This window comes from Papio anubis, chromosome 14 (genome assembly GCF_008728515.1).
Source record: "Papio anubis isolate 15944 chromosome 14, Panubis1.0, whole genome shotgun sequence".
In the NCBI taxonomy this organism is placed as follows: domain Eukaryota; kingdom Metazoa; phylum Chordata; class Mammalia; order Primates; family Cercopithecidae; genus Papio; species Papio anubis.
The window spans coordinates 12,090,361-12,162,449 of NC_044989.1; the positions used below are offsets into that span (position 1 = coordinate 12,090,361).

Consider the following 72,089-nt stretch of genomic DNA (forward strand, 5'->3'; position numbering starts at 1 on the left):
TGTAGAGTGAACTAGGGTAGTGATAACGGAGATGGGGAAGAGAGATGTCTCAGTCTGTTTTGTGCTCCTATAAAAGAATATCTGAGGCTGGGTAATTTATAACAAAAAGAGGTTTATTTGGCTCACAGTTCTGCAGACTACAAGAAGCATGGCACCAGCATCTGCATCTGATGAGGGCCACAGACTGTTTCTATTCATGGTGGAAGAAGGGTAACCAGTATGTACAGACATCACAAAGCAAGAGAAGAGGTCAGATGGGGTGGGGGCGGCGGCGGAGAGAGAGAGAGAGAGGAGAGAGAAAGAGAGAGAGGAGGTTCTACGTTTTGTTTATTTTTTTAACAACCAGCTCTTGTGGGAATGAATAGAGTAAGCACTCACTCATGACTCCCACCAGGAAGGGCATTAATCTATTAATAAGGGATCCACTCCCATGACCCAAACACCTCCCATTAGGCCTCCTCCAACACTGAGGATCAAGTTTCAACCTGAGAATTGTAGGGGGTCAAACATCCAATCTATGGCAAGGAGATGCAAGAGATATTGCAGATGTTTAATCAATAGATATTTGCAACTGGTTATCAATAGTTAAGAAGTGAGAATGATCAGAGGCTGCTGTGATATTACCTACCTGGATGGCTGGAAGGTTCTTATACAATTCACATGCAGGTTTGTGCCTACCTCTTCCTAGAGCGTTGATTGCCAGGGAGTCACAATGGATGCTTTGAGCAGTTGCAGAAGAGTACCTGATGTTCATTTCACGTGTACGCCTTCCTTTCTGTTTTCCTCCCCAATTTTTCCCTCAGTCTCCAGGTGTGGTGCATTGGCTGGTCTCCCTGCGTCTGGGTTCTGCTATTATGAGCCACCCTTCACTCTTCATTGCTTGTATATGTTTGATCAACGAAGAGCGTTCTTCTGAAATGATTCTTAGGTATGCTGACTGCCGTCTCTTTCTTACTAAAACACTCAACATTCTTTCAAGTCCTCCATGACAATGTTTACAAAATTTAAAACATTCGTTGAGCATTGACTATTTGCCAAACATTGTTCTGGGTGCTAAAAATAGAGCAGTGAGTAAGTATAATATGTTTCTGCCTTCTTGGAGCATGCATTCTGATGAGGAATAATATTCCTCCTCAATGTTCCTTCCTCTCCCACTATACCTCTTCAGCCTTTGTTTAATTCGCCTTCATTTCTTGTTTTGCCTCAGTGGTCTCCTTGGCACCGGTGCCAACTTGCAGACCCATCTTCTACATGGCTGTTTCCTAAATACAGAGATGGTCATGTGCCTGTCCACTGAAAAACCTTCAATGGCTCCCTATTTCCTATTGGATACAATTATACCTCAGAAAAGATATTCTAACATTTGTTATAATCAGATGGCCTGCTCTTGCTTCTGGAGAAGCTATATGGCTCAGTGATCAAGGGGGAAACAATCGGTTCAAAATTTTAAACAAAGAAGCTTTAATTCATAAAATTCCAGAACTTTGAAAAATAAGTAGTTCAGCATCTCTCCCATTCATTACCACTTGTTTATATTCACACACACAAAAGCTTTGCCACTGTGGAGATGCCGGGGGAGTTGTGGAGCTGGGGGTGGAGGAAGGTCTTAAAGTTTCCTCTGGACGAGAAATAGTGAAACTTTCCAACTTTACTTATACATGAATGAAGGTGGTTTAATGGGCCAAGTGCTGGCTTTGGAGTTACAAAGGCTTGGATTTAAATCCAGCTGTGGGACTTCTGCAAGTTCCCGACTCACTGTGAACTTTAGCTCCTCAATTGTCATATGAGGGTGACTCTGCCTATTTTACAGTATTAGGAGGCAGACAGCTCAGATGCTGGCCTTGCTGAGGTCAGGCAGGGCTAGGTTGCCCTAGTTGAATGGCAGAATTATCACCTACATCTGGAGGGAAGAACTTGTAGAGGTTTTCCAAAAAGAGGGGATTGAGAGAGTAGGCCAGCAGTGCCAAACAGTGGGCATTCATTCTGGGGTGAAAGAGAGGTGAAGTCACGGTTGGGAATACATAAGGCACTTGGCTAACGGAGTTGATGCTCCCAGCCTCCCATGGGGAGTGGGAGAGCTTGAGTCATGCCCAATATCACTGGCAATCTCTTCCCAGCTGCAATCTCTTAATTCATTTCCTCCCCTAGAGCATATATTTGGATGCCTACTATGAGCTAGCTGCCTGGCTGTAAGATGCGTGGCCTCACAGTGGAGGGACATCTAGGGATGTGAGTGGCTGAGCAGAGTGCCCAATAAAAGGGTGGGAGCAGACAGGCCAGAGAGGTATGACCAAGTCATAGAGGTCCCCATGGACTTACAAAGGACTTTGTTTTTTATTCCAAGTGGAATAGGAATTCTAACAGCCGGGTGTGAATGAAGGACACAAGAGTGAAAATTCAGATAATCCAACCCTTGACTTATCCAAGCTATAACATAGATGTTAAATAAACTAAAAAACTCACAATATACAAATGAAGAAGGGACAGCATGTGCCTGTGCGTGCATACTTCCTGGGCCTGCCATGTATCAAACAGTGTAGGACTTTCTGTCTGAGGAACTGGGGACAGTCATATGTGAGCAGAGCATTAAGGTCTGCACTCACCAGGCTTCCCAGGCTTCCACGTGTATGGAGATGCATAGGTCTAGAGTAGGCTGAGTACTCCAGGGTAAGCTTCCAAGGGCACAAGTGTGATTATAGTCATCAAGACACCCCCACCCCAATGAGTAACTATCACGTATTGATACCTGACAGAGATTTGTGAGATGAATGATGCCACCAGACTGCAAACTCTGACAACCAAACTAAAAGCGATAGATCTGTTTAAAAAAAATGGTTAAATTAACCAGTGACAGCAGGACTGTCTTATACAGTCTGGCAGGAAGTTCTCTGCACAAATCCAAGGGAAGCTGTGCACATAAACAACCCACATAGCACATTACAGGCCTGAGAGTTCGAGGAGTGCACTAAGTTCCAGCGGGTGTGGGCTGTGTCTGGACCTATGAGCTTCTCAGCCCTCCATCTCTAGCATGAGCTTTTCACAGGAGACTGCCAAGGTCAGGTAGCATGACTGCTGCCCTCTTCTCCATATGTGTGAGGCTTGGGACAGCATGCCTGTGTTCTATTCATGTCCTGTCACAAACCTGGCATCCTACTGGATGAAATGCTGGGTTCCCTGATCTAAAACTTTTTAACTATAAGATTGTTAATTATCTTATGAATAATAGAACCAAGGTGTTCTCCCTTCTCCATCCTCTTAACCAACTCCTTTCACCCATTCAGACATAATTAAGACCCCATGTCTTTTGAAAGGCCTTTGGACACATAGCCCTTCTCAAAGCACTGAGATGTGCTGGGTTACTTCTGCCATAGCTCCTACTGTCTCAGTCATTTCTGCTCCCTGAGGCCAGGGGCTGTATTTATTTATTTATATTCCCAAGTCATGCATCTAATAGATGCTCACTTAATAGATGTGCTGGGTTACCTCTGTCATAACTCCTGTCTGTCATTTCTGCTCCCTGAGGCCAGGGGCTGTATGTATGTATGTATGTATTTATTTATTTATATTCCCAGGGACTGCACCTAATAGATGCTCAGTCAACTTTTATCAAAGGAGAGAAAAGTTTTGTATCTTAGGTTCTAATTATGATTTGAATATATATGCATTCAAGAACTCCCATTGACTGCATGCTGACCAGAGTTGTGAAAAACAACCCAATATAAATTCAGTTGTTCAAACATTTCTTTCCTTATAATAACAGATGCCATCCTGGTGGGGACAGGGCAGCAGGCATATTTGAAATGCTCATATGTATAAGATGAAAATGCAGAGAGATTTTCAAGGTTTCTTCAAGGACTGGTGAGGCATGACCAGCCCAGCAGTTTCTCGTGGCAGAATCTCTGATGAAATCAGAACTTCGAGGTCTTGACCTAATGTTCCATAAATTAGGCGATGCTGAAACCAGAGAACTTTGAAGGGGGGTATTTTTCTTGGGGCAATATCGGGAAACCATGTGTGCCTATGACTAATTCCCCTCCTGCGAACTGTTGGTATTATCTTTGAGGGTTTTCAAGATAAATAAATTGAAGCTGTTGTCAAGTTTTACCAGACAAAAGCAAACAATCCCAGGGTCTTTCATGTGTCTGTATCACCACAGCATCACCCCCTACTGCCTTCTTGCTTTGTGGTTTGTGGGGAGAGGAGGGAAGCATGCAGAGCAGGGGCATGCACCCTGCAGAAGAGAGGAGACCACAGCCACGACCACGGTCGCCCACAAGGTCGCCCCCGGATTCCCGCAGTCATGTGCAGTTCCATCCGTGCAACAGACAAGTGCCTACTCTGTGCCCAGCCCTGCACCAGGGACTGAGGACACACATACAAACAGGCACTGTGCTTGCATTTGCCCTTGAAAAGTTACTTGTCTTAAAAATATGCAGAACAAAGTTTACCGATTGCACTGCTGCCACATCAAAAAATTACCCACCAACAGAATGCCTGCTCTACCAGGGATTAGAATTGCAAACCAAAAATAAAATTCCAAGCCCTCCAACTGACTGAATGAACCTTCCTCTTGGCCAACGGGACCCAACTAAACCTGAAAAATTAGTTCAGACCATAATGAGAAGGGGAGGATTGGACCTGTCTCATTATACTCACCTGTCTTTGGAATTCAGGCACAATTGGCCAGGATTAATATTAAAATAGAGATCCCAAGACTGACAGACAGACTCTTTGTAGCAATAAGATACCAAATTCCAACCTGACCCCTAGTATAGCATCACATCCCAGATGGCAGAGCTCTGAAAGAAACCCAAGTATTTTACACCAAAATATATTTGTTTGACATAGTTTGAAATTGTCCCATAAAACTGTCTCCTGTGGGGAATATTTACCTTCTGTAGAGAGCCCTCTTCCCTTTCCAGGTCTTTTTCTGATGCTGAAGAGATAGGCTGAGAGTCTAACACCTTTTAAGGGTCTGAAAAGGAAATATTTGCCATCTTTTGCCTCTGGCCGCCTATGAGGCTTCATCTACTTAATAAGAACCTTGTTCTCCACAACCCCTTATCTTAGCCCAAACACTCCTTTCTATTGATCCCAGGTTTTTTGATAATAAGTAACTCAACCAATTGCCAATTAGAAAATCTTTGAATCCACCTGTGACCTGTAGGCCTCCCCCCCATTCCCACACTTCAACTTGTCCTGCATTTCTGGAGCAAACCAATGTATGCCTCATATGCATTGATTGATGTCTTATGTCTCTCTAAAACATTAAACCAACCTGTAACTTAACTGCTTTGGACACATGTCCAGGACCTCCCAAGGTTGTGTCACAGGTTATGATCCATAAGCTTGGGAAAATAAACTTCTAAATTGATTGAGATCTGTCTCAGATACTTTTTTTTGGTTTGCAGAAGTGACAGCAATGGCCAAGTTTCTTTTCTCTTTGGGCTCCAATTTCCTCACCTACAAAAAGGGACCTCTTAGTCCTTTTGAGCTGGACTCTTGAAATCTTTCCAGTGTAGCTAATTAGACTTTCAAAGAAGCTAGAGATTGTTGAATAGAAAGAATTTATCTGGTATAGAGAACTGGGAGCCTGTGCTACTGTCTTCAGGTAATTATGTCATTACATAAGGAAATGAAAACAATTTAAGGATGCTTTTTATCTTTTAGTATTGGCATGGCTTTGACTCTAACACTGAGGCAATAATTTGTGGTCAGTGCCAGATGCAATGTCTCCTTCATGGGTTGTGTCACAAAATCAAAACAGCTGCTTGGAACTAAAAGCAACTTTCACTGAGTGCCAGATGTTGTGCTAGATGGCCTCTACTGAGCTACCTGATTCAGCCCCCCGGGAATACACAGGCATTTCAAATACTAGAGTGAGTGATCCAGGGAGGTGACCACACACCTGCCCCTTCAAATATTTCTGCAGTGTTCATATAATATGTTCCTGATATTTTTCCTTTATCTTTTTGTCTTTGAAAATGTAGTCCTATGTAGAGTATTCTAATGACAGTTATAGACTCTGCTGAGAGCAAACAACTACCCCCACTAAAAGTGACTTCTTGATTGTCAACTCAGAGCGGCTGTTTCTTTCCCACCTTTACCCAGCATTCCTGGGAACCCTTTGAATTGGCTGTGGGTTGAGATGGAACCTCAATATCATGCAATTGTTCCATGTAACAAACCTGTATATACACCCCATGTATCTAACATAAAATTAAAAAAAAAAAAAAAGAAAATCATGCATCAGGAAAAGGCAAGACATGATGCTTGGGTGTTTCAGGGTTTAAACCTCTATACTTGCATGTTGTATTTGATTTAGGAATCATCATCCATGACCCACAATACAGGGTGGGGTAAGGAATATGACCACAGTCAGTGGTGGGCTGACCCATCCCAGCTTTCCTGCTTGGAGAGGGGCATTATTACAGTGAACAAATGGTTACACCCACCAGTATCAGGTAGTGAAGCTATCCTCCCATGTCTGGAGTGAGAAACCTGAAAATAGGTGAGCCATTTCTTTCTTCTTTCATCCTCCCCTATCAAGGCTTGCTGGTGTGGCCTAGTCTTACACAGAGGCAGGGGAAAAATAAGATGACCCTTTAGAAAGCTGAAAGATGGCTAATAAATTCATGTGGGAGCTTTCCCTTTATATTTGTGCATAACAAAAAGTAAACAAGTTTTATCATTCTGGCATATTAGCAAAAAATTAAATCCTTAAGGCTGAGCAGGGTTCATACATTGCTATTAGGAGTAGACATTGGTAGAACTGAAATAAAAATAGTTTAATTATGGATCAATGATGCTGAGAATTTTTTCATATGATTGTTGGCTGTTTGTATGTCTTCTTTTGAAAAATGTCTGTTTTCAAAACCACAGTGAGATACCATCTCACACCAGTCAGAATAGTTGATATTAGAAAGTCAAAAAACAACAGATGATGGCAAGGCTGCAGAGAAAAGGGAACACTTACACATTGTTGGTGGGAGTATAACTTAGTCCAGCCAACATGGAAAGCAGTTTGGAGATTTCTCCAAGAACTTCAGACAGAACTACCATTTGACCCAGCAATCCCATTACTGGGTATATACCCAAAAGGAAAATAGATCATTTTACCAAAAAGAATCACACACACATACGTTCATCACAGCACAATTTGCAATAGTAAAAACATGGAATGCACCCAGGTGCCCATCAATGGTAGATTGGATAAAGAAAATGTGGTACATAATATGACACAGCTATAAAAAAGAATGAGCTCATGTCCTTTGCAGCAACATAGGTGGAGTTGGAGGTCATAATCCTACACAAATTAACACAGAAGCAGAAAACCAAATACTGCATGTTCTCCCTTCTAAGTGGGAGCTAAACATTGAACACACATGGACATTAACATGGGAACCACAGACACTGTGGATTACTGGAGGGGGACAGGAGAGATGGGGCATGGTTTGAAAAGCCACCTATTAGGTACTATGCTCACTAGCTGGGTGACAGGATCTGTACCCCAAACCTCAATATCACACAATTGTTCCATGTCACAAACCTGTACATACACCCCCATATCTAACATAAAATTAATTAAAAAAAAAAAGAAAATCATGCATCAGGAAAAGGTAAGACACACCAATGGATGTTAGTGTAACAGAATACAGAATATTCATTGGTACAGTTTCAGATTCCATAGTTCAATTTGCCTTTAAGAAAGTGCCACTTGTTTTGGTGCAGTATCAAAAAAGAATGACCCCAATTATTTGAAAAAGGCTACTAAAATACTCTTCCCTTTCCAACTATATATGTATGTAGCTAAATTTTCTTCTTTGTATAACCCAAATAAAATAATAATGCAACTTATTTTATGCAAAAGTGGATACAAAAATAATTGTCTTGTATTAAACGAGGAATTTAAGAGACTCGCAAAAATGTAAAATGCTACTTTCCTCAATGAGGTTTTTGGTGTTGAAAAATATAGTTATTCTTTATAAAAAATACGTTATCACACAGTGGGTTTATTATTATGTATTTAATGAGTTAATAAATCTGCCTTTAGAAAGTATGAATCAAGAGCATCCGAAATGTTAGACATAATTAAACTTTAATGGATTCAAAGTTCACAGCCACTTCTTTCGCTGGATGTGTTATTTACATGTGAATCACCATGTTTGTTTTCTTGAAAAGTAAGATTGCACCACTGGGTGAGATACAGCTTAAAATAGATTTTTCAAAAAGAATGAATTGTTAAAATTTTTCTTTTATCCTTATGTACCTGAGAATATGACTGAATATAGAATTCTAGGGTCACAAATCATTTTATTCCAAAGTCCACCAGCAATTGTTTTATTATTTTGTATTACCTAATGCTATTGTGGTAGATTCTGAGTCCATTCATTTTCTTTTGGTTTTGTAGGTGAACATTTTTCTAGACACATGTTGGTATATTTCTTCTTCCCCAGGGTTCAGCAGTTTTTGTTAAATATGGCATAGGAGTGGGGCGTGCCCAAGATGGCCAAATAGGAACAACTCCAGCCTCCAGCTCCCAGCATGAGTGACACAGAAGACGGATGATTTCTGCATTTTCAACTGAGGTACCAGGTTTATCTCACTGGGGCATGTCAGACAGTTGGTGCCGGTCCACAGGTGCAGCCCGACCAGCGAGAGCTGAAGCAGGGCGAGGCATCAACTCACCTGGGAAGCACAAGGGGGAAGGGAATTCCTTTTCCTAGCCAAAGGAAATTGAGATACACAACACCTGGAAAATCGGGTAACTCCCACTCTAATACTACGCTTTACCAAGGGTCTTAGCAAAAGCACACCAGGAGATTATATCCCACACCTGGCCTGGAGGGTCCCATGCCCACGGAGCTTCCCTCATTGCTAGCACAGCAATCTGAGATCTAACTGCAAGGTGGCAGTGAGGCTGGGGGAGGGGCGCCCGCCATTGCTGAGGCTTAAGTAGGTAAACAAAGCCTCCAGGAAGCTCGCATTGGGTGGAGCCCACCACAGCTCAAGGAGGCCTGCCTGCCTCTGTAGACTCCACCTCTGGGGACAGGGCATAGCTAAATAAAAAGCAGCAGAAACCTCAGCAGAGGTAAATGTCCCTGTCTGACAGCTTTGAAGAGAGCATGGATCTCCCAGCACAGAGGTTGAGATCTGAGAATGGACAGACTGCCTGCTCAAGTGGGTCCCTGACCCCTGAGTAGCCTAACTGGGAGACATCCTCCACTAGGTGCAGACCGACACTTCACACCTCACACGGCTGGGTACACCCCTGAGACGAAGCTTCCAGAGCAAGAATCAGACAGCAACACTCGCTGTTCAGCAATATTCTATCTTCTGCAGCCTCTGCTGCTGATACCCAGGCAAACAGGGTCTGGGGTGGACCTCAAGCAAACTCCAACAGACCTGCAGCTGAGGGTCCTGACTGTTAGAAGGAAAACTAACAAACAGAAAGGACACCCACATCAAAACCCCATCAGTACGTCACCATTATCAAAGACCAAAGGCAGAAAAAAACCACAAATATGGGTAAAAAGCAGTACACAAAAGCTGGAAATTCAAAAAGTCAGAGCACATCTCCCCCTTCAAAGGAACGCAGCTCATCACCAGCAATGGAACAAATCTAGATGGAGAATGACTTTGATGAGTTGAGAGAAGATGGCTTCAGTCGATCAAACTTCTCAGAGGTAAAGGAGGAACTATGTAACCAGTGCAAAGAAACTAAAAACTTTGAAAAAAGATGTGACGAATGGCTAACGAGAATAACCAATGTAGAGAAGTCCTTAAAAGAACTGGTAGAGATGAAAACCATAACATGAGAACTACGTGACAAATGCACAAGCTTCAGTAACTGACTTGATCAACTGGAAGAAAGAGTATCAGTGATTGAAGATCAAATGAATGAAATGAAGTAAGAAGAGAAGTGTAGAGAAAAAAGAGTAAAAAGAAATGAACAAATCCTCCAAGAAATATGGGATTATGTGAAAAGACCAAATCTATGTCTGATTGGTGTGCCTGAAAGTGACGGGGAAAATGGAATCAAGTTGGAAAACACTGCAGGATATCATCCAGGAGAACTTCCCCAACCTGGTAAGGTAGGCCACATATAAATTCAGGAAATACAGAGAACACCACAAAGACGCTCCTTGAGAAGAGCAACTCCAAGACACATAATTGTCAGATTCACCAAAGTTGAAATGCAGGAAAAAATATTAAGGGCAGCCAGAGAGAGAGGTCGGGTTACCCACAAAGGGAAGCCCATCAGACTAACAGCAGATCTCTCGGCAGAAACTCTCCAAGCCAGAAGAGAGTGGGGGCCAATATTCAACATTCTTAAAGAAAAGAATTTTAAACCCAGAATTTCATATCCAGCCAAACTAAGTTGCATAAGTGAAGGAGAAATAAAATCCTTTACAGACAAGCAAATGCTTAGAGATTTTGTCAGCACCAGGCGTGCCCTACAAGAGATCCTGAAGGAAGCACTAAACATGGAAAGGAACAACAGGAACCAGTCATTGCAAAAACATGCCAAAATGTAAAGTCCATCAATGCTAGGAAGAAACTGCATCAACTAATGAGCAAAATAACCAGTTAATATCATAATGACAGGATCAAGTTCACACATAACAATGTTAACCTTAAATGTAAATGGACTAAATGGTCCAATTAAAAGATACAGACTGGCAAATTGGATAAAGAGTCAAGACCCATTAGTTTGCTGTATTCAGGAGACCCATCTCACATGTAGAGACACACATAGGCTCAAAATAAAGGGATGGAGGAAGATCTACCAAGCAAATGGAAAACAAAAAAAAGCAGGGGTTGCAATCCTAGTCTCTGATAAAACAGACTTTTAACCATCAAAGATCAAAAGACACAAAGAAGGCCATTACATAATGGTAAAGGGATCAATTCATCAGGAAGAGCTAACTATCCTAAATATATATGTACCCAATACAGGAGCACCCAGATTCATAAAGCAAGTCCTTAGAGACTTACAAAGAAACTTAGACTCCCATACAATAATAATGGGAGACTTTAACACCCCATTGTCAACATTAGACAGATCAACGAGACAGAAAGTTGACAAGGACATCCAGGAATTGAACTCAACTCTGAACCAAGCAGACCTAAGAGACATGTACAGAACTCTCCACCCCAAATCAACAGAATATACATTCTTCTCAGCACCACATCGCACTTATTCCAAAATTGACCACATAGTTGGAAGTAAAGCACTACTCAGCAAATGTAAAAGAACAGAAATTATAACAAACTGTCTCTCAGACCACAGTGCAATCAAACTAGAACTCAGGACTAAGAAACTCAATCAAAACTGCTCAACTACATGGAAACTGAACAACCTGCTCCTAAATGACTACTGGGTACATAACGAAATGAAGGCAGAAATAAAGATGTTCTTTGAAACCAGGAGAACAAAGATACAACATACCAGAATCTCTGGGACACATTTAAAGCAATGTGTAGAGGGAAATTTATAGCACTAAATGCCCACAAGGGAAAGCAGGAAAGATCTAAAATTAACACCCTAACATCACAATTAAAAGAACTAGAGAAGCAAGAGCAAACACATTCAAAAGCTAGCAGAAGGCAAGAAATAACTAAGATCAGAGCAGAACTGAAGGAGATAGAGACACAAAAAACCCTCCAAAAAATCAATGAATCCAGGAGCTGTTTTTTTGAAAAGATCAACAAAATTGATAGACCGCTAGCAAGACTAATAAAGAAGAAAAGAGAGAAGAATCAAATAGATGCAATAAAAAATGATAAAGGGATATCACTACTGACTCCACAGAAATACAAACTACCATCAGAGAATACTATAAACACCTCTGTGCAAATAAACTAGAAAACCTAGAAGAAATGGAAAATTTTCTGGATACTTACAGTCTCCCAAGACTAAACCAGGAAGAAATTGAATCCCTGAATAGACCAATAACAGGCTCTGAAATTGAGGCAATAATTAATAGCCTACCAACCAAAAAAAGTCCAGGACCAGATGGATTCACAGCCGAATTCTACCAGAGGTACAAGGAGGAGCTGGTACCATTCCTTCTGAAACTATTCCAATAAATAGAAAAAGAAAAAGAAAACTCATTTCAGGAGGCCAGCATCATCCTGATACCAAAGCCTGGCAGAGATACAACAAAAAAAAGAGAATTTTAGATCAGTATCCCTGATGAACATCGATGCAAAAATCCTCAATAAAATACTGGCAAACCGAATCCAGCAGCACATCAAAAAGCTTATCCACCATGATCAAGTGGGCTTCATCCCTGGGATGCAAGACTGGTTCAACATACACAAATCAATAAACATAATCCAGCATATAAACAGAACCAAAGACAAAAACCACATGATTATCTCAATAGATGCAGAAAAGGCCTTTGACAAAATTCAACAGCCCTTCATGCTAAAATCTCTCAATAAATTCGGTATTGATGGAACATATCTCAAAATAATAAGAGCTATTTATGACAAACCGACAGCCAATATCATACTGAATGGGCAAAAACTGGAAGCATTCCCTTTGAAAACTGGCACAAGACAGGGATGCCCTCTCTCACCACTCCTATTCAACACAGTGGTGGAAGTTCTGGCTAGGGCAATCAGGCAAGAGAAAGAAATAAAGGGTATTCAGTTAGGAAAAGAAGAAGTCTAATTGTCCCTCTTTGCAGATGATATGATTATATATTTAGAAAACCCCATTTATCAGCCCAAAATCTCCTCAAGCTGATAAGCAACTTCAGCAAAGTCTCAGGATACAAAATCAATGTGCAAAAATCACAAGCTTTCTTACACCAGTAACAGACAAACAGAGAGCCAAATCATGAATGAACTCCCATTCACAATAGCTTCAAAGAGAATAAAATACCTAGGAATCCAATTTACAAGGGATGTGAAGGACCTCTTCAAAGAGAACTACAAATCACTGCTCAGAGAAATAAAAGAAGACACAAATAAATGGAAAAACATACCATGCTCATGGATAGGAAGAATCAATATTGTGAAAATGGCCATACTGCCCAAGGTAATTTATAGATTCAATGCCATCCCCATTAAGCTACCAAGGACTTTCTTCACAGAATTGGAAAAAAACTGCTTTAAAGTTCATATGGAACCAAGAAAGATCCTGCATTGCCAAGACAATCCTAAGCCAAAAGAACAAAGCTGGAGGCATCACGCTACCTGACTTCAAAGTATACTACAAGGCTACAGTAACAAAAACAGCATGGTACTGGTACCAAAACAGAGATATAGATCAATGGAATAGAACAGAGCCCTCAGAAATAATACCACACATATACAGCCATCTGATCTTTGACAAACCTGACAAAAACAGGAAATGCGGAAAGGATTCCCTATTTAATAAATGGTGCTGGGAAAATTGGCTAGCCATAAGTAGAAAGCTGAGACTGGATCCTTTCCTTACTCCTTATATGAAAATTAATTCAAGATGGACTAGAGACTTAAATGTTAGATCTAAAACCATAAAAACCCTAGAAGAAAACCTAGGTACTACCATTCAGGACATAGGCATGGGCAAGGAGTTCATGTCTAAAACACCAAAAGCAATGGCAACAAAAGACAAAATTGACAAATGGGATCTAATTAAACTAAAGAGCTTCTGCACATCAAAAGAAACTACTGTCAGAGTGAACAGGCAACCTACAGAATGGGAAAAAAATTTTGCAATCTACTCATCTGACAAAGAGCTAATATCCAGAACCTACAAAGAACTCAATCAAATTTACAAGAAAAAAAACAACCCCATCAAAAAGTGGGCAAAGGATATGAACAGACACTTCTCAAAAGAAGACATTCATACGGCCAACAGACACATGAAAAAATGCTCATCATCACTCGCCGTCAGAGAAATGCAAATCAAAACCACAATGAGGTACCATCTCACACCAGTTAGAATGGCAATCATTAAAAAATCAGGAAAAAACAGGTGCTGGAGAGGATGTGGAGAAATAGGAACACTTTTACACTGTTAGTGGGACTGTAAACTAGTTCAGCCATTGTGGAAAACAGTGTAGTGATTCCTCAAGGATCTAGAACTAGAAATACCATTTGGCCCAGCCATCCCGTTACTGGGTATATACCCAAAGGATTATAAGTCATGCTGGCATAAAGACACATGCCCATGAATGTTTATTGTGGCACTATTCACAATAGCAAAGACTTGGAATCAACCCAAATGTCCATCAGTGACAGACTGGATTAAGAAAATGTGGCACATATACACCATGGAATACTACACCGCCATAAAAAAGGATGAGTTCGTGTCCTTTGTAGGGACATGGATGCAGCTGGAAACCATCATTCTTAGCAAACTATCACAAGAACAGAAAACCAAACACTGCATGCTCTCACTCATAGGTGTGAATTGAGCAATGAGATCACTTGGACACAGGAAGGGGAACATCACACACTGGGGCCTATTGTGGGGAGTGGGGAGTGGGGAGTGGGGAGAGATAACATTAGGAGATATCCCTAATGTAAATGATGATTTAATGGGTGCAGCACACCAACATGGCACATGTATACATATGTAACAAACCTGCACGTTGTGTACATGTACCGTAGAACTTAAAGTATAATAAAAAAAAAAAAAAGAAAAAACATGGCATAATGTTAGTCATTCTTTGCGAATTCCTCCTAGAACACACTGAGCCCCTTAGGATTGCAGATCAAGATTTTTATTTCCAGATATTTTTTCACTTACATATTTGAATATGTTTTCTGTTTAGTATATTCTATTCACTACAGTTATCTTACTAATTATTCAAAAGTGATGGCTGCATTGTCTATTACTCAGATATGCTCTTTTAAAAATTCTTTATCCTTTCTCTCCTCATTCTTTGGAATTTTTCTCATTCCATCCTCTATGTCACTGCCTTAAATTTCCATAGTGTCATATTAGTTCTGTTTATTGATTATTCTACAGCCGTTAAAAAAACTACACTAGTATTATACGTTTGTTCTCATTATTTTCATAATCACTGCTAACACCATTTATCATTCGTCATTTTCTCTCTGATATGATATCCTTAATATTTACATTTTATTTAATTGTCTTGAAAATGAAAAGCAGTAGTCATCTAAAATTTGCTCCCCTTCCCTAGAAAACATTCTTTTTTCCAAAGAGTACTCATAGTCTCTTTTTTTGTCCTTCTTTTTATTTTATCTTTTTGACATAATTTTTGCATTGGTTTCATATGGTCATATGGTCATTACTTTCCTTCTTAACTCTCTGAACAGAGGCTGTTGCAATTAGGATGGCGAATGGTGAAAAACAGTGTGGTTGAGTTGAACATAGGCTGAAGGGCTAGACATGATGGCTTCAATCCTTGTGGAGGGAAGGGAGCTGGGACATCAGACATCAGCAGGTGGCCTAGGCTCCTTTTCCTTCATCTATAGTTTTACTAAAATCCTTTCAGAATGGGAACTGATCACTACTGGGAAATTTAAGGCATAATCTGCCTTTACTCTATGCTCCCATTTTGGGTGGCTAATCCAGCCACTGTAATGTAATGACCTTGTGGTTCATAGCTTTTGGTTTCTGGCATCTATGTATGTTTAATATTCCACCTTTCTGAACTTCTCTTTACTCTCAATCAATGATCTTCTAGAGGACAGAGATTTATCCACGGTTCTTGCACAGTACTTTGCTACATGACAGGTGTTCAGAAAAAATTTTTTTAAAAAACTATTCCAGTTTAATTGACTGAGAGACTCAAGGTCACAAGTCCAAACATTAGTCAATAACCACATACCATATCCTTGCTGGTTTTCATGACATTAAACTACAATATACAGACGTTGGCTGCAACAGGAGAACATGATTTAATGAACCTTCCAATCTGCTGTGAAAGGGAACCTGATTTTGCTGTAAATTACAAGCCCAAGGATTGGAACATATTCATCCATTTCCCTAAGAATTAGGGGAGAGTTGGTGAAGATATTTGGCCACATTGGAAAGGGAAATCTTCCCCTTTCTTGAGGTTTTATGCTATGTGCTTACTTATGCCAATGTCTCAAACACCATATGTAGATATGTGTAGATGAGAGGGAGTTTAAAATAAGGAAGAATGTAGCAGATTTCAAACAGTTTTTTTCCTATGCCATTACATATACTATAGTATTAAAACATAACAAAAAGGAAAATAAAAAAATCTGTTCTAACAATCTGTTTCATGAATCTTGAAAGATATACAAAACAAATCACTCCAGATGAGATGTATATTTCAGTTCCCACCACCTCAACCCAATAAAGACATTCCCAAGGGCCCATGAATGAAGAAGCCAGAAGAGGTTAGCTCATACATCCTCTTCCTTTAGACAGGACTGTAATGAAATCATCGTTGACCAAGGCTGTTAATGGCTCTGGGTGACCAGAGCACAGCAATCATTTCCATTATTCTCCATAGAATGGCTTGTGAATTGCCACCTCCTGCAAATCCTGTGGCCTATAATCTGGACGAAATCACATCCAAGTGTCTGATCAGTTCTGAGAGTGGTTGTGGATGACCTTAGTACTCCTAGAAGACTGGCTCTAAACGCACAGTAATGCATCCACAATGGGACATCCATGTATAAAAAGGAGTGAGGAGCTGGAATTCTTCGGTGGCCTCCAGCTTTCATTCCATACAGGAATGGTCTCGTTCATATGCCTCTGAGAGAGTCATCTTGGAGACAGGCAGGGCTGGGTTCAAGTCCTGGGTCCATCCCTAGATGGCTGAGTGTGGTTCCTTTATCCTATATACCAGGGCCAATACATTCTTCACTTGGCCTTTGTGAGGACTGGGGCACTGTCCACCCAAGGCAAAATAAAGACAGCATTTATTCACAGTCTTCCTTAGTGATGCACACATGTGGCCTGAGAACTAACATTGATCTTAGCCTTAGGATCCCTTTGTTCTACCACTGACATTAACCCCCATGTGATCTTGTGCATGTCAGTTTCCCTCTCTGAGTTTGATTGATCCTTTAGGGAGATTACATTCAATCAAAATTCATCTCCAAGTCACTTTCAGCTTTAAAAAATGCAAAGCTCTACAAATTATTCTGATACTGGCCCCAAGACCACCCCTTGGCACCTGCTTTGCTCTTCTGTGCAGTCTTAGGATCCCCTTATCTGATTTCTCATTCAACTCTGTGAGATCATATCACCAGTCTAGCAATATCCTGTCCCATACCTTTTTATAATTTCCTGTTTAATTGCCTGTTTTGTACCCCTAGACTGTGAATTACCTGATGGCAGCAACTGTGTTTAATTTGCCTTAGTGTTCCTTGTGTTTTGTCAAGGGTTTAAAACATAGTCATTATTCATTAAATGTTTTTGTGAATTAGGGTGATTAATTCATTTACCACAACACTATTGAACATACCTGTTGGCAACTATATTCTCTTTTCTATGGGCATTGAAAATAGAGGATTTCTTAAGTATTTCTAATGATATGATTTCAGGTAAAGGCATCTTTCCCAGGAAACTTCAACCTTCAATTTCAGTGCAGAGGGCAGAGACATGTTCATTCCACCTGTGTAGAAAGAGAAGAAAGATTTTAGCATCTTTATGAAGGTAGAATTTCTAATTTGAAATTTATTCATTTGTTAAACTGTTTGCTAAGTGCCAACTATTTGTCATACACAAGACTAGGCAATGGGGAGACAGATACCAGAGCAGAATAAAAAATACCTGAAGATTGGATTTAGCAGCCATCTGAACCTGGAAAAGTCCCTTGAATTTGGTGAGCATCCCTTTTTTACCTTTGAAGATGAAATTTCCTCTTGTATCTAAAGAGGTTATAATGGATATTCTGTGAGATTTTGGATGTGAACTTTATTGGTAAAGCACAAGTGTCAGATTAACTAAAGGCAATGACAATCCTTCTAGATGTTTTCCTTCTCTCAATAATCATTGTTTAGATTCAATAGCAGCTTAGAACCTAACATATGTATGTTTCCCTCTATTTCAGAGCAATGGAATACTTTCAGAAAACAGACTTGAGAGCAGGTTCTATAACTTCACTTCTCTTTAGTTTCTGCTTCCTCTACCCTTCTACCCCCAGTTTAGTCTACTCAGACAGATAAAGAATATGCACTATGTTGTTCATATTTGTGGTAAGTGGAAACAGTCCACTAATCACTAATTTAATCACTAATTTTGTGTGTGTGTGCTTGACACTCAAGTTCTTTGCATTTTAATAATGTTTAATCAGCATTTTATGTTTCTTTTGTATCTTTTTTTTTTTTTTTTTTGAGACAGGATCTCACTCTGTCACCCAGGCTAGGGTGCAGTAGCATAATCTCGGCTCATTGCAACCTCTACCTCCTGGGCTCCAGCCCTCCTCCCACCTCAGTCTCTTGAGTAGCTATGACTACAGGTATGTATCACCATATCTGGCTAATTTTTTGTATTTTTGGTAGTGATAGAGTTTCTCCATGCTGCCCAGGCTGGTCTCGAACTCCTGAGCTCAGGTGATCCACTCCCGTCAGTCTCCCAAAGTACTGGAATTATAAACGTGAGTCACCATGCCTGGCCTCTTTTGTACCTTCCTAGAGAAATATCCATGTCAATTATTGACTCCTCATATTTAGCTTCTTTTAAAGCTGGAGGAGTTGGAGAGACAGCTTGGTTCTCTCCTCTCACCATTCATTTGGGAAAGCCAGGGCTTGAGAGATGCTCCCTCCAGAGGAGTGTGTAGTAGGAGATGAAATCTGGAGTCAGGCAACCTTGGGAAAGTTACTGACTCTCTCTAATCTCACTGATCCTGTGTTCTTTTAATCTACACAATAGAGGTACTAGTTCCTAGTCACAGAAATATTCTAAGACTGGCATACAGCAGGAACCAACGTCCCTCTGTGCCCTGGGGTCAGGTTCCTCAAAGGGGAAATGGCAGAGCTGGGGCTATGATGAAAGGCTGTGCATGAGGAAGGTATGCCATACAAAGAAGGAATTGTTCTGATAGGTTAGGACCCTGGTTCCCAAGCCTGCCCCTGTTCCTCTGCCTGTGGTCCTTTCCCTCCTCACTCCCACACAGGCCTGCAGATGCTTGGCACTGGTCCAGAATAGCAACCGCCAGGGCATCCTCCCTGCTTTGTCTCCCTTGGTGGGAAGTGCAGTCAATGGGGCCTGGGAACACCTAGATGAGGAGGCACCATCATTTGCAAACGTATTTTGTTTTCACTTGAATTTCTTGCACAGAGATTAAAGAAATATCGTTCAACCAACTTCATAATAAGAGGCAAATACAGTTTCCTAACCCCAAAATCTCCGGATGATGAGTGTGAATTGATGTGCTAGAATTTGAACATGGAAGGGTCTTGACTTTTTATTATGAGTCTGTTTAAATAAATCCCCTTGGCTAGCTCTAAAGCCTCATCTAATTCTGTCTCTGCCTGGGGACACGAGATCTTTTCTTTTCTGAGATGATCTCCTGTGCAGCCTTTCTGATATCTCTAAATTCGTCTACTGTTTTTTTTTTCTTCTGTGCTTTTCCGGGAAGTCTTTTGTGTACAAAATTAACATGGGTCTATTTACATGCAGAAGATTCGTGGGGTGGGGCATTACAATTGCTTGGTTAACCTATCGGAACAATTCTTTCTTTGTATGGTATACCTTCCTCAGGCACAGCCTCTTCATTTCTGGTTTAGAATATTCATTGTATCAACCTGCTTAGCATGCTGACTTTGCTTAATTAGCATTGAGGGGTTGCAAACCACTTAATTCTCTCACACTGCAGCTCACATTCACTGGCTTCAGTTAATTCCTTAAGGATGATGAAGTGGAAGGCAGGGAATATAGAACTCCCCGCCCCCATCACAAATCTACGCAAACAAGAATGGGACCGGGAGGAAGAGCCCATTTGTGTGGGCCCTCCACAGTTGCTGGTTTATGTATTCTTCTGTGTGCCGCTGCAAGGTATAAATTGTGCATATCATTTTGTAGATGAGGAAGCAGGGCATACAGGAGAGGCAGAATTTGGATCTAAACCTGTACCACAAGGTCTCTCAAACTTGGAATGGGAGGTCAGGAGCCACAGTTTTCTTCTCTGTATCCTGGGGGCCTATTATCTTATGGTAGGTGGTCAGTAAACCTCTAACTAATGATGAACATCTGTATTGGTAAAAGGACACAGGTTACTATTGCTCTTCAAGTGGGGTTGGGATCCATAGCCAGTAAACCCCAACCCAAGGCCACTTACTGCTTATGAGACTAACAGACTTGTGTGTGCAGAGCTCCCTTCTGACCTCATTGTTTATAAAGGATGTCAAGAGGCAGGGCTAGGGTTAGAGTTACCTTAGGAGCCGTGCTCTGGGTAAGAGTCAGATGATCTTTCTGGGCTCCCGGCACTAAGTTTTATATTTGAGCACTGGTTTCTAAACCTCCACATGAAACCAGCTCTCGCTGTGCTGCCAAGCCTGAGACATTAGGGACTGAAGTTCCCTTGTTCCAAGAGGATGAGCTTTGTCAAAGGAGGATGAATAGACTATGCTCATGTTTTGGCTCCAGCAGCCTCCTGCCTATAGAAGTGTTTTCCTTCACTGGGGCTAGGCTGAACTTCATTTCAGAGAGGCATAAAAAGTCTGAGATCCCCAGGGGATCTGGCACAGGAAAATGAAGTCATTTTACATTTGCGGCGTGATTCAAATTGGAATCACACAAGTCAGAACGACAGGATGCTAGAGTACTTTGTTTAGCTCTTCTGTGCTTCAGGAGCTAAGCTTTCTCAGCTTCCTGGAGAGAGGAAGTGGGTATGTATGGAATACCCATTTGCTTTCTATAGTCTTCAAGGTCCTTTTCCCTTACATAAAACACCCAGCCTAAATCTTGCGTTCAGCTTTATAGAAGGCAGAACAAGCAGCCATTGAGTTCTTGCTGTGGGACTGACCCCGCCTTCTGCCTGATGTCAGTGGGGATACTGCTTACCTTCCTTCCTGCAAGGAAATCCACACACTCTTATTTCATCTGGCCTGGGGAAGAGGGGAAAGAGGAAGTACCTGTGAAATTGTCTTTGCACTTTGGACTCAAGTCTCCAGGTAGGGCAGTAACAGGGATTCTAATCTCTGTAGGTCTCCTTACCTTCCCATTCGGTCTCAGGTGGTTTGTTTTTGACCTAGGTAGCTTTTGGGTTTTCCCTGTTGGGGCTGCTGCCCCCTGGGTCCTTCGCCTCTCTGCCTGCAGCCTTATTGCAGCAACAGCTCCCTGTGCTTTCCCTTCCCTCCTCCTGCTGCTGCATCTCTGCCTTCACCCCTAGCAGGTACTCATTCATCACATCACATATGCTACCACATTGAATAAGCACAACATCCCAATGGGGGTGGGCTTTGCAGAGAGGAGTGCAGAGACAATGAATGAATCACTCAAGCTTGCAAAGCTGGTGAAACAAGGATCTGTCTCTGGTCGGCTTACAAATATTCTCCATGCTCCTTCCACCAACTCATGATACACTTTAAAGTTTACAGTTTATTCTGTATCAAAACGTTAGCCCAGCTGTCTTAGTCAGCTTGGGCTGCTGTAACAAAATACCATAGATTGGGTGGCTTAAACAGCAGACATTTATTTCTCACATTCTGGAGGCTGGGAAGTCCAAGGTCAAACTGCTGGCAGATTTGGTTCTGATGAGGGCCCTCTTCCTGGCTTGTAGAGGCAGCCCATCACTATGGGGCATTTCCCCTGTGTGTGTTTGCACAGAGATCTCCCTCTCTCTTTTCTGCTTATAAAGGTACTGATTCCATCAAAAGAACCCCCTTGTGATAACCAACCTAAATTTAATTACCTTCCATAGGTCCCACCTTCAAATACCAGCACATTAAGGGTTAGGATTTCAACACGGGAATTTTAGGAGGATACATTCAGCCCATAACACCAGCCAGTTTTATTTTTACCATCCTCTGGAAACAAAATAAGGAACTTGACACATGTTCTTCCGGGGCATTAGAAGATTACTAGGATCTGAATGTGTCCCCCTCAAATTCATATGTTGAGACTTGATCCTCAATGTGACAGTATTTTTAAGGGGTGGGGCTCTTAGGTGTGATTAGGTCATGAGGATGGAACAATGGGATTAGTCCTCTTATCAAGGGGATTCATGCAGTGTCCTCCCCTTTTTCTCTTTTGCCCTTCCACTATGTGAGGACATGGTTTCCCTGTGAGGATGCAGCAAGAAAGCACCATCTTGGAAGCAGAGATCCTTTACCAGGCACAGATTCTGCTGGCACCGAGATCTTGGACTTCCAGCCTCCGAACTGTGAGAAACAAATTTCTAGTATTTCTAAAGTACCCAGTCTGTGGTGGTTTTCATGTAGCAGCATAAATGGACTAAGAAAAGGATGTTCCTGGGGGTCACCAAGTATGTCACCTGTGTGGTTCTCCATCGTGATAGTTGGATTCAAAGCTGAAGGTTATCACTGACTTCTGGGTTCTCTACTTGCCTCTCTAGGGCATTAACTCTGGAAATACTTTGTTTCTTTGCTCCCAACTGTCCACCTCAAATCTCTCTCCCCACTTTCTCCAAGGATGTTGTGCAGGTCTTTGTGCAAATAAGAATTTGAACCTATATTGGATAAGCCATATTTACAGAGGTGAATTTGATTTGTAGATATGACCTTTTCCTTGCCCAATGACAGTACCCTGAGGTTGAAGTCTGCTGCTCAGAGAATTTGGATACACTAGCTTCTCCAAATACCTGTTCATCCACACAGCAGAGGGATAAAAGGAGACCAGTCTGCTTCTCCCTCTTTTCAATCCCTAAACCTTATAATTTGTGTACAAATGAACTAATTTTGAAGGCAGAAGGTCAAGGAAGACTAACAAAAATCTATCTTTTTGAAAGAAAGCAGCACTGGATTTATGTAGCCATACAAAGTGTCCCAAGTGGTGTTCTACTCCAAAACAGTGTGCAGACCTTTTTAGCCCTATAGTCAGTTGGTGGCCGACTGTGCCGAGTGCCTGCTTGCAAAGCTTGCCTCCGGAAGGAAGTCCTGGAAGAGCTGAGCAGCAGTGCCCCACGTCGCCTTTGGAGGCTGAATTGTCACCAGCCACAAAAACAGATCCTTTTACCTTTTGCATAATCCAGACATGTGGCTTGGAAGAGAAATAATTCATTTAAATCCCTCCTGTCTCTCAATTTTGCACAAAGTAAATTCAATTCCATTCAGTTTGCATAGGTTTACTCAAAATGTACTCAGGGTTGTGCCCAATGTGAGGTGTTGTGGACACAGTGACAAATAAGACACTGTTTCGGCCCTTGAGGAACTCATAGTGCAGAGGGAGAGACAGTCAGGTAAAAAATGACAAGGTACAGAGGTGAGTCACTCTGCTGTGGCAGTGACAGTATAACTGCCCAATGGGTTCTTCTTGCCCACTGCACAAATAAAGACCATGACATTGCAATAAAGGAAGAGTTTAATGGACGGATGGCTGGCCATACCACGTGGGAGATAGAGTTACTACTCAAATCAATGTCATCCAAGGCTTGTAGGTTAGGGATTTTTCAAAGGTAGTCTGTGGGAGAGAGTGGGGGTGGCCAGGTAACGGGTGTTTGCTGCTGAATTTGGGCACAGATGAAATCATAGGGAGTCAAAGCTGTCCACTTGAGCTGAGTTGCTTATGGATGGGGGTCATATGAGCAAGAGTCAGTGGGTCCAAGTAGAGCCATGGGTGTCAGACATGCAAAAAACCTGAAAAGATAGCTGAAATGGCCAATCTTAGGTTCTACAATAGTGGTGTTATTTTCAGGAATGGCTGCCAATCATCTGTGTCTATACCTCACCAAAATTCAGATTCCCCTTCTCCTCCAGCCTGATGCCCTTTCATTCACTTTACAAAGGTAGTTGAGTTTGGGGGAAGGCCTATTATCGTTTAAACTATAAACTAAATGTCTCTCAAAGTTAGCTTAACCCGAAAGCCCAGGAATAATTAAGGGAAAGGCAAGATAAGGATGGGTTTGATCAGATCTTTTACTGCCATAATTTTGTTACTACTATAATTTTTACAAAGGTGATTTCAACAGGATAGCCTGCGTTGACAGGGGAGGGTGTGTAAAGACCCTGGGGAAACCAACAGAGGTGGCCTGGGGGCAGCCATAATATCTGAGGCTTGGAGAAGACAAATGTGTTAACCCAACAGGCCAGAAGCAGTGTGGGTGTGAAGTCAGATACATCACAGGCAGAGGGAACACACGCTGTTAGCAAAGGCACAGAATCTGAGAGTCTGGCACGCCAATGGAGCAGAGTGTGGTGTGTGGAAAGAGGCGCACGAAGGGAGGCAAAGGCCAGAATCATGGATCGGGGTGATCCATGCCATGACAATAAGGACAACACCTTATTGTCATGCAATGCCGCAGACGATTTTATTGACAGGGGAGAGACACAATCGGAACTGTGTATCAGAAAGATGTCCCCGGAAACTAGGGATAAGAAAGTTTGCAGAGTGAGACTCAGCAGGGAGCCAGGGACTCAGGTGGGATGCTTCTCCAGGTATCCAGGAAAGAAATGGGGAGGCTCCCTGGAGAGTATGGGAGTAGAATGAGGCTGGCCTTGAGGAATGTCAAGAGGGCAGGACTGACAGTTACCACCTGGATGTGAGACACTGGGCACGGGAGAAGTGCTGCCAGGCAAGTGAGTCTCAGATCAACATACATGCGATGCTAAAGCTGCTGACCAAGGCTCTGGCCAGATTGATGGGCTCCTGGTGGTGACCTTTACTCCTCCCTTTGTACACCTGTTACTTACATGGTGTACCTGTTATTTACATGGTGTACATGGCAGAGTTACTTACATGAACATCTGCGTCTCTTCCACTGCCTTTGCAAACTGATCCCTGAGTACTAAGTGAATCAGAGCCTCATGGTACTTTTCCTCTGACTTCAGACTAGTCATACATTTTGGAATTCTTCCATGGTGAACTTTCACATCCTGCACAGAACTCTCGGGTCCTGAGACAGCCCTACCCCATTTGGTGAGACCTTTGGTGAAAAGTCAAGGTCTGGGTTTATGACACAATATTTTTTCCTGGTCTGTTTATCCCTGGCACAGTTCAGAGCTGGCCTATTGGAACAGGAGGTTCCAGCCTTCTCATTCACATGGGCACTCTCTAACCTCAAAGCAAATTCTACCGTCTCCCAGATTACATTCTGAGTTCCTAAATATGTGGGGAAAAATACTCTCAAATGCCTCCCTAAGAATACACACAGTCATAAAGCTCACGTACATTCAAATTGCTTTTTAAAAACAAAGACCGTGAAAAACCAAAGCTATAAAAGTATGTGAATCATCAACCCAGAAATCATGCCTCAAGGCACGCCTGACAGCGTGTTCCTTCCCGGATGCTTTTCCTTCACAAATTATGGAGGCTGCCGACATCCTTCTGGGGAAAGGATTATCTGATTCCGCAGGCAGTTAAGAATAACATGTAAATGTCATTTAGATGAGCTATTTCTACATGGATCAAAAGACACACTCAAGTTACCAACTATGATAGCCAAACCCTTTATTTCAATAAAATCACAGCAAACCCACGAAACTCTCCCAACTGAATTAGCACCATTGTGGTGTGGGAGGCATTCAGACATTCCTTCCAGGTTAGTAGACTATTTGCAATTCAGCTCTTTTACTGATGTGCATGTTATATAACTGCCACCAGCCATGGGGGAAGCTAGAATCCAAGGCGTCTCAAAATTTTCCACTGTGTACTCAAAGCCAACAGGGGGACAGAGTGAATGAATACTCCCTTGCTTTATGGTGACATAGCTAAAACTGCCTTTCCAGTAAATACCAGAGTGAGAGGCAATGTAACATAGTGGTTATATTTATGGGTTCTTGGGTAGGGTGTCTTGTATTTGAATCCCTATATGTTTGCGAGCTGTGTGTCTTGGATAACTTCCGTTGCCTCTCTCAGTTTGGATTCTTGTCAGTTTCAACGATTTTATTTCCTTATTGAGTTACTCCGAAGGTTAAGTGAGTTAATAGATCTTAATCCTTAATATATGTTAAGTTCCTATATTTAAGGGCTCAATAAATATAAGCTATTGTTTTAAAACAAAACTGTAAGCTCTATGCCTTGTTTTAATTCAGGCAATGTTGCATTGTGCTCTCTCTGTGTTTCTAATGCAAAATAATGTTTCCCTCCAAATTTCCAGTAGAATTGACTCTCCCAGGAGAGGTACCATATTTGTGCCTGGATTTGCATAAACCCTGGTTCACTGCCACAAATTCCAAGACTGACCTCACCCTAATTTGAGAAGCACAGTCAGACTGAAGAGAAGGCAGGGATGCTTCCCTGCCAAGGCTCCTTGGAGATTTATTGTTGTTTATTTTCTAGATAACCGAGTAAAAACCAATTTTTGTAGGTAATGTTACCATGGAATGGACTACCTAATTGGTGTAGTTTAATGGGTAATGTCTAGAAAAATATATAGGTCTCAAAGCTTTGTCGTTTCTAAGGAACTTCACTGGTGACTTTACTTAGTAAGTCAGCACTATGTAGTACAATGGCCACTGTCCAGATCTGGAGATTAAGAAGGTGGAGGGAATTGTGGTGAATGTCGCTTGTTACTGCCAAAGAACACTGGCCTCAGAGTCAGGAAACCCAGGGTCTAGGCCTACCTTTCTCTTGACTTGTTCTGTAGTTTTGCACAAGCCTCTTCTCTGCTTTGGCTTGTTTCTCCATATATAGGAGGAATGGCTGGGGACAAAGCTGGATAACTTCTTGCATCTCTTCAAGCTCCAAAATTCCAGTTACCTGCACACTGCCCTAGGGCTTCTCTGATTAAGGAAAGTTTATTCCTTTTCTTATGGGGAATATAAAATGGAAGTCATTGTTTTTTGTGTGGCAGTTATTTGTCTCCAAAATTAGACTTGCTATTTTTTATTTTTTTAAATACATACCTATTTTGTTCAGGTATTATTCTCAGGATTATCTTTTTGTTTTCAAAAATAGCAAAACATTGTACATTTTTCATTTGCATCTCACTACAATTCTATGCAGTCATTTCATCTCTTGTTATAGATCAGAAACGGAAACTCAGAGGAGTCCTATGATGCACCTATGCTCACACAACCAGTAGCTGACTTAGGATTCAAATTCAGGTGCGTTGATTCTAGAGCTCATAACCTTGGTTATTTCCTTATATATCTGATTAAAAGGCTATGACTACACTGCACATGTCTTTTCTGAGCCTGTGATAGACCTGCTTATCTCTGCTGGGTTTTACTTTTAAGAAGCCACTGGATTGTTATACAATCAGTAAACATTCATGCTCTCCGTAAACCAATCTGCATCTGCATCTGATCTTTTTCCCAATCACTGGTCACGCATTTCTGACTGTGTTTTAGAAACTCAGTTCCCCATTTGACCTTGTGTTTTCCCACCAGTGGTCACATCTCATGAATGTGACTTCCCCAGTGACTGGCACCTGGCAGGGCCGTGGTAAAGCTGGTTTATTACCTAAATGCGTGAAATCATAAGTCTCTGTACCACTTAAATGAAATGACAATTCTAAATACAAATTTAATTCATTTGTACTCAAGGAACAATGCCATTTCTATGAACCAGACTAAAAATAAACTGTGAAATGATCTTTATCAGTCAAGAATAAACAAAACAAAACATTGACTACAATCACATCACTCCGGCACCAGTGTCATCATTTCTACATCTATTTGGTTTCTTTGCTTCTAGTGACTGTGTGGCTACAAATTATGGTTGCAAATATAGATGACAGAAAGCATGAAGAGTTTAGAATATAATTGAATTTAAAATGTTCCTTCTGAAAAGGTCTGGACCAAGGACTTAGGATCCAACCTGAGTTCTTTGCATAGGAGATTTGGGGGAATTTGCAAAACGAACGAACGAACGAATGAAAGAAACAAAGAAAGAAAGAAGGAAGGAAGGAAGGAAGGAAGGAGGGAGGGAAGGAAGGAAGGAAAGAAAAAAAGTACTGATTCTTGATTCAAGGAAAATTGATGACTCAATTTTTTTCCTGAAATCAAACTTTTCTTACAAGATGGCATTTGAGTACATTAAAGGTAAAAAGCGTGGAAACATATGGTTTGAATTTCCCATGAAATGTGCAACTTTTGATATTAAGGGAGCACATACTTCAGAAAGATAATTTGGCCTCTGCTAAAACCAGAACATTTAAGAAATCCTTCTAGAGACTTTGCCAAAACCCAGGGCCACTGGACTGTTCTTTGCCTAGCAGCTTCCACTTCAGCCAGTACCCCTAGTGACCTGGCCAAGTGAAACAGAGAACTCAGCATCTTCTGAGGGGGATGTCTGCCAATCTCAACCCTGGTGATATGTTCAAGGGCTTCCAGCTCGTCCTCTCAGCCAAGAGAACAATTTGAAAACGCTGGAGTCTCTTAGCATATCTGCTTCGGGTTACTTTGAGAGACAGTGTGTGGGAGCTGCCAGGCTGAGAACAGGATCCATGCTGGAAACTATTTGCAAAAGCCCCACTTCCTTCTGCCAGGCCAGCTTCTCCGCAACCCAGACAGTCTGTGCGAGAACAAAAAACAAGGACTATTGTCAAATTAATAGCACTTCCTAAAAAAGTATGGCAGGTGGTGAGATTCTTGGCCATTGAGTTCCAGCCAAAACATTTCACATTTTTTTCTCCTGAGGGAGGCACTGGGAGCTTGCTGTGAGTCAGAAGTGTGGGGGCTGCAGCAGAGAGTAGCCGCTTGAGCATCTTGCCTGATCCTGATGAGAATTAGTCAATTCTTGGAAAGAGGGAAGAGCTTGCCTTGCTCTGCTACCCAATTCCAGATTCTCTGCTCAGCCTTGGGTTGGAGAGTGAGTAATCTAATGTGATTCAGTTTATTCCACTCAATACATATACATTGACTGAGTTATTTACTCAGCACCAGGCCCAATGCTAGGTCCTGGGAAGACAGAAATATATTGGACTCACTATTTTCCCTCAGAGGACTTATGAAACAGTACAAAATTCTCCTGAATGTGTTACAGAACATTCATACTTGGAGATGAACCATCAAAACTATGCCATGTGTGAAAGTTTTAGAAAATGTTGAATTCCCTCTCATTCTTCATGGAGATACACAATGGATAGTCACCACACTGAAAAGCTCTGTCTGTCAGAAAAGCAACTAGCTTAACTTTAACAGCTTTCTCGAATTTTTAATGAATAATACCTCCCCCTAAACACACACACACACACACACACACACACATACACATTTTTCTGACATGGCAACTTTAAGAAATAACAGCCCAGTACAAAGAGCCAAACTTATCTTTTGGGAGACAAAGACAATATTTAAAGACAACCACCAATTATGGAGTTAGCACAGAGGACAGTGGTAGAGAATCAGAAGACTCTATTGAAGAGATGGGATTCTAAGTAGGTTTTGATAGAAGAGTGGAAGTTTTTCAGATACAAAACACAGGGATGACTCTTCCGGGCAAAGAGAAAGTCATGTGCAAGGACATGTTGTTTGTCTGAATGAAGCTCTCTCCCACTTGTAGGAAAGTGGGTGGGAGAACAGCAGAGGGAATGCCGAGAAAGGCTAGAACCAGATCTTGAGCTTGTTAGATGCCATACCACTGTTTTCAGCTGTAGGTAAATATTAAAATATAGAAAGACAGCTTTCTCCTAGCTCAAGTACCTGGTGTTTAACACAGTGTACCTTCTTCATGCATTGTGTGATGTGCTCTCTTCTACTGCATTCATTCAAAGCCATCAAGCCCAATTTTCTATAAAATGAAGGCCTCTGAAGAAAGTGAAGCATGGCTCTGCTGTTCGGGAGCACTCACCCAGGAGGTACCTAGGTGCCTGGGACTGTGCAAACAAACTTGAGAGATGTATTTAAGCAGGGAAAAGTTGAGGTAACTCAATGGCCTATGTTATAATGGGAATGTTGAGGAACGAGGCAGATTGGGGTTGAGATTCCAATGGATGAGCTGGAAATTGTCTGAGAAGGAATGAAACCCATGTGGTAATCCTGAACTAAGCAAAATTTGGCAGCTCTGTGCCCTATCAGGCACAAGGTCCTCTAGAAAGAGCAGGAGTCAGGGAGACTGGAGTCTTGTTCCAGCTGAACACAACTTGCTATGCAAATCATGGGTAGATGGTTTTCCCTATAAAGTGAAATGGATTAGACCATGAAACTCAAAGAACATTTCAGCTCCAATATACTATAATCTCTCCATTGTCAGCAAGTGCTCAACATTAAGTTAAAAATTAAAACAAATTACGTTAAAATGTATACCTTCAAAAGATCACTGAAAAAGGGAATATTAGACAGCGACAATGTGCTAGACACCATGTTACGTTCTTAATTCACCCATATGTCAACTGTGTAAAAGTTTCTTTCATTCCTATTTTGCATATGAGTGAATGATGGCTCAGAAAAGTTTTCCCAAGTTCTCTCAACTCCTAAATGACAGAGGCAGGGTTGTTAAGAAGTCAGTGTGGGTGCAAAGCCCCTGCTCCTTTTTTATTCCATTACACTGTCCATCATCCTGAAACAAAGTTTATTGAGTGCTTTGGAGTGGACTGAGGAACAGAGTGGTCTGCCCTCCAAAGTCAAGAAGATGCTGTTAATGGAACAGGGGACAAATGGAAAATGCCAAGGCTAAGTGTTTCCTAATGGAGTTTCTTGGCATAGAAGTGTGGCATCATACAGAGGCTGCTCTGCACAAAGTAGCTTGTGGAGTCCAGCCACTGGGGCAAACAGTTTTACCAATACAGGGGTAACCAGGCTCACTGGAGCCCACTCACTGGAAACAGCTGCCTCTCCCCCTCCCCCACCTCTTTCATCCAGGTCAGGCAGGGCTAGCTTCTCTTCAACATGGCCAATAAAACCTCACCCCAGAAACCTTTTCCAATGTAACCCCAATTTGGAGAAAAGCCATGTGAAACGAAGCCCATTGACCAATTCAGATTCATTCTGAGCAAGGTCATGAAAACACTGGATTGCTGGCTGATCTGAGCAACCTGCAGATGTCACTTAGACAGGGAGTGCATTGGTCTCCTAGGCCTCCTGTAACCAAATAACCACAGACCTTGTGGTTTAAACAACAGAAACTGATTTCTCACAAATATGAAAAAGTTACTTCTCACATGTGGAAGCTAGACATCTAAGATCAAGGCATCAGTAGGTTGAGGTTGTCTTGAGGCCTCTGCCCTTGGCTTGCAGATCGCCACCTTCTTCTCATGTGGCCTTTTCTCTGTGCACACACACTCCTGGTATCTCCCTGTCTTCTTCTAAGGGCACCAATTACACGGACTAGGGCCCATCCTGTGACTTCATTTAACCTTAGTCGTCTCCTCCAAGGCCTTATCTCCAAATACAGTCACACTGGGGAGTGAAGACGCCAACATACACATTTTGAGAGTGCACAGGTCAGTTTGTAACTGGAAGGAAGGTGTTCTAGTGAAATTTTCATTGCAATTATATTCAAATGGTAAAACCATGAGGGCAGTTAGCAATGGGATGCCATTTAGAAACATTTAGAACAGTAGTTCTCAACTCTGGCTGCACGTGAAATCACGTGGGGAACTTTCTAAAACTGCCAATGTCTGGGTTCTAATCTCAAACATAAGGACCCCAGGGATTGGTGTATTAGTCAGGGTTCTCCAGAGAAACAGAACCAATGATGTGTGTGTATGTGTGTGTGTGTGTGTGTGTGTGTGTAGAGAGAGAGAGAGAAAGAGACACAGAGAGATTTTAAGATATTGGCTCATGTGATTATAGAGGCTGGCAAGTACACAGTCTGAAGAGTTGGCCAGCAGGCTGGAGACCTAGGGAACAGCTGATGCTGTAGCTTCATTCTGGAGGTAGAATTTCCTCTTCCCTGGGATAGAGCTGCCTTTTCTTCAACTGATTGAACAAGGCCTACCCACATTATGGAAGTTAATCTGCTTTATCCAAAGTCTACTTCTTTAAATGTTAATCTCATCTAAAAAATACCTTCACAAATAAATCCACACTGAGGTTTGGCCAATATACCAATATCTGGGTACCCTGTCATAGCCAAGTCGACACATAAAATTAACCATCCAGCTGGTAGTTTATTTTTTTTTTAGATGGAGTCTCACTCTGTCACCCAGGCTGGAGTGCAGTGGTGCTATCTCAACTCACTGCAACCTCTGCCTCCTAGGTTCCAGTGATTCTCTTGCCTCAGCCTCCAGAGTATCTGGGATTACAGGCATGCACCATGATGCCTGGCTAAGTTTTGTATTTTTGGTAGAAACGGGGTTTCAGCATATTGGCCAGGGTGGTCTCAAACTCATGACCTCAGGTGATCCGCCCACATTGGCCTCCCTAAGTGCTGTGATTACAGACATGAGCCACCATGCCTGGTCCCAGCTGTTAGTCTTTAACAGCTCTTCTGGTGATTCCACCATGCCATGAGGGTTGAGGGCTATTGACCTAGGACCAGGGCTTTCAGAGCCAAGAAATGTGATTCTGCCTCACATACCAGGCTCTTTCCACTCTGCCTCAGTCAGATGAGCCAGTTTCTTCACTGGTTCCTTAGTCTCTTCTGCTCAGGTACTGGTTCTCCTTGACTGCTCTTCTGCTAATGTTGGCGGGGGAGCTTAAACAATACTAATGCCCAAGTTCCAATACAAAAGATTTTGGTTTGCTTGGTAGGAGGTAATCAAAATTGCAAATGCAGAGTACAGCCTGGGCATCAAGGATTTCTTCCCCAGGAGATTCTAAACAACCATTCAAGGAGTCCCATGTATTTATTCAAGCCTTCAACTTATGTTAGGTTCATGAGAAACTTACCTTCTAAGCTGCAGTTTATTTGTAAATCTTGCCTCATGAGGGAATATGGTATTGCCAACATACTTGTATTTCCTTGATAGGGAAATAAATGTGTACCACAAAGTCTTCCTTAATAAAGTGAACCACTTAGACCCTTATGCTTGGATATTTATTCTGGCCAAAAATGTGTATTGCTGGCTTCCATCCCATGCCACGTGAGCAACCCATGCAGTCCCACAGGAGAGACAAGGGTGAGAAGACACTGTGTCTCTGCTTAAGGAAGTTGCTATCGAATAGAGAAAGCAGATAGTAATGTCACTGTTATACAAACATGGTGATTGCTGGAGGCAGGTGGGGGGGAACAAGAGCTGTGTGAGCCCAGAATATTTCTCAAGGTGGAAAAAGGAGTGGGGAAAGGCATGTGAGCAGAGACAAGAGCTGCACTAAGGCCCAGTTGTGTGACGGTTGGTGAGGCCCTCAGGAAATGGCAGCCTCTGGTGCTGGTGAGTCACTGAGTTCATGGGAGGAGTGGCTGGAAAGCTGGTTTGAGATTAGATTGTAGAGAGCCTTGTAAGCTAGACTAAGGAGTTGCAAGTTTTTAAAATAAGCTCTAAGGTTTTTATGAGAGATAGAATTTACCAATGTTTTAACAACAATTATATGAAAGCAAGCAAAGGGCAGCATTGGGAAGAGGGAGGGCAGACTCAAAGGAAGGTTCTAGAAACATCCAGGGACACAATTAGAAAGACCTGAACTAGGGAATTGACAATGGAAATTAACAGGATGGAAAAGATGGAAAGCAGGCAATAGAGGAGCCTAGGTAAGTGGCAGAGCCAGCACTTGAATCAGGGTCTTGGCTCTCATTTAACACATGTATGTGCATGTGCACCCAAACAGAAACATGCAGACACACACACAGACACACACACACATAGACACACGAACACCTGCTCACACAGACACACATGCATATATGCATGCAAAGACACAGACACAGACACACACACATACAGATAGACATGCATACAGGCACACACAGAGGCACAGACACACACACACACACACACACCAAGGACAGAATATGTGCCACTCACGGGCCACATCCTGGGGACACAGAGATAGGTGTAGTTGCTGGCCTCATGGTGCTTATATTTGAGAGGGGGAAACTGATGGATAGAAAGCCAGAGAACATTACTGAAATAAACAAAGGAGAAAGGCAGGTGGACCAGACTGAGAGGGGATAAAGCTTTTGGGATAAAGCTTCTTGAATAAAAAAAAATCTAAGAGGGTATCGGAAAAGTCAGTGGGAGTAAAAGGCTAAAGGGGCAGACAGGGAAGGGAGGTTGGGCTCCAGGCAGAGGGAATGGCAGGTGGGAAGCCCAGAAGTGACAGAGTGAGAGTGCACGTGAGTGCATCTAACTCCACTGAATGAGCTTGGTATGGCATCACCAAGCGGTAGCAAAGATGGTGGTGGGAAAGGAACCTGGAGAGGTGAGCAGGGCAAATTCGGCAGTGCCTATCCCCCTCCTGGAGCTGACTCTCTGGGGAGCTCTGAACAATGGCAAAGTCGTGCACCCCTTTTCTCCCCAGCAGGTTGCTCACAGCTATGCCTAGAATAGAGCACATGGTCTGTTTAGCAGACAAAGGAGTGAACTGTTCAAAGAATATTTCAATGATAAAGGAGGAGATGTTCTTCTGTACGAAAACATTGTAGAAAAAAAGTGGGTCACTTCAACCTGGCAAAATATGAATATGGGATTAGGTGTGTAAATCCTTGACAGATTTAAAGTGAGGGTACAAATTCTCAATACACATTCAAAATCTTAAAGAAAACTATCCGGCCAGGCGCAGTGGCTCACATCTGTAATCTCAGCACTTTGGGAGGTCAAAGCCAGCGGATCAGCTGAGGTCAGGAGTTTGAGACCAGCCTGGCCAAAATGGTAAAACTCTGTCTCTACTAAAAATACAAAAATTAGCTGGGTATGGTGGTGGGTGCCTGTAATCCCAGCTACTTGGGAGGCTGAGGCAGGAGAATTGCTTGAACCCGGGAGGAAGAGGCTTCAGTGAGCTGAGATTGCACGATTATACTCCAGCCTGGGCAACACAGCAAGACTGTATCAAAACAAACAAACAAAAATCCAAGCTCCTTAAAATGGGAAGGATCATGACAGCAACAACGTCAGGTCTGTGTCTGGCCTCATTGGTCACCTTCCTCTGCTGCAGGTCTACTGAACCACTTGTGCTTATCAGGTTGTGCCAAATTATTTCCCTCTTCTTCCATTCACATTCCCATCTTGCCTACCTGGTAAACCCCCACTTGCTCTTCTAGTCTCAACTCAAGTGCTGACTTCTCTAAGAAACAGTCTTAGACTCCGCGTAAGACAAAGTCAGATAACCCCTTCTTCAAGTTGAAATGGTATATTCCTATTTGACTATGTGCCATGTTGGATTCTGAACACCCGCCTAGAGGTCTGGGTGCCCCGTCACCTGGAAACCCGTGTTGTATCCATTTCTAAACTTTTAGGGGCTGAAGCTACCACAACCGATAAGGATAGGCACTCTGTTTACCCACGTGCAATTCATTGTAATACACAATGATACAGTCTTTTTTTGTAGTAAAACTAAATGCAAAGAAATAAGTGGTAAAACTGAGCTGTGAGACCAGAGCTCCGGCTCTTCATCACCGGCCAGTCCAGAGTCCAGGATGCTGTGGTTGGAATATGGTTCGTTTGGCCCTGCCAAATCTCATAGTAAAATTTGACCTCCATTGTTGGAAGTAAGGTTGCATAGGGTGGGAGGCATTTGGATCCTGGGAGGGAGGTCGGGTCCCTCATGAACGTCGTGATGCCATTCTCACGGGAGTGTGAGTTCTTACTTTTGGTTCCTCTGAAAACTGGTTCCTAAAAAGAGCCTGGCGCCTCCTCCTCTCCCTCTTGCTTCCTCTCCTGCGGTCTGACTTCTGCATAGGCTGGCTCCTCCTCAACTACTGCCATGATTGGAAGCAGTCTGAAACCTCATCAGAAGCAAATGCGGGCACCATGCTTTTTGTACAGTCTGCAGAACCAAATAAACCTCTTTTATTTGTAAGTTACCCAGCCTCAGGTATTGCTTTACAGAAACACAGACTGACACAGGACCAGAACAATTTCAATGAATAAATAAATTTGAATCTTATAACTAAATCATAGAAGTGGCAGCTCCCTTTTAAAACTTAAGGTGTTCATTTCAAAACATTCCTAACATAGCACAATAACTACTTGTTTGATAAATCCATGCAACTTGAGGTTATCTAGTACAGGGCCGAGGTGTGCATAATTTAATTTTCCACTCTTCTGGCACTGGGGCTGCAGTTGAGGCAGGTTTCTAGGTAAATGGGCACTGTCCATGTTAATGCACTTTTGGGGGATACAGATGGCACGTTGGATATTGACCACAGTTAATTTTACTGAATGTTTCCCAGGCCATAATCGTTTCTCTGCTGTTTTCAAGAAGCTGGGATTCTTGAAGCTGGGATTCTTGAAGCAGGGATAATTGCTTCCCAAGCTGAATGTTTGACATCTGCTTGTCATCAAACATGATTATTCAAACTAAACTAAGGCAGATCACTGTGGCTCATACCTGTAATCCCAACACTTTGGAAGTCTGAGGCAAGAGGATTGCTTGAAGCCAGGAGCCAAGACCAGCCTGGACAACATAGTGAGGCCACATCTCTACAAAAAAAAAATAATAATAATAATTAGCTAAGCGTGATAGTGCATGGGTGTAGTCCCAGTTACTCAGGAGGCTGAGGTGGGAGGATTGCTTGAGCCCAGGAGGTTGCGGCTGCAATGAACTATGATTGCACCACTGCACTCCAGACCCGGTGACAGAGCAAGACCTTGTCTCAAAACAAAACAAACAAGCAGACTAAGCTGATACCTAGAATACCTGTCCTCTTTCCAAAATAACAATGATAACAACAGCTACTACTACTTATTAGTCGCTTATACAATGTGGCAAGCAGTGTTATGAATCAAGAAGTTTATCATCCCTGTTCACACAGCTACACTACAAAAACTGTAATTCATCCCAATTCGCACAGCTACTAAATAATGAAGGCAATATTTAAATGCTTAAATTGGATGTTTCTAGAACACAGGCTGTCCGTAGCAGCATCCAAAGAATACCTAGCTACTTTTGTTTCAAATGTCCTATACCTGTGCTTTCTTTCTCTTCACTCTTCAGAGAGGCAGGGTTCTAAAAAAATGGCTCATGGTTCCCTCGTAGGTGCAGCATAAATCAGTAAAGTCACCATGACTTTGCCTAGGTCACCCTTCCAGTCTCCTCTCCTGCAATGCCTCCATGCCCTGCGCCAGACGAACCCCACTCAGGCCAGGTACTGCTCTCTCAGGCCTCCCATGCTTTATCCATGACAGCCCGTTGGCTTTGTGTATCCTCTCCCTTCTTTTCTCTAGGCAAAACCCTGCTCACTTTTCTATCCCAGATCGTTTGTTACTCGCTCTATGCAGGAGAGAGCTCTAATCCACTAGCACCTGTGAGGCACACAATACATATGGCACTTTATACAATTATCTGTTCACTTTTATGTCTTCCTCACCGGACCTTGATAACTTTTAGGAGAAAGCACTTTGTTTTAATGCATCTCTTTCTACTTAATCCTTGCACATGGGCTGATGTGTAGTAGGCTTTCTGCAAATTCCATTCATTCATTAATTCAACAAATATTTATTGATTATTTTTTTATGTTTTAGCCATGGTAATTATTGCTGAAGACAAATATAACATAACCCCTGCCCTTTAGTTATTAAATTTTCAATGTCAAGTAACTGGAAATGTTGACCCAACTGAACTAAATGAAAAGGAAAATTGGAAAGGATTTTCTGGCCTCTAGGGTCAGTTTAGCTGCTTAATGGCATCATCAAGACCCAGGTTCTTTCCACATTTCTTCTACCAACTCAAGCATGTAGGCTAAGAACCACTCTTAAGTCATAAGGCAGCTACAACAGTTCCAAGAAGCACATCGAAGCACAATTATATATAGGGGATAATTACCTGTCTTTCTTTTAATCAGCAAAGAAAACACTTCTATGCTCCCAGCAAGACTCACCTGACCATGCCTAAGTCAATGCCCTCAAGCGGCAGTAGGCGAGTGAACACGTAAGTGCTGTCAGCCTCCAGGGATGGGTTAGGCTTGCTTCCTCTGAAGTGCATGTCTGCCTGGAAAATGGGAGGACAGTGAGTTTTAGGTGGACAACCAAAATTGTTATCTACAAGAAGTTTACAGACATGGAGTTTCACAAACAAGAAGCTCATACCCAGTCTTGACATATAAAAAGAGGTGGGAATAAGTATTATTGTCAGGACGAAATCAACGTGCTGCTGAGAGGGCGACTAATTCAGGCCAAGGTCCAGGTGACATCTGAGCTGCAGATTTCATATTAAAGGTGACATCTGAGTTGCACCTTAATTTAAAAAGAATATGATTTTGACTGCCCGATAAAGGGGAAAAGACCGGGGAAGGCAAATAGATGACCACATTGCTCATGGAGAAAAGTGATTCTTTTTAAGCGATTCATTCAAAACGGCTACTGCATAGCACGTGATGAAAAATGCCTGTGAGAGATGAGGCAGAAGAAATGACCTCTTTAGCATGATGGTTACTTGAACCCAGGAGAACCAGGAACACCTTTGTTGGTGGAAAACTTTATCTTGAAATCTTTGGCCTTAGCAGCTTACAGATGCTGAGTGATGGTTAAATGGACAAGTGTATTTGCAGGGAAATTCGATTCTTGTTTTAAAATTACTTATTTCTCCCATCTGACAAGGGATTCGTAACCAGAATGTATAAGGAGCTCAAACAACTCTCTAGGGAGAAAGTCTAATAATCTGATCAAAAATGGGCAAAAGTTTTGGATAGACATTTCTTTTTTTTCTTTCTTTTTTTTTTTTTTTTTTGAGACGGAGTCTCGCTCTGCCGCCCAGGCTGGAGTGCAGTGGCCGGATCTCAGCTCACTGCAAGCTCCGCCTCCCGGGTTCACGCCATTCTCCTGCCTCAGCCTCCCGAGTAGCTGGGACTACAGGCGCCCGCCACCGCGCCCGGCTAGTTTTTTGTATTTTTTTTAGTAGAGACGGGGTTTCACCGTGTTAGCCAGGATGGTCTCGATCTCCTGACCTCGTGATCCGCCCGTCTCGGCCTCCCAAAGTGCTGGGATTACAGGCTTGAGCCACCGCGCCCGGCCTGGATAGACATTTCTTAAAAGAAGACATATAAGTGGCATATGAAAACATTCTCAACATCGTGTATCACCAGAGAAATGCAAATATAATCTGCAATGAGATATTATCTCATTCTGGTTAAAATGGCCGCTATCTAAAAGACACGCAATAGCAAATGCTGGCGAGGATGTGAAAAAAAGGGAACGCATGTACACTGTTGGTGGAAATGTAAATTAGTACAACCACTATGGAGATAAGTTTGTAGGTTCCTCAAAAAAACTAAAAATTGAGCTACCATATGATCCAGCAATTCTACTGTGGGGCATACACCCAAAAGAAAGGAAATCAGTATATCAAAGAGATATCTGCACTTCTATGTTTGTTGCAACACTGCTTATAGTAACTAAGATTTAGAAGCAATGTAAGTGTTCATCCACCAATGAATGGGTAAAGAAAATGCGGTACAGATACACAATGGAGTACTATTCAGCCATAAAAAAAAAATGAGATCCTGTCATTTGCAACAACATGGATGGAACTGGAGATCACTATGTTAAGTAAAATAAGCCGGGAACAGAAAGACAAACATCGCATGTTCTCACTTATTTGTGGGATCTGAAAATCAAAACAATTTAACTCGTGGACATAGAGAGTAGAAGGATGGTTACCAGAGGCTGGGAAGAGTGGTCAGGGGCTGGAGGGGAGGCGGGGATGGTTAATGGGTACAAAAAAGTAAAAAGAATGAATAAGACCTACTATTTGATAGCACAACACAGTGACTATTCAATAACAGCTTAATTGTACATTTTAAATTAACTTAAAGTGTAATTGGATTGTTTATAACTCAAAGGATGGATGCTTGAGGGGATAGATACCTCATTCTCCATGATGTGCTCATTTCACATTGCATGCATGTATCAAAACATCTCACGTGTGCCATAAATACACCTATGATGTACCCACCAAAATTAAAAAAAAAGAATACATTAAAAATAAAATTATTTACTCCTTAAGCTTTTCCAAAGGTTTTGTCAATGAATGTGACACCTAAAAGCCCTTTGATGTCTTAGATTCAGGAAGCTGAGTGTGCACCAGAATTCGCAATCTTCAACATCCAGAAACACTGGCAAAGCATCTTTCAAAGCCTCTGCCCATTGTTAACCCCCACCCTGGGAGATCTCTTCTTTTTGTGTAAAAAAACCCTGGAGAACCATACTCTGGGTGACGGAGCTGAGGGACCTCCAGCCTTTCTTGCTGAGGTTGTGGGGTCCTCGGCATTCTTCCCTTATCAGTCCAATCCCACTTACTGAAGGGGCCAGTGCCTGCGTTCTCAAGGTTCTTCCCAACATGAAGCTCCTGACATCTGTTATCCTGTCTCTGGCGATCCTAGCTCCCGAAATCCCAGCTTTCTGCTCACTGGAATGATTCACCAAGGACCATAGAAAGTCGCACTGGAAAAGATCTTTGAAAACACTCATTTCAGGCCGGATGTGCTGGCTCATGCCTGTAATCCCAGCACTTTGGGAGGCCGAGGTGGGTGGATCACGAGGTCAGGAGATCGAGACCATCCTAGCTAACATGGTGAAACTCTGTCTCTACTAAAAATACAAAAAATTAGCTGGGCGTGGTGGTGGGCGCCTGTAGTCCCAGCTACTCGGGAGGCTGAGGCAGGAGAATGGCGTGAACCCAGGAGGCTGAGCTTGCACTGAGCCGAGATTGCGCCACTGCACTCCAGTCTGGGAGACACAGCGAGACTCCGTCTCAAAAAGAAAACACTCATTTCAACCCCTTCATTGATAAAATAAGCAAATAAGACCCTAGAGGAAGGGACTATTTTAGGATAATCAGCAATTTAGAACTGGAACCCAGGCCTCCTGATTGCCATCCAATGCCTTTTGAATACATCACATGTGCTTCTTACACCTGAGTTTAATATCAAGGGCACTCTGTGTGTAAACCTCCTTGCTAAGTGTTCTTTTTTTTCACCACATGCTCATTTATAATTATTACACTTTCAGCATTGTAGTAAACCGAATCTCTGTTCCATGAATTCACTGTGCACTTTGCAATGAGCCTGTTCATCTTGTTCTTTCAGGACTTACTATTCATACTCTCATCTTCTCAAGTGTTATTATTCTCTTCTCCTAGGGCACAAATCAACTCAAGCATTGAATTGTTTTATCATTCCAGATATTAAAGGTTTAATTTCAGAAGTTTCTTTTTTTTTTTCTTTTCTTGAGATGGAGTCTTAATCTGCCGCCTAGGCTGGAGTGCAGTGGCACAATCTCAGCTCACTGCAACCTCCGCCTCCCAGGTTCAAGTGATTCTCCTACCTCAGCCTCCCAAGTAGCTGGGACTACAGGCACCCTCCATTACACCAGGCTATATATTTTTTTTCTGTGTATTTTTTTTTAGTAGAGATGGGGTTTTGCTATGTTGGCCAGGCTGGTCTAAAACTCCTGACCTCAAGTGATCCACCTGCCTTGGCCTCCCAAAGTGCTAAACTTCTAGGTGTGAGCCACCGCGTGTGGCCTAATTTCAGAAGTTTTCAGGGCATGGGCATTTCCTTCACTTCTGGCAGCATCTGGGTTGCATCATTCCTTTCCCATCATTCCTTTCCTCTCACCCTTCAGCATTCCTTTTGCGTCTCAACTTAGAGCCACATTCAACTAAAAATTATCAAGCAGATTCCATGTCAGATGCTTCATATGTGTGAGGTCATTTCATTCTGACAATAATTCAGGGTAAACATTATTATCGCCACTTTTCAAGGGAGAAAACTGAGGCTCAGGAGGGTGGAGAACTGGGACCAAGTGTCAGTGAAGAAATAGGTGGTCCACAGTGTGAACAAAGGCATCTTTCCTCCTGGCTCACTGGGCTTTTCTGGCTCCTAAGGCTACCTTGTTACTTAGGTTTGATGGGAGAAGTTCTACTTGATGGTGAAAATCAGGTGAAATTATCGTTGTATTCCATTTTTCTGGCTATAGATGTGGCTGTGACGTGCTGTCTGCCAGCGTTATGCATCGAGTTACATCTCTTCCCAGTTCCACATCCTGTGGATAACTCAAGCGCCAGCCAGCCGTTAAAATCATTTCTTCCAAATGAGGGTGGTGGGACCTGACATGTGGATGTTTCCTGTTTCCAAATCCAAGAAATGAAGGTAACTGACTCCAGGCTAAAAGAGAATCATCCTCATCTGTGGCAATCACTTAGCAGTGTCTCTAGCTGTGGCTCTGCAGTGCGTCTGACAACTCAGCTTATCAGCAAGGGTAAGAAGGCCTGTGGGGTCAGAGCTGATGGAAGGAGGGGAGCTTGAATGGTGAAATGGGGAGGAGGTAGGAGCACCCTGCCTGGAGATGCAGCCCAGAGGAATAATACGTGAATCTCACATGACTCAGCCCTCTGTGCAGGTAATAAAATTTCAATGAGACATGAGCTTATTTAAGAAAACACGCAGGAATAATTCATCATTGATGTGGCTATTTTGGGAGATGAAAGGGAGCTTGAAACAGAGGAACATGTGAAAAGCATTCAAGCTGAGTGAGTGTGATAGCAAACTAAGATTTCCCTTCATAATTGAACAGTAAAAATCAAATGTGTCCCCATCTTTCAAGTCTCAGGATTGGAAGAGTGAGGTGTTGGGTGCAGATGTTGGCAGTTCTTTACTCCCTGGATAAACAGATTGTGGTTTTGAGATTGAAGGATTTTGGAAGGGTTGCTTTTTTATTTTTTTATTGTTGCTAAGAGAAACCAGGTCTCAAATGCAATCTCTTGGGCTTGGGAATGGAGACTCCCCACGCCAGTCCCTGAATGTGCCAAAGAAAAGCATCCCCTGTGAAAAGAGGCACTGCTGTTAGATGTCTGCTATTACCTCATAGTGCAGGGAGAGCAGAAATCCTTTTTCTAATCACTTGCAGGAGACTCTCAGTTAAATGTGATCAGCTACGAAGATGATGGGACACAGGGGAGAGTCTTCTGCCTTTGATGCAGATGTGCCAGATGTGGGCTGACACATGTTCTTTCAACTTCAGTAAAGTCCCAAAGGACAGAAGAATGAGACAAGTTTAAGAAGTGGAAATCTGAGGCCTGCTAAAATCTGAATCCCAGCTACTCTAGTCTCTCCTGGGTTCTCACAGCAGCCTTGTTTATCTTCCAGACATCCATGTCCAGCCTTATATCCCAAGTAGAAAAGGGGTCTCCAACACCTTCATTTTACCTTTCATTGTTTTTCCTAGATCTCTGATTCTGTGTCTTCCTACCTCTCCTGATTTCTGACATCACCAGTGTTCATTCAGTCCCACATATATATGAAGTCCTTACAAGGTCTCTGTTCTCCCATCTAAGCCCCCTCCCTTCACTTTCCTCCTTTTCTGATGCTCAGTCCATGGAAACACTTCTTGTTCATCATTTGGATTTTCTGCCTGGTTAAGCCACTCAGGGCAAACATCCCTCAAACGCTACTGCCCTGAGACTCTTGACTCTGGCATCCTCCATAAGAAGTACTCCTCCCTTCCCACCTCCATCTCAATCAGGGTTGCCAGACCCCTTTAGAAAACCTACACATTCACCCTGCAGTCTACCTTACAAATGCTACAGTTGCTCTGATATTGTCTCTTTTGGCCTAGAAAACATCGGTGACTTTCTACTGGTCCAAACCAGCTATCCCTAAAGTGTCTCCTGAGGATAGAATCAGTGTCTGGTTGAGAGTGATTCTAATACAAGATTCAAAGCAGTGTCTTTCTGCTCTTCGTAAATATTTATTGACTCCATCTTAGTTGTGAGACTCTAATAGAGTCTGTGGATACAGTGATGACAAATTAGATGTGTCCAGTGCCCTCGTGATACTAACCATGTGTCGTGGAAGACATCAAACAACTAACACTGAGAAGATTATTTTCAAGAAAGGTGAAGGGTGTTATACAAATGCAAAAGGGGGAATGGGTGTGGCAAACCTAGTCTGAAAAATCAGAGAAGATTGAGACCTAGAGTGTGAGGAGGGATTCATTAGGCCAGGTCCAGCGACAATAGTGGCAGGTGGCAGGAACCCTACAGGTCAAGACTATATTTCTGGAAATAGCAGATGTGTTCAGGACCCAGAAGGAAGGTGGAATGGCTTGAGGACAAGTGATGCTTTCAAGCAATGATTCTTGAGGGACTTTGTATAATCATCTGGAACACACACTCAAAATACAAATGTCTGATTCTCATCCCCAGTTGTTGAATAGGAGTCTCTTGAGATGAAACTCTGGTAGATTGGGTGCAAAAATTGTTGTGTTTTTTACTCTCTCCTAAGCCCATAACATGTGTGATGTAACTTCTCAGCTCTTAGAGGTGGGGTCTCTTTCTTTAGAATCTGTGCTGGCTCATGAACCACTTTGGCCAACAGAATAAAACAGAAGTATTCTTATGGCAACTATGAGCCCAAGACTCAAGAAGTAGTGTGTGCTTCTGACCCCCTCTCTCAGAGCCTGCCCCCACCGTGTAAACAAGAGCAGACCACCCTGGTGCAGAATGAGAAACCACATGGAGGACAGCCTACTTATCCCTCTGAGACTATCTTAGATCAACCTATAGCAAGCCAGTCCCTGAACATACAAGCAAGGCCAGCCCAGATCAGCAGACCTGCTTACCCTAGGAGCAGATGCATCAGTAAATCCAGAGGAGACCAATGGCTTAAACAATAATCATCGGAACAATAACTGATTCTGTATTAAGTCACTGAGTAGTTATTTATGCAAAAAAAAAAATCTGTTACAAGAAACAACAATTAGTGAGATAGGCAGAGAAGGTCAGCTTGAGTCGGACTTTGTAGGCATGATGTGAATTTGGTGCTTTGTCCCAAGGGTTATGTGAAATTGCTGAAATGCTTTGAGCATGGAAGTGGCACAATTAGGTTTGTGTTATAGAAAAATGAACTTGGCTATTCTGTGGAGTATAAATTGTGGGAGCAGGGATTTAGAATTAATCCCTATAGATTGAATTCAACTTGGGAATGTATAGTTTAGTTTGTTCTTTTAAATATATACATTGGGCTTTAGCAATGTACTCAATAATGGGATTACAAGGAGGAAGGCTCATATCCTGTCTTTAAATCTAGAGAGAGACAGAAAATTATTATGAATTTAGACAAGAACCATAACAGAGGTATATGCAGGTAGTTATGGTAGCATGGAGAAGTAGCCGTAGCCCAGCTTGGTGGAGAAATGAAGGGTTCGGTCCAACTGGTGACAGTGGAGGGTACTGTGAAGAAGGGGGAACACACATGGATTCCCAGGAGGAGGTATAAGACTAATAAAAGTTGGTGTTGCTGAAGAGCAAGCATGAAGATGGGAAGCAGAAGAAAATCCGACGAGAGAACAGGAAGGGGCCATGTGGTAAAAAATATCCTTTGTACTTTTTGAAGCTAGGGACAGGCCAGAATCCAACAAGAGCTGAGGCACAGGATGATCCTGCTTCCTGATCTACAGATGGATTAGTGGATAGAAGAGAGCCAGTTGGGAAGAGCAGGGCCTTGCCTAGGAGTCCCCAGGGTGCCGAACCACCATGGTCACATGACCTGATGCAACTGAGGCAGAACTCCCTGCCATCTCACAGGCTGGTGAGCATGACACAGGAATCACCAGTAGCCAGAGCGTTCCCTTGGTTGATAGTCTTGGACCACAGTCCTAGAGTAGCCCCAAGACTCAGCTACTCCTGAATGTCTTCTGGAAGCCAGCAGTCAGTGGAGGCAAGAAAAGAACATGTTTTGCTGTGGGGTCCCCTCCTCCCCGGAGTGTTTGGCACCCCATGCTGCCGATCTCCAGCTGTCTGTCTAGACAGAGCACAGATTGGTCCCGTGAGGTACTGAACACTGTGATCCAGGCCCACTCACTCTTGGCCAGCCGGAGAGTGAGCATCCAAGGATAGCATCTGAGCTGGAGACATCGGGGTTCTCCTTTTCCGACTAGCACTCAGGTGCTCCTCCCAAATCATGGACATCTCTGCTCACTGTATTGCCACATCCCGAAATTTGCACCGGGTCCAGGCACGATCAGAAAAGCCCCGCTTCCCCTGCTCTTGCTGATCATTTCCCAGGCCCTAGGACAAACTCCATTTGATCTTCATAGGCACAGATCCTTGGAAAAGCCTTGATGCCCCAGTGAATAGTAATAGTTTTCAAAGATTAAATGCCTACATGTTTAGGACCTGGACACTCATACTATTCTCTCATTGTTCTGTTGGCTTCACACAGCAACCCTGTGAAAGAGACATTATTAACTCTGTTTTAAAATGACAAGTAGGAAAGCAGAGCTTTGAGAAGTGAAGCAACTTGCTCATGATCTCACAGCTACCGATGAAGTGGAACCAGGATCTGAACCCAGAACTACTAACTCTATCTGCCACATTCCATCTGTTAAACTGTATTGCCCCTGCTGTCCAACTGCTTCACTTTTAGATGAGAGTAAAAGGAGCAGAGGGAGAAACTGATTTGCTGAGACACACAGCAGATCTTTCAACCAAGGCTCCGGCCTCCCATTTCCCTGTCTTTTGGGGCACCCCCATATTCTCTTGGGTACATTTCCTGAGCTACTCTTCCAGGCCCTCCTCATTTGGCCTGGGAGGCAGGAAGCTTGATGGAGATCCTGGACACCTGTAGACAGCTGGCTCTGCCTTCTCTGAGTAACAACAGCCCTAGGCTCCACTGCCACTTATTGGCTTGGACAGAGAGCAGGTGTGAGGGGTGGGGTGCCGCATCGAAGTGTCAGACTCCACATCAGACATTCACCCTGGAAGAACTCTGGTGGGATTTAGAACCCCAGGGTTTATTGTAATGATTTGAATGAAGTCTTTGTCTTCCTTTCCCATCCACTACTCAAATCTTGTGGTGATCACTAACCAGAGGTTTCAGAGAAATCAAAGCTTTGAAGGAAGTTCGCCTTTCAGTGTGTTCACTTCACATTGAACACGTTCACAGCTCCTGACTTCTCCAATCAATAACAAAGAGATTTTTTTTTTTCCAGCACGTCAGAAAAAATGAAGGCAAGGAGCCAGTTCTCAGTTCTCTGTAGATCATGAGAGTTTTTGTCCGTGACTATTGACCCTGTGTCCTTCCTTGGAAGTACTCAACTCACTTTAATTAGCTCACATTCTGTCCCCTTCGTTTAACCCACATCACTGTGGTTCCAAGGGATGAGAACTGTGCACTGTGGCAGACACCTCTGTCTGTTCCTTTGAGCACCTACTACTGTGAGGCTCAATTGCCAGGGTTCATAGAATCAAGGCAGGATCAGCGACATCATGTGTGGGGCCTAGAGCAAAATGAAAAAGTGAGGCCCTTTTTCTAAAACTGCTAAGAGTTTCATAACCTGGGAGGAGAGCATTCAACCAAACATGGGGCCTGTCTAAAGTTGGACACTCGTGGAGCTGGTCCTGCGTGGGGCAGTGGAAAGATGTAGCAGAGATGAAGAAGAGAGATAAGTTAGAGCTGAGTGTTAGCATCTCAGTCTATAAAATAGGGTGATGACCTTTACCTTGCTAATTGTATATTAAAATTTGGTAATGTATGTAGACCACTAGGAAATGTTAGATGATCATTAAGGAGGAGCTCCTTTCCCTAAGGAAGAACCTAACTCAGATACCTCATTTTGCAGAGGAGAAACCTGAAGCCTAGAAAAGAAAAATGCCTTGTCCATATTTAGTCAGGGAATCCATCTGTGGTGGGGCTGGGATACGAGACCACGGGTCTTCATTCCCAGCTTGATGAACTTTTCACTGAACCATGCTGCTTCTCATCTCTCCAGCTGCTGTTCGAGAGTTCCTGCTAGCTAAAGAGGCAGGGCCTTAGTCCTCATCGGCAGATGGTTGGAGACTGAATCAACTGTCTGTAAGATTGGGCTCCACTTCCTGCCCAGTTGCTGTCCCACGAGTGAATAATAATGAAATAAATGTTATCCTTCATCACAGGATGCTTGGGGTGGGGGGATAGCTTTCTCAGATGACTTACCACATGGTTTGTGATGAAATAGCTTTTTCTGCACATAGCCACTTTGCAGTACTAGACGGCTGCTTTGGGCATTAACAAATAGTGAACCTGGTGGTAGTTTGATTTAAAGGTGATGGCACAGACAAAGACAGGGTTCACTGGGTCTACTGGCTGTGGATAATGTCAGTGCTTAACAAGAATAATAATCCTACAAAAAAATCCTATACATAGACACTTTGGGGAATTATAAACTACTGTTCTAATAAATATCATCACTCTGATAACAGGAAGGGCAAGGCTAGTGTGATTTTACTGTAACTTTTCAGAAGAGAACACTGGCTCACAATGACCTGACTATCTGTCCAAAGTCACAGTTCTGTACATGGTGCTGATGGGGCTTCTGAGAAGGACATTACATTTGATGACGCCTTTATTTCCTGTGCCTAAGAGACAACTGTGAACTAAATCAATGATACTTTCGATCTCTAAATTTCACTTGGTGAGAACACAACAGAATGTATTGAAAAGGAGATGGAATTTCCTTTCGTCTCTCAAATTGAGATGTTTATATACCTCCCAAGTCCTAAAACTCTTATTTCCTTTAAAAAAGAGTCTCACCTACAGAATACTGTGAGAAAGAATAATTGACTTTCTTATGCAGATGGTGTGTCTGTATGGTTCCACTTTTTGTTGGTTAGGGTTGTTTTTATGGAGGTCTCAATGAGGTGTCCAAGCTCTGGCCGTGGCTTGCTGGGGGACTACCACACATCACTGAACAGCTCTAGATCTTAGTTTAGGCATCTGTAAAATGAAAACCACAATACTTACTTCAAGTGTATTTCTTTTTAATGTTTTTATAAAATTGTAGTAAAATACACGTAACAAAATTTACTCTCTTAACCCTTTCTTAGTGTACAGTTCAATGGCATTAAGTCTGTTTACGTTGTTGTGCAGCCATCACCACCGTCTGTCTCCGGAATTTGTTTCATCTTCAAAGACATACACTGTACCCACTAAACAATAACTCCTTATTCACTCTTTCCCCAGTTCCTGGCACTCGCCATCCTATATGTTACTGATGCCACAAATTACAACTTCATGTATTGTGTAGCCATTAACAGATAATTATGATCATAATTACTATCATTACTATTATTTTAGAGACAGGGTCTCACTTGGTCACCCAGGCTGGAATGCGGTGGCGCAATTGTAGCTCATTGCAGCCTCGAACTCCTGGGCTCAAGTGATTGTCCCACATTAGCCATCAAATAGTTAGGACTACAGGCACACACTACCACGCCTGGCCAATTTTAAAATTATTTCATGTTTTTATCTTTTAAATCTTATAAAAGCATGAAAAGTGGAGTGATGGGACTAAATTATAATAATGCTGCTTTTTATATTTGTTCATGCATTTACCTTTACCAGAGATCTTTTCTCATATATTTTCATATGGCTCCATTTTCTTTTTCTTTTTAAAATTAAGTAAAATTAAATATATAGAACCACATAGTTGTATCATATACGTAGTAAATATTAAAAATGATGGTGACTTCCAACCTTCCCTGTCAATAACTGTTGACTGATTCATCAATTGAATGAATGAATGGATTTCCTTCTCCAAAAGGAGACCTGTAAGAAAGAGACACAAACTGATATTTCACGGAGCAGGATTTCTCTGATCACCTAATATGAATGTGGATAGAAAGAAACTAAAACCAGTAAGACAGAAGGATGCATCTTGGTTTTCCACCAAAAAGTTCTGTGGCCCTGGATGCTGAGTTTCTTACTTATCATGTCTTAGGGTCACTGAGGCCAAACTCTATTTTAAAAGACATGACTTTAAATAGTTTTCCTTTTCCTTTCACTGCTTCAGGAAGTTCCACCCTGAGTCAGTGCCAGATGGGTTTGGTTTTTAGCTCAAATTTACCCGTAAAGGGTGGTGGAAGAGATGATTCATAAATCCCATCTTGACCTTATTTGCCTGATACTCAAACTGCAGCAGGTGAGCCGTTGGACTCTGAAGCATGGGATTTTACGGAGAATTCAGTGCTCCGTGTCTCAGATTGTGGAGAGAAAAAGTGTGTGCACAAGAAAGAACTCGGGCAAATGCTTGTTTTAACTTGCTCATGAACCCATGCAGGCTGTATAAACAGACCAAATGAAATAATGAGGACATGCATTTTAAAATCAAACAGAGGGTATAACATTATTATTAGGCACAGTTATGTACATGATATTTGATAGAACTGGTGGAAACGTATGCGCTGCATTTGTTGGATTCAGCTACTACTCAATTTACATACATTGTAGGGAAAACACTATATTGTTCTTGATACGTCAAAAGAAGTTACAGTCTTACAGTTATATGTTTTATGCTTTTCCTAAGGAAATCTTTTCATTTTTTCATTCCTTTGTTCAAACACATGTTGTGCTTGCTCTACAGGAAAGAATAATGTATCTGATGTTTGACACCTGAGTTCTGATCCTTGCTTTGACACTGAGTACATAGCCCTAGGAAGCCGGGTACCTCCTACAGCCCCAAATTTCTTCATATGTAAAGTGGAGGCAAATATTCGTATTGGGGTTTTTGAGGAATAAGTGAGGTACTATATTTACAAATACTTAAGATAGCTCCATGTATTCTCAAGTGTCTAACACATAACAGTTGCTGAAGAAATAGTGAGTTATTCTTTGGAAGTCACCCAGTTGTTTCCTCTCCTATAAAATTTGAGCAGATTCCGTATATTATACCTAATTATAGAGTTTCCACCAATATTCTGGAAAAAGTTCAAACAAGGGAAACAAAAAGGCTATCTAGCGATTCTCTCTGATTCCGTAAACTGACATTCAAGAGATTGTCACATCCCTTGTATTTTTTGGTAAATTTATTTATTTTTTAAGTTCTGGGGTAAAGTTCTTATTTTATAAATGTTGATAAATTTGGAAAGAAAGTTGACTTTAATCCGTTTATCTACACACCATGCTAAAATTGGGTTTTCTATTATACAAAATCTTTGATTATCATACTGATATCAGTGCATATTATAACAATTCTTGACTATCATTGCAAGGAAAAGCAATCAGCATTGCTTTTTATCCTCTCCCATATATCACTTAAAATTGATGACTACAATAGCTGACAAGTCCAAACTTGTTAAATGACAAAAGCTCAATGCAATTTCATAAACCTCTCAGTTATGATGACTTTTGCAGTAAGATTCTGGGAGACTGTATGTAAGTTCAGTACAAATACGCATGATCTCTCTTTTAAGATGTGGATGGGTTCTCAAGGTCCTTTGAAATTCATCTGATTCATTAGTATTTGGTCTTGACATTTTAAAATGAAAAGGTAACTTCACATTTTCTACTTCCCTTCATTATGTTGGATGGCTTCAATTAGACACAAATATATACTTAACATTTATCTTCATCACCTGATTTATTTCCCAATTTACTGGGGACAGTAGGCTTTGTTGAAAGCAACAATGACAGAAAGCAAGGAGGCGAGTAGAAATATGTAAGAACACCAGAAAGCAGAAAGCAGTGGAACCCACTCACTAAATCATCAGCACTGGAAAGCATGACCCTCAAACTCAACAAGTTTCCTGTAATTAATGTGATCAGCTGTTTCATTCACTGGTTTTACACAGCCCTGAGTGTTTTCCAGATGTAGACTAATGTCATACCTCCAAAACCCAAGAAGAATAAGAATAAAAGAAAGGATAAAACCCTGTCATTTACAGCAACACAAATGAGACTGGAGGACATTACATTACATGAAATAAGTTGGACACAGAAAGATAAATATTGCATCTTCTCACTCATATGTAGAAGCTAAGTAAGTTGATCTCATAAAAGTAGAGGGAAGGGTAGTGGTAACTAAAGGCTGAGAAGTATAGAGGGGAAGAGAGGGATATGGGGTAGGGAGAAGTTGGTTAATGGATACAAAATTACAACGAGGAGGAATAAGTTCTAATGCTCTTAAAGCACAGTAGGGTGACTATAGCTAATAATAATGTATTCTATATTTTCAAATAGCTAGACGAAAAGATTTTGAATGCTCTCAACACAAAGAAATAAGAAATGTTTGAGGTGATAGATGTGCTAATTGCCCTATTTTATCATTATACATTGAATATGAGTATCAAAATATCACATTGTACTCCATAAATTGGTACAATTATTATGTGTCAATTTAATTTTTTAAAAGATAGGTAGGAAAGTTAAAATGAGGGAATTAGCTTTAGACCAAATTTAAATTAGGTGCCTTATTTCAGGTGGTAACAAAGTTTATTCAATCATTCATGATATTATCTCAAATTTGGAGTTATTAAAGTACTTTGACAATGGGCTTCATCTCACTTAGTTACAATAAACCTGTGACAGAGGAATTATTTCATGGAAGAAGAAATCAAATCCCAGGAGGGAGAAGAGCTCTGTTTAATGTCACTCAGGTAGAACCTAGACTTAAACCCAAGTTTTCAAGTTCCAAGTCCAATGTTCAGGTCAACTTACCCCAGTTCCATATTATTTCCCCAGCACTGTGGATCTCATGGAGATGCCGGGATGAATAAGCAGGGGCCTGACAACTGAGGAATGGACAGTCTGAAGACCTCAGCTCATGTGTGACTCCAGAACGGATGCAGATGGTCAAGGAGAAAAGGAAACTCTCATTCACTGAACATGATTCCATGCCGGACAGTGTGCCATGGATCCTTGTCATGGTGGGAGGCAAGTAAGAATCATTTTTCCAGATGCAAGAAATGGAAACCCAGAGATTTTGTCTAATTCTTTATTATTATATTTAAACCAACCAAGTGAGACAGGTAAAATTCAAACACAAATATCAGCTCTCAAAATGATTACTGTTGACTCACCTCACTGGGCTTTGAGTCTGAAGGGCTGGATTTGATCTCAGTCTTGATACTTATATGAGAAGACCATGTATCTCTCTCTCTCTCTGTGTATGTAATATATAAAATATTAGATATTAACAAATTGCTGACTTTAAATCTGATTCTTAACCTCTCTACCATTAAACTCCCTCAATTATAAAATGGCCATAATTAAACTGCTTGCATGTGTTGCTCAGAATAAATTAAATGTCATATGCCTAGCACACATCTGGAAAATGTTGAGACTCATAAATGTTTATTTTGTTCCTTCCTTTCTGAAATCTGCAGAAGTAAGACTGCCCTTCTCTTAGCATAGTCACCTTGGACTACAGAAAGACAAAAAGAGTCATTGCAAAATGTACTTGAATGAATCACACTGCAAATTAATTTTCTTCTAGGTATGTTAGTCCAATTCTACAATGATTCAGCTACTAATAAAACTACAGGAATAACAGTGTGGAGCATTTTTATAGCCGTCGATCATCACAGCAACACTAAGCAGCAGATAGGACAGATTTACTATTATTATTCTTGTTTTATTGATGGTCAAGACTTGAGGAAGCCAAATCAATGGTCCCAAGTCCCAAGGCATCAGCTCAGGACCCAGAACAAGGCCCTCTTGCTCCAAGTCCACTGTCTTTGACAATATCCAACACAGCACAGCATACACGTCAAACTAAAAGAGACATATGATCATTAAGGAAAACTTAGTGAACAAGATTTGAACCTTTCTGAAAACTGTAAAGGAAAGGTCTGTACAGTCACCACCAAACAGTGCAGAATATTATTACATCTCAAAAACCATGGAAGTATGCCGGCATTGCCTGGGAACAGATATCCTCAGGGCCTTTGTCGTCTGGAGGTGGAAATGTGTGTTGAGGTCAGGGAGAGGAGCTCCTGTCAGCAGGAAGAACCATTGCTATTTCTGTTCAGGACAAAACAAAAATGACATCTGTCAAGGCCATTATTCTTTCAAATGTGGCTGGGATGAAGAAGTGATAAGGATGAGTTTGTAATACTCCCTTGAGAACAGAAAATCTCAAATCCAGAATATGGAGTTTTAAGAGCTGTACAGTGCCTTAGAAATCATTCGTGAAAGCCGGAAATAAAACCTGGGCCTTGAAATTAAGAGAAAATCCCAACTTCAAGCCCACACTCTGCTCTGTTGTCTCCAAAGCCCAGTTTTTGCACCTGTAAATGAGTCTATCATAAACGAACATGAGTCAATACACATGAAAGCACTTTGAGAACTAGAAAGCTCTTTGCAAAATTAAGATATTTCAAAAATTTAATAGAAAAAAGATCCAGATTTGTCCAGCTATTAGTATTAGAGAAATTGATATGAACTCAGGATTACAGACTGCAGTTGAATACTTATTCCATGACTCAATATTATCACAGCAATGTGACGGATATTGCCCATGTCCCTGGGATTGGCACTGGGATGAAGAGGAAACCACTAAGACTGATATCTCCTTTGACTGCTGAAACGGCCAGGCTGGAATGGTCGTTTCCATTGTCCCATCAGCTGCTGGTACTTACCTCTGACAAATAACTTGTAACATATTGCATAGTCCTTGTTTTTCTGCTTTTTGCCTAGAATTTAATAGATTATATACTCCTTGAAGGAAAATACTGTTCTATTTATATTTCTTTACGTATCATCAATATATACCAGAGATTCCGGCCTGAAAAGAAGCTCTTTAAATACAGAATAAATGGCTCCTACACTCCAGAAGCTCCTGTTCTAGTTAACAGGCCAGACTCCAACAGCAACTGCAATGTCTCTAATGCAGACAAAACATGCATTAGAGAATCATGGGCTAGGTGGGTCGGGTGGGGGGGTGCTGGGGGAATTAATTCTTACTCTGAAGAAAAAATTATGTTGTTAATAGCATTAGGTGAAAACTATAGGAGCAGAGAATGTGTCTAATAGGTGTCTGAGAAAGAATACTGTGGCATTTGTCAAGGTTTGCATCCTACTTAGCAGCAGGACACACTGGGCTTGTGCTGGAACCTGCACCCTCTGGATGCCAGTCTAGGGGCTGAATTCAGCCTTGACCTAAGTAATTTGTATTGATAGAGTTAAGAGGCCACATCTCCACTTATGTGCAACTCATAGTCTTGTTTCTATATCATTTCCAACTTCTGTGACTTCTGGAATATTCTGTGCTGTTTTACTCCTCCGTTCCTTCTTATGTATTGCTTTCTTTCATGGAATAACATTTTTCAATGGATATCCACACTTCTCCAACACACTTACACAACCCATTCAAACATCCTTAAAACCATACTCAGACATCCCCTGCTGGGTGATGCCTTGCTTAACCTTCTAGAGAGATCTCTTCTTTGGCCTGAATATATGTCTACTGTTTTACGTATCACACAGACCCTAACGATTTCTTTATATCATGTTATATTATAAAGATGGGGACAGTGTTATCCATCCCCAAATACTCTCACTGAGCATAATTGCCTGGGGCCCAAAACATCATTTTTCAGTAGGTTAATGCGTAACGTGATAAAGGAATAAAAAATTACTCAGTGCTTGCTGCTTTAACCCTCATCTGCTTGTGGCTGATACATACAGGTGTGCAGGAATGGACAAGCTGCCCAAGACTGTAGGCTTAGTAATGAGGCTATAGCATTTAAACAGACTTTGGGTACAACTCGAGATTTTAATTTACTTTTATCTAAATGAACAGGGTCCTGGCTATAATTCTCCTGTTCAATAAATAGAAAAATCTTTTTTAGAGACAACTTAGTAGGGGATTTAGTAGTGAGGGCTTTGGTAATTTTCCACCTGCTAATGGGTAAACAACAGCAGTCCTGGTACATCCAGGGCTATGGGCACTGGATGGTAATTCTCTGGCTGCAGCTTCTAGCAATGTATTTACTCAGCTGTTAGTGGGCCTAGCAGCTGGGAATGGGTTCCCCAGCTAGTTGTAAGAAAACTACCAGGGACTCATTTATTTACTATTAAACTGTAAGCACTTGGCAGGGCATCTGGTCCCACTTTCCTAAGTTATGATTGGGTACTCATGAGACATTGGTTGTTAGAAGAGCAGCTGGGATATTTAAAATGTCAAGTAGGAAATTCAGAAGTTTTAGCATCTCACCACAATTTTTTATGGGGTGAAAGGGGATGTTAGGCTGAATTGGAGCGCATTTGGAATCTCTGATGTTTCATAGATTGAATTTATCTTCTGTAGATTCAATATACCTGAAATAGTTTTGTTTGCTTTTACAGTATAGGGTTTTTGTGAGTTGGACATGACAGTGGGGTCTCACAAGGGATTTTGTGGGTGACCAGTGTCTAGAAAAAACAACAGTTGACTGGGCAGGGAAACTGCCTGGTCTAGTGGAGAGAAAGGACAGAGCTGGGGTTTGACATATCTAGGTTTTCATCTTGATTTTTTCAGTTCATGCCATGACCTTGGAAAAAATCCTGTAATTCGATGAAGCTTAATTTTATCTTCTGTAAAATTCAGTAAGAGTGTCTACAGCAGGGAACTTTGAGGATGGTCTCATGCTAAGTAGCATATTATTAGACATGAAAATTGACATGAGAAATACTGGCAAACATTCCAGAGATTGATTCTGCCTGGTGCCATAAGAATTAAAATATTTTTCAAATTTCATTTCACCCGCATATTTAGTTAAAGACTTACCTGTTACTCAGGCAGTTAACCTAAGTATATAGATTATGTCCCGTTTTTTTTTTGTCCAGATAATTACTGGACATGATGTAGAAGTTCCTCAGTAAACAGGTGTTTATCCACCTTCCAAATAACATTTTGTTTCTTTTTCCGAAGTGGAATCCTGTAATGCTGTTTGGTGAAACCCCTTGAATGATTCCGTTTTGCTTAATTATAACTTTCAGTTTTTGACCATGTCTGTAACATCAGACAAAGTTTAACGAAAACGGCAGAAAAACTGAGTTTAAAATCAAGCTCTCTATTATCTACTGTATGACTTAAACATACATATTTTAACCCTCTCCTCCTCCATTTCGACCTCTGTAAAATGATGACGGCAATATTTACACCCAGAGAATTGGGGAGATTCATTGTGTTGCAAATGGGAAAACGTGAGCTGAGGACCCATAAATGTGTGCCTCACATTCACGTTTCAATCAATGGTGAACAGAAAATGCACTGACGCATGCCAAGCTACTCAACATGAATTCTAGAAAACAGTAGACAAGAGCAAGGGCCATTTCGCAGTATATTTGTTGTAAGGTTATTCTGACCCTAGACCAACTACCATCCCCAAAATTTACTCCATACCTACCCCTACTGTAGACGAACAGTTCCCAAATATGCGGGGCTAGTTTTTTGGCTTCCTGTTCTCCTTTCCGGGTCCCATAACTCACCAGCCTATTTCATGCCATCGTGCCTTGGCAGAAGGCAATCTCTTGGCTAGGATGTCCCACCTTCCCCTGCCACCACTCCCTGCCCCCTCGCTGTCCACCCCCCCCCGACATAAGGATTTTCATCCTTAAAATATATTTGCTATCAATGATTCTATAATTACTTATTCAGTAAACGTTTCCCCACAGATAGGAGCATCTCCCCATGAATGCAAGATAAAGAAGCATTTTAAATATAAGATATAAAAGGATTCAAAAAGGATACAGGTGCTAGCTTTAATGACATCATTGTACCTGGAAAACCTCCAACTCTTCTCCACCTGTCACAGTCAATTTTTTTCTTCCTTACTTTGTTAACTCATATATTCATCCCAAAACTTGTTCACCTATTATTCATTAGACATTTCGCTAAGCATAGAAAATAAAATACAATGCTGAACAAGACATACTCCTCATCTTCAAGAAGTGTGTTGAATAGTTAAGAAGTTGCAGATCAGATTTTTATTTTAAAAATGTTATTTTGACAGACTAAGAAGGAGGCACTAGGGAGAAAAACCTACCATTAGAAAAATCCATTAAAAGGTGGTTATGATAATTCAAATGAAAGTTGATGATGGCATATGCGGGGAAAATAGCAGTGAAGTGGAGAAAATTTGGATAGATAGCAACAGCAGCAGTAACTCTTTATGAAATATTTTCCATGCATTAGGAACTGTGCAAAATGCTTTGCAAACATACTTTCTGTTGATCCTCAGAAGAACTCTCTACAGAAGATATAATCCTCCTTTAACAGATGAGGAAATTAAGAGATCAGTTATTTGCCAGAGGCGACACAGGAAATAAACATCAGAACAGGGATCTGAACTCAGGAATGTCTGTCTCCAAAGCTGGATCTCTTAAGAATTGTGTACTTTGCTTGGCTTGATAGAGGATACAATCATAGGCAGCATCACAAAGTTTACTACGTGCAATTTATGTGTCAGCTCATATCCACTCAACCCTGCCTACCCTTGGTTCTTGACTGCTTGCCTTTCTTACGGGTACATCAGCCCTAGTGATGGCTTTCCTGTGGTTTTTAGATCCCATTTGCTACTCTCTTTTCATTTTCTAGCAATACTGCCTGTCTCAGCCTTCCTGGAGGAAAGGGCTGTTAGGCTTGTTGAGATAGAAGTTGCAGAGGCTCAAACACCCACATTTGATCCACCTGGATCCACGGAGGCTCTGGTTCTGTCAGTGACTGCCTGGGGGGCTGAGTAACCCAAGTGAGAGGAGAGGGAGTGTTCTTGTCCCTTAGAGGCAAACTTCCACTCTCTTGAGTAAGTTCATATGAAAGAATAGAGTGATCATATGGCAGAAATATCCATTGAGCTTTTAAAGAAATCGACTAACAGTTGCCAAACATGTTTTTTTCTTTTCTTTTCTTTTCTTTTCTTTTTTTACTTTCTTACCAGCAATGTAGAAGTGTTTTAGTTGCTCTACATTCTCATCAACATTTGGTATAATTAGCCTTTTTAAATCTTAACAATTATAAGAAATACAAAGTAGTTTCTCATTGTGATTTTAGTTTGTATTTGCCTAATGTTAAATAATGGTGAGCATTATTTATTGCAACTTCTATATCAGCGCTTCAGCTGCACCTTGGACTTTTATGTTATGGAGTTGGTTTCTTTTCTTAAACCTCGTGAACCAATCTCTGCTAGCTTCAAACTTTTCTTCTGCAGCTTCCTCGCCCCTCTTAGCCTTCACAGAATTGAAGAGAGTTAGGGATTTTCACTTAAGGGAATGTTGTGGTTGGTTTGCTGTTTTATACAGATCATTAAAACTTTCTGCCTATCAGCAATAAGGCTGTTTCACTTTCCTATCATTTGTATGTTCATTGGAATACACTTTTAATTGCTTTCAAGAACTTTTCCTTTCACTGTTTGGTGCAAGAGGCCAAGCTTTTGGGCTATCTCGGCTTTCAATGTGCCTTCCTCACTAAGCTTAATTATTTCTAGCTTTTGATTTAAAGTGAGAGAACTGCTACTCTTCCCTTCACTTGAACATTTAGAGGCCATTATAGGTTATTAATTGTCCAAATGTCAATGTTGATGTATCTCATGGAATACAGAGGCCTGAGGAGAGGGAGCGAGCGGCTCAGGAGGGCAGTCAGATCAAGCACAACCCCTGTTAAGTTCTCCCTCTTAAGCGAATGCCTCGAAACAATGACAATCACAGCATCGAAGATCACTGATCACAGATCACCATAACAGAGGTAATATAATGAAAAAGTTTGAAGTACTGTGGGAATTACCAAAATCTCACACTGAAACATGAAGTGAGCATATGCTGTTGGAAAATGGCACCCAGAAGCTTTCTCAATGTGGCATTGCCACAAACCTTGAATTTCTAAAAATACAATATCTGTGAAGCGCAATAAAGCAAAGCACAATCAAATGAGGCATGCCTGTATTCATTTCTACAAACAAGCTTGTTGGGATTATGATTGGGATTGCATTTGTGGAGAATTTGAATTTTGATAAAATTTAGTCTTGTAACTTTAGAATAAGTATATATCTCAGCTTATTTATGTATCCTTTATTTATTGTCAGTAATGTTTTGTTTTCAGTGTACACATCTACCACCTATTTTGTCAAATAAATCCTTAAGCATGGTGTATTTTTGATACAACTGAAAAGGTTATCGTTGCTTTAACTGATAATTTTACCAATCAGATCAGGGCAAAAAAGAAAGGTGGATTAAAAAATAGGACTCCAAAGTTTGCATCTGGATAAGAAGGCAGTATAGAAATAGTTATATTCATAGAAAAAAACAGATTAATTATATTGAAGATATGTTGACATTAATAAAGTTAATAAAATGTCCAGTTTGGTCCTATGGAGAGATCAAAATTTGGGTCTAGGGTGAAAGATGAAGACTCAAGAAAAAAATAAAAATTTGGGAATCATCGTACTGAGGTAATGATTATGGTTACGGGTGAGAGTAACACACATTAAAACAGCACTACTTTCATCTGCATCTCTTCCAACAGACTCTGAGTTTCTCAGATTGAGGCCCTGTCTGACCTTTTTATTTTGAACTTCAAGCAGAAGAGTTAGCACAGAGTGGGCGTCTCATTCATACTTCTTGGGTTTATGCCGTATGGTTTTGATCCTAGTTTTGTCACTTATTAGCTTTATAACCTTCAACATGTTACTTTACCTCTTTGAAACTCATGTTTCTACCACACATGAGCAAAAACAGTCCAGTGCATGGTATTGTTCCTAAAACCAAGAGGCACTCAATTAGTGGTAACTTAAAAATAAAAACTTTCTATATGATTGTTAAGTATATGATAGGAATAATGAACATGTTTAGCACTTTCTATGTGTCAGGTGCTAAATGCTTTTTATATATTCACTTCCTTAATCCTCATAATGACCTCGGGAACCGGGTACTCTAATTAGCCATATTTTACAAATGTGAAAGAAGGAGGGATGGGGAGATTGAGGAGTTGGTTGTTGGGGGAGCTGACATCTGAAGTTGGCCGTGTGGTTCTCCAGCTTGTACTCTGCAACTCCACCACACTGACTACATCTCAAGGTACATGCATGGATGTATACATATATATGTGTGTGTGTGTGTATATATGTATACGTGTGTGTGTATATATATGTATGTAGGTATATGCCCAGGCATGTACCATGATAGAAAGTGACAACTATATTAAAGTGGCCATTTTTGTGACTCAAAAAAATATAGCTGTATATATTGCTGTGACAAAAAAGTCATTTTTTGTAATATACATGTGTGTGTATATATTGCTATAACAAAAAAAAGTCATTTTTCTGAGTCACAAAAATGGCCATTTTAATGTAGTTGTCATTTTCTATCAATTGTGCAGTCCAGGGTACATTTGTGTACAGGTCAACTGTGCCTGAAATATTTTCTGGCTCCTGGTCGTCGTCTCACCTGCCATCATTCTATGTGCAGGTAAACATTTAATGGGCTGGGACTTATCTTCAAGGCCAAGACTGAATATTTTTATATGCCCGAAGATTCTGTGCCAACTGAAGACTTCTTAAGGAATAGAAAGAAACCTAGCAGGTAGATACAGATATGTGCAAATCTCCTTGCAAGTTATTTTTCACAACTACAGTGAGCATTAATAATTAAGTCCTTGAGACTTAGTGATGAATAACACATCAGGTCCTTCCTGCTTATTTATACCTGCTTGGCACTTCAAACTTATGTAATTATCTGATCAATAAACAAATGCTTTTTGAAAAGTAGAACTTAATGCATTTGAATATTCTATGGGCATGAATTTTAGAGCAATGCAATACTTGGCAATGGCAATGCTTTTTAAATTTAGAGTTATTTTATAACACAGAGTGGAAAGGATTGCATTTTCTCACCCTGCCTCATTTAGATCTTATCAATCTAGCTCCATTTCAGGTTATAAAAATCACTTGATTTTACAGAGATGTTTCTGTTTGCATTTTTTTTTTAATCCCTCAGCATCCATCTGAAAGCATCTCCAGAGTAGAGTCACTGCTCTCTCTCTCCCACCCTCTCAGGCAAAAGGAAATGCCTCTCTACTATATTCCAGTAAACTTGGTAAATGCCTCTATTAAATCTAGCATCTCCTTATATCAGGCCCAGGTGTATAGATCATTTAAAAGATGGAAAATGGCATGCGATATTTGGTATTCCCGATGTCATTTTAGTTAGTTGAGTGTAAAATATTGGTTGAATGTTGCCAAAGTATGAAAAGTGCATCAGGGTATTTGTGGAAAAGCACTGAAGGTAAAGGGCAAGCTCAAAAAAGCTAAAAGGATCATGATCTCTTGCCATTAGCTAGCTTGGCATCCTGGGACTTCCCTTTAACTGTTTGTGTTTTAGAGGGTATTGGCCAATCAGAGCGGCAAAAGGCAGAAGGCAATCTCTGAGAGCAGCTGAACATTATCTTGTTCACCTGCACGCCTTCCATTCGGGAACTCTTAACAGAAGGACTGAGGAGAAGCTCAGCCAAATTATTTGAAAGTGACTGTTTTTAGGAAGGAGTATTGCATAGTAATGGGCAATAAGACTTTCTGAAAGGTTCTCATTCCGGTTAAGGTAGAGGGAGCACACTCACAGTTTAGATTTAAAGTTGGCTCAAATATTAGAACTGTCCAATGGTGTAGCCAGAAAGAGTCCTAGGAAAAACACTATTCCTGGTTTGAGGAATGGGAAGGGGAGCTGTAACTGAAAGAGAGTGTGGGGAATCTTCTGTTGTATTTTTTCTCTCTCTCCCCAAGCAAACCCCAGGCTTATATACTGTGGCAAGGATGCTACCTTACATTTGAAGTGGTAAAATAATAATTCTAGTTAGAATGTCAAACATTAAGTACGCATGTTATAATTTATAGAGTAGTGACTAAGCTAAAATAAATTAGAAATATATAATTTAATTTTAAATTTGAAACAAACTTCTAGAGCCTGTAGTTCAACCCCTTCATTTGCAGATGAAAAAGCATGCCCCCCCCCCAGTGGCAAAAGTTACATCCAGGAAGTGACGGATGAAACAGGCACAATCCTGGCCTCAGATTGTTCAGACTGGGCATGGTGGCTCATGCCTGTAATCCCAGCACTTTGGGAGGCAGAGGAAGGCGGATTCTTGAGGTCAGGAGTTCGAGATCTGGCGAAACCCTGTCTCCACTAAAAATAGAAAAATCAGTTGGGTGTGGTGGCGTGTGTCTATAATCCCAGCTACTCGTGAGGCTGAGGCAGGAGAATCGCTTGAACCTGGGAGGCGGAGGTTACTGTGAGCTGAGATCGTGCTACCGCACTATAGCCTGGGTGACAGAGTAAGACTCCATCTCAAAAAAACAAAAACAAAAACAAAAACAAATTTTGTTGTTCAGCCCAATGTTCTTCCTTCATATTATAGCATGAAACCAATTTTCAGTATCCTCACACCATAAGGTAAAACTGCTTTATATTTTCCTGAGTAATGCTGAAATATATAGTCCCAATATAGCTTCACGCCATCACTTTTTGGATGAAAATGCTTTAAATAAAAATGTCTCAGAGTAATAGGCCTATTTTCTTCTAATTTAATTTAAATGCACACTCAAGGAAAGTCACATTTTCTATAAGAAGAAACCTCTAAAAGTGCTTTTAGAGCCTCCTCTTTATTGAGCTTTAACCAAGGATGCCCTTGCATTGAGGCCCTTGGGAAAGTTGTGGTTCCTGCCCAGGCTGGTCACTTACGGGACAATTTCAATGGAGTCAGCAGAAAGTTAGTGGAAAGGTCTTCTTCATATTTCCAAATATGAATATCAATAGTTCCAACTCCAGATCTTCTCATTAATATGCACTAAAAATTAGTATCCAGACTTTCAGAAGAGACTCCTTGTGATGGATAGAGTATGATTTGTACTTTATTTTGTAGATGAGAAGGACGGCGATATCAACCGCAGGTCTGTAGATTTTTTAAGAGATCATGCTCTTTCACATTTACCAAGTAAGTAAGAGGCCTGGCCCTTACCTTCCCTTTGAAAAATCCAGAGTTTATTTTAAAGCCTTGGTTGAATGCATTCTGACTCAGTCCTGCTGGCAAGTGTCAGATAATAGTATTTGTTTTGTATTTGGAGAAGCCGAAATCTAGAGGTGTAAGCAGCTTCGTCAATGACACACATTGCTCACAGGACTGATTTTATCCCAATTAAATCAAACAAACATCAACTTAAAGAGTGTATGTTTCATATGAACATCGTAGCCTTAATTAATAAAAACTTGAAAATTCATAAATTTCAAAGTTTTTACTGGAGGGAAAGAAACTGTTTGGAAGCAGAAGTAGCTAGATGTTCAAACTGCAGCTCTTCTTCCAAACATTTTCCCTTGTCCTGGGAATCCATGAGAATTTACTGCTGCTACCACTGATCTGGTCTCAGATGTTTGCTGCTCTGCCCTGGCCGACGTATTAAACATGTGCAGTTGAAATTTTCTAAAGCATGTCTGAGATAAAAACAACATATTCAACAAAATCAGATGGAATTGTGTGAAACCTGACCATGTAGTTTATCAGGTGTGGCCTCTTCATCATGTGGGATCCAAATCCACTCAGTTCTGGACTGGCACAGGCCAGTGTAAATCTCTAACCCACTCAGGGTGAGAGCTAGGTTGAGACTCAGACATAAGCCTGAGCTTCCACCTGCCTAGTGGATGCTTTCAGACTCCTTCTCAGGGCAAAGCTCTTCTCACTTCATGGGAGACAATGTGTCATCAGATAATATGCTCTAGAATACAGGGCACAAACTAGAAATCATCATAATGCAAGAGAATGAGCTCATTGTACATATTTTAAAAACACTTAGGATCTGTAGTATCTTTTCTTACAATCCTCTGTGCAATAAACTTTGGGGACATAGATGGTGTGCTGTGTTGACTAGTGTCTCCCCAGAACTCATGTCCAACAGGAACCTAGGGATATGACCTTACTTGGAAATTTGCAGATGTTGGTTGGGATGAAGTCATGCTAGAATCAGGTGGACCCTGCTCCAGTGACTGGTGTCCTTATAGGAAGAGAAAGCAGAAACACAAGGATGTAGAGAGAGAATACCATGTGACAACAAAGGTAGAGATTGGAGTGATGCTGTCACAAGCCAAGGAACATCAAGGATTACCAGCTGTCACCGGAAGCTAGGAGAGAATCATGGAGTGGATTTTCCCTCCGAGGCCCCAAGAAGGAATCAACCTTATAGATGCCTTGATTTTGCACTACTGGCCTCCAGAACTGAACGATGCAAAGTCTTGTTTCTGAGTGTGTCTGTGAGGGTGTTGTTAGAGGAGATAACATTTGAGTCAGTGGACTGGGAGAGAAAGACCCACCCTCAGCGTGGGTAGGCACCATCCAATCTGCTGCTAGAGTGGCTCTAACAAAGCAGGCAGAAGAAGGTGGGTTAAGCTGGCTTGTTGAGTCTTCCCCTTTCATCTTTCTCCTGTGCTGGATGCTTCCTGCCCTTGAACATTAAACTCTTGGTTCTTTGGCCTTTGTCTTTTGGACTTACATCAGTAGTTTGCCAGGGCCTCTCAGGCCTTCAGCCACAGACTGAAGGCTGGAAAATCAGCTTCCCTATTTTTGAGGCTTTGGGACTCGGACTCAGACTGAGCCTTTATTGGTTTCCTTGTTCCTCAGCTTGCAGATGGCCTATCATGAGACTTCACCTTGTGATCGTGTGAGTCACTTCTCCTTAATAGACTCCCTTTCATATATACATCTATCCTATTAGTTCTGTCCCTCTGGAAAGCCCTGACTAATGCAATTGCTCTAAATGCTTTACAAATATTAACTTAAAATCTTCACAATAATCCTGAGATAAGTACTATTATTTGCCTGATAATACATGTTTGAAGCTTAACAAATACTTTGAATAAATGAGGGACTAAATGGATAGATAAATGATGGATGTAACATAAAAATACTTCATCATATGAACTTTCCTAATTCTCATTACTCTTTTGGTTTTATACCAGTGACATTACATGCTTACGATTACTGCCCAAGCCAAAACAAACAATAAGAATATCCAGAATGGACAATGCCATCAGGGGCACTTAGAATTCTGAAACAGATACCTCATTCACAATTGTTCTCAAGAAAGTATTATTCAAGATACTCTTGGCAAAAAGCCTTATTTGAAATTACTTGAATAAGCGGATGACAGGAAACCCTGTAAAACCCAAACCATGATGAAATGCATAATGTCTGCCTAGGAGGAGGCATAATTTTATAATCAACACAGAATTCCCCTATAAAAGGGCTCCCAACCCTTTTAGATATATTTGCCTTGGCTCTAACAAGCTCCGATTAAAAATTAAACCTGTAGCTTATCTTTTTGAGGGCTCTTCAAACTCTGCGATGATTACTGGTTGTGATTTCTGTTGCCATGATGAGAATGCCCTTCAGCATTTCCTTAAAACTGCACCCACTAGGATAGGAGGAGACCAGGCCCTTGTGACCTTGGTTGGGTACAACTCTACCATCATTAAGCATTTCAGAAAAAGGATGGCCTAGATATCAAAGATAGATACCCATTTGTAAGCACGTGCAAATCATCTCTATTTGTAAGCACCTACAGATTGTTTTCAATATTTCAAAATATTTCAGAGAGGTTTTATTTCTGAAGGGAAAATGGGTTATAATTTGATGGAGTAGCTTGGGGTAGGTATAAATAGATTTTATTTCTATAGACGTTCACATAAAATCACCAGATTTCTTGGGAATATAGAAGATTTTTTTGGCTTTATTTTTGTTAATTGTTATTCACCAAGGCCCACTTTGAAAACAACTATTTGTAAAAGGCTATTTTTGTTTCTCCAGACAGAAATTATTCTATCTTTCTCTAAATTACATCCATTTAAAATTTATTCTTGTCCCTCTTTCCTCTGGAGGAAAGATGTCTCCTTGAGTTTAGGGGACACGTGTTATCAACTTCTGTTTCATTTCTTTATTCACTTGAAAAAGGAAGTTCCTACTTTCTAGGAGTTTACAGACTAGTAGGAAAGTCAAACAATGCATAGACAACTAAAAGGATGGGAATAAGGCTAGAGGCTATGGACAAGGTGATATCTGTGCTGAGAACTGATGAATAACTAAGAGTTCGGCAGTAGAATGGGCACCACTGAATGTAAAACAAAGAGAATAGCCAATTAAGAGGCCTAGCAGTGAGAGAAAAAGGAGGATGTGTTTGAGAAAATTAAAGGAGCTCTTTATAGCTAAGAAGAGTATGGAGCATAATATGAGGGCTGAGGGCCAAACCTAAACAGAATAATGAGGTTCATGTCATGAGGGTCCCTGTGAACCATGTTGTATTGTAAAAGGGCTAGGTGGTGGGAGAGTCCAAACGACTGGAGAAAAATGATAATTATATTTCTACTTTAGAAACATCACTTTAGTTGAAGAATAATAAGTAGAATAGAAGGATCATTTCTTATGTCAGAGAGAAAGCTGGTTGATGGGAGGGTTAATTCGGGTAAGGATAAAATCAACAGATACTTTAGAAGTAGAAAATTGATACTTGACATTAATTGAGATACAGGTGTGCGCATAAGAAAGAATGTGTTAAGGATAACCTCCAGGAATCTGATTTGGTGCTCTGATTTTCATTGTTGTATAGCAAACCACACCAAACGTAATTATACTCATGATTTCTGTTGGTCAGGAATTCAGAAATGGCACCCACCACAGAGATGGTTTTTCTCAACTCCATGACCTCTGGGGATTCATCAAAAACTTGAAAAATGGGGGTAACTTAAAGACTGAGGGACTGAAATTAACTAAAACCTCATTCACTCACATTTCTGGCAGCTGGATGGAAAGAACTAATGATTTGGACTATCAATATTGTCTCCCCATATGGTTTGAATCCCTTATAATATGGCAGACTTGAGGTGTTTGTACTTCTTCCATGGTGACTCAGGGCTCCAAGTGCAAATGAGCTAGTGAGCACGGTAGAAGCTGTACCTTCTGTGATCTAGAATTGTAAATAATCCAACATTATGATAGACATGCTCTACTGGTGCAAAGGAAAAGGTGCATGGACCCTATCGCTCAATACAGAGTGTGAAGATTTCTTAAGCCATGTTTTAAAACTACTGAAGTTTGAAATCTGATTTACATCTCTCTCACATGTGACATACACCTAGCTCCTCCTCTAAATTTCTCACTCCATTACAGAATCAAATAAAAAATCTAGGGTCTCATCATCTGAATTAAATATAGGTGCAGATGGGTCTTTAAAGTACAGTCTCTCCAGTATGAATCTTCTTGATCTAAAAACTTATGAACAAAAGAAATGACTTTTTTGTCTCAACCTGATTCCTCTCCATATAAGGTTGTGGATCAATAAGTCTCTTTTCATTTCATACTGTTTCTGTCTCTGTCAGCTCAAGCTCATACAATTCTTTTGCAAATATTTTAAAGTTCCTATGTATCAGTTTATAATACTCTCCATTTAGGCAAAAGTCACACAAATGGTATTTCAATAAGCTCTTCTTTGACTTGGGCTGCCTTGAGGCAACAGTCTTATAATTCATAAGTGCTTTACTGAGAGGGCTTATAAGGCATGCAGAAAGATGGAAAGACATTTTCAGGTCTTCTTAAGACTCCTTAAGAGTCTATAAGCACCAATTTAAATCTTGCTGAGATCTTGTCAAAAAGGTTTTATAATCACATACTTGGTTTGCCTTTACCCTGTTGGCGTCACTCTCAATTTGACCTTTGGTCTAGGCCCTTCCTTACTTTGAGAATATCATTCTGGGAGAAACTAGGAAAATAATAGCTTTATTTTTGAATGCAGAAAATTCTGGATCTTTTCTATTTCCTTTAATTATTTTTTCTGAAACCTGAAAGATTCATTTTTAGCTCATCTCTTTCTATTTTTGTCTTATCATACACAGCTAAAAGAAGCCATTGGAAGTTTTAACAATCTGCTTTGAAATCATCGTAGGTAAATCTCTCAATTCATTAAGTATATTTTCTGATTTCCATGACACTGTGGTTGAAGGTATTGACAAAATTGCCTCCCTGAACTCCCAGCCTTTTCTTGAACCCTTAGTCCCACACATTGCCTGGTCCTACAGCCACTGCTGCATCTTTCAGGATTTTGTTGTAGCTGTAACCACAATTACTTCCAAGTGCCAAAGTCTGTTCCAGTAAGTATTGATGCACAACAAACCACCTAAAACTTTAAAATAACAACCATTCTACTATGCCCATTCTATTATTCACTGCAATTCTCAAGGCCAGTGATTCAGAAGGGCGTGTCAAGGATGGCATGTTTCTGGTCTGTGATGTCTGTATGAGGCTTCTGCTTGGAAGAACTGAAAGCCGAGGGTAACTCAATGATGTGAGCTGGAATTAACTAATCTTATTTATGTGTCTGGCAGACGGGTGGGGAGAAAGTAAAGATGAAAACTGAAAACTCCAGAGTCTACCTGTATCCCCCATGTGATTTTGCTTCCTTGCAGCATAGTGGCCTCACTGTAGGTGGCCTTTTATTTGGTGGCTCAGGGTTGCAAATGCAACTTCAGGTGGAAGTTGTATTAGCTTTTATGATCCAATCTCAAAGATCTCATAGGGGAACTTCAGCAGTACAGTATTGACTGAAGCCATCACAATCCCTCCAAAATTTATGAGGAAGGAACATGAACAGTACCTCTCTCTATGGAAGTAATGTCAAAAAAACAAAACAAAAACAAAAAACCCTCGAAGACATGTTTCAAAACCTCCACACCTTAGTATGAATGTTTTACTGAATTGAGGAACATGAGAATAGACGCAAGTTTGTGGATAGAATGATCCAGGTCAGGTATGGAAATTTGAATTTTGAGCTGTCTCTATAGTATGTAGTTGGAATAAAGTAGAGAATTTCACTCACATTTGGAACTCAGGATGAAGTTCAGGGCTGTAATTAGAGTTTGGAAAAATGCATCTGATATTTAAAATCCTGAAAGTGGGTGAAAGTATCTGCAGGGATGTGTAAACTAACAAAAGTAGTCCCATGACATAGGGAAAAGCACAGGTGGGCACACTCAGGATGCAAAACGAAGTAGACAGAGGCAGGTGTGGGTCCCAGAATCCAAATGAAGAAAGCATTTCAGGAAGGAGGAAGTTAATTATGCCTAATTATGCAGGTACTATAGGCAAGTGACTTCAAAATGTTAAAGGCTGAATTTGAGGTAGCCGCAAGAATACCATTGGTTACCACAGAAAATAGTTGTTTAATGTAATTTCTAATATATATATGTATATAAATAGACAATAAAATATTGTATTTTAAGTCATAAAGCCCTGGTTTAGAACATCCCCATTGTTCCTTTCTAGTCCCAGGGAAGAAGTGCCAGATCTTGAGAACACCAGACCGCAAAATATCCAATACTGCAAATTCATACCCTCCCTGACCACAACTTCAATAATTCCAGGTCATTTGCTTAAATATCCCACCTTTCAGAGTTCCTACGTCTAACAAAGTGATTCTAGCCTGACCATCTCAAACAGTGTGTTTTGTGAACCAGCATTAAAGACACTGTCTTATAAATACCCCAACTCTCTGAACAGTCTCTCCTTCCTTTGTTTAATGCTTGCTTGGCAAAGCTCCATCCTTAGATAAAAACAGTTGCTTAGCTTCACATGCCTGTATCTGGAAATCTTGTTATATTTTTAACCAGCTGCTTTCCCACTGTCCAATACTTTTTCATACCTCTTCTGTCCTCAAGTTTCTGACCTTCCACCTCCACCTTGGTCTTAGTGGAAGACCTTGTCTAGCACTTCATGAAGAAAAGGAAATACTTATAATGATGACACATTTATAACATTTGAAGCACTTAAAATCAGAGCCATAATCTCTCAGTAACTATTAATCATTATTATTATTAACCAAATGTGGGATGATTAAAAGAGCAGAGATGTTTCCACAGTCGGGGGAGAGCAGAGGACCAAAAGGGCCACCGGAGAACAAAGGCCAGATGGATCCCAGATCCTGACCCTGAGCTACCTTTGGATGCAGTTGTATCTATAAGTCGCTCCCATTTGAGAAGTTTGTGAGTGAAGACATGAAATGGAGAGCATGTTGGAGAGGCGGAAGGGGAAGGCACCCTGTGTAGCAGAGAGCAGAGACTCACTGGGATACAGTGGAATGGCTTGAAAATGAGAAGTGTGAGGAATGTTAGAGGCTGAAAGCCCAGCGTGAGGACACAAGAAGGGCACAGGATAGGTGACTGCATGGGCTGCTTACCTTAGAAGATGGCCGAGTACATCAGTCAGTTGCACAAAAGGATCAGTCCCTGCAGCTGTCTGGTGAGTGGACTCTGGCCTCCTATGGAAGTCAGTTACCCCCTCTCTCTAGAGTGGACTGAGTGCACCCGGAGGGGCTCCACAGTCCCCCTAAAAATACAATGTTAAGGGTTCCTCTTATCTGCTTTTGTTGCTTTTCTGGGGGTCTTTTTCTTCTTTGCCACAAAAATGGATTCATCCTTCCTCTTCAAAAACCAGAAAAAACAATACCCTTGAGTGAAAATGTTTCTAAATCTCTAGACAGAGTTAGCAACTATATTATAGCACTTACCAATTGCAATGCAGTGAATTACTCACTGCGTTTTCCTCCAAGTATACACTAAGTTTATCACAGGTAGCCACTGCTTTATTAGATATTGATATGTTCTCATTCCTCGTTGTTTAGCATATTTCCTCATCCACAATTGGTATTCAATCTGAGTTCTTCAATGAAGATGTCAACTGCGTGTGTATTTGTCTTCTCCACTAGAGTGTGAGCTCAATGGTATAAGGAGCTTTATCTTATGCATTCATTTATCACAGCTCTGGAGCATTTCTGACACATAGTAGGTACTTAATAAACATTTGGAGAATATCATCTTGTGACTGTATTATTTTCCCCTCTCATCCACAACCATGGTTTGACTTTGATAAGTGACAAGACGAGAACTGATATTGGAATAAATGTTTCTCTACCAAAATATCACAAGTTCTCTTCCAAATATATACAGCCTAAAAAGAAATATCAGAAAAAAAAAAGCAAATCCCATTTGTATTCAGAAATGGTGCAACCTTCTCATCTAGCCTGGACTCACACGACTGAGCTGGAATAAGGTTTTGGAATCTAGAAGCTGTGTTCACTCAATATTCAGGTGGCATTCACAGAGAGATGCACGGAAATGATAGAATTTCCACGGTCTCTGAATCCTTCTACCTTTACTGTTTTCAGTCTCATAGAGATTCATAACAAGAAAGATTCATCCTACCTTTTATTTTTTTCCTTTAGATTAAAATTATCTTGATTATTAAATGCTATATTTACTTTTCCAAGTATATCATAAATTCCCAAGA

At 41.2% G+C, this 72,089-nt stretch overlaps 1 long non-coding RNA gene across 1 annotated transcript; it reads left to right on the forward strand.

The window, feature by feature from the left end:
- Nucleotides 1–18,482: 18,482 nt before the first annotated feature.
- On the forward strand, nucleotides 18,483–54,628 carry LOC110741025. The gene is made up of 4 exons (XR_002516518.2): nucleotides 18,483–22,280; nucleotides 27,041–27,120; nucleotides 41,973–42,254; nucleotides 52,490–54,628. It is a non-coding gene; the product is annotated as an uncharacterized LOC110741025 (long non-coding RNA).
- The last annotated feature ends 17,461 nt before the right edge of the window (nucleotides 54,629–72,089 follow it).